Source organism: Agelaius phoeniceus, chromosome 1, assembly GCF_051311805.1.
Source record: "Agelaius phoeniceus isolate bAgePho1 chromosome 1, bAgePho1.hap1, whole genome shotgun sequence".
NCBI classification, from domain to species: Eukaryota; Metazoa; Chordata; class Aves; order Passeriformes; family Icteridae; genus Agelaius; species Agelaius phoeniceus.
In genome coordinates this window covers 12,468,494-12,540,582 of record NC_135265.1, presented here as the reverse complement: position 1 = coordinate 12,540,582, position 72,089 = coordinate 12,468,494, and the positions used below count along the sequence as shown (strand labels likewise).

General features: G+C 39.8%; 1 protein-coding gene across 2 annotated transcripts; it reads left to right on the top strand.

The window, feature by feature from the left end:
* The first annotated feature begins 41,424 nt into the window (after positions 1 to 41,424).
* KLF6 (KLF transcription factor 6) lies at positions 41,425 to 50,536 on the top strand. Of its 2 annotated transcripts, none has more exons than XM_054632561.2 (4): positions 41,425 to 41,953; positions 44,843 to 45,416; positions 47,147 to 47,270; positions 47,690 to 50,536. In XM_054632561.2, exons 1-4 carry the CDS (start codon positions 41,852 to 41,854, stop codon positions 47,739 to 47,741), a joined length of 852 nt encoding a protein of 283 aa, XP_054488536.1. In that variant the 5' UTR covers positions 41,425 to 41,851; the 3' UTR covers positions 47,742 to 50,536. The 2 variants fall into 2 exon arrangements, with proteins under 2 accessions (XP_054488536.1, XP_077027698.1); XM_077171583.1 differs by lacking the exon at positions 41,425 to 41,953 and adding an exon at positions 42,496 to 42,977.
* Positions 50,537 to 72,089: the final 21,553 nt, after the last annotated feature.

The window sequence follows — 72,089 nt, the reverse complement described above, 5'->3', positions numbered from 1 at the left end:
TATATAATGTCAGAGTTTGAGAAGTGATTAACAGCCTAAACTAACTGATTTCACCTTTACCAAGGTACTGCGGCGAGTGTCCTTTAAAACCTTTGATTTTCTCCTAGCGGTTTTTACCTCTGTGCAGTTTCACCGACTTCAAAGAAGATGAATACCATTTATTCTAGAATATGTGAGAAAAGCAAATTAGGGCCAAGAGATTTAAAATGCAGGCAAAAAGAACCTTCCAAAATACTAAACGAGTTTGGTTTCAGAACAAATCCTCATGAATGAGGGGAAACATAATATATCAGGCATTTTTCTCATCTTCTGCCCTTCCCCTTTTGTCCCATTGCCTTACCTAATTTTTATTTTTAAAAATAATTAATATTTCAAATAACAGAAATATAATTAGGAAATTATACTCAAAGACTAGACTTGTTTACCAAATTGTATGAAAAATTAGATTTTTCCTATTATTTTAACTCCATCAAATTATTATTTTTTAATTCCAAATTGTCTATATAATGGAAAATTAATAAATAATTTATACCTTATTACAGCAGCCACACGAAACTCTTAATATATGTACAACTGCATGTGAAAAAGATTTTGGACAAGAAGAAAGCACTAAAAATACCAGAGAAAATGTATACTCAAGAGAAAGTCTTTAGATAATCGTGAGATGCAATAAGAACATTCAAACCCCCTTGTGTGTTCACATTAACACTGATTTGTTTTTATTCAGGAGATTGTCAATTGGCGACACCCTGGAGGAGAGTTAAACACGTGGACAGAACTTCTGTGTGGAACGTTTTGTTTCCAGCTATGTACATGAAAGGCATTTTTGAGAAGAAAGTTGCTGCAGTCACAGCCTAGCAAAGCAAACTTACTAATTAACTGCAGGCTGCACCACTTGCACTTAGCTACGTGCCCAGGCTGACAACACTGCCTTCAGTGCCGGTTTGCAAACAAATTTAAATATTCAGTGCACAGCTTCTGGGAGAAAGGCCATCTTTCTTCATGCTGTAGCTTTGGGATGTAACATTTATTAGTGACTTATGCTTATTTCCACTGGCTTTGTGATGCCAGGAGAGTTAGGAACAGGCTGAATCCTCTAGCTGTATACACCCAGTAGGAATGGAGAAGGGAAGGAGCTACCATGAAGGATGGAGCAGAAGGAGGAATATGGAGATGCCTGTGCAATGCTGGTTGGCAGTATGGCTGTCTGGGAAAACAAAATCTCCTTTGGGGTATGTGCAGAGGTTTAAAATCTGTTTACACTGTGTGTCAGAATATAAATTATTTCTATTTAAAAAGTACACCAAAAATAAGTAAAAGCAAAGAATATCTCCACTACGTGTCTGATAACCAGCCTCAATATCTTTTGATCTTCTCTGTGTCTCCTTCTATCAGTTGGCCACTCCTTTTCTTCCAGGCTCACAACTTTGGTTCTCTGCTAAGTGAACTCCCTCTCCCTTGTCCTTTTTTCCTGCCTTCCTGGAAAAATGATGCTTTTTCTTTTCTGTTGGTCCCTCAGTCTGAGGAATAGCAGCTGCACTTAATTTGAGAGGGAAATGTTGAAAGCTTTTGTTGAACTGTTTATTGTGAACTCTTAGAGGTGACTGGTGTTAGCTTTATGCAGCATCAAGGGTTCGTGAATAAAAGTACACTTCTTCAGGCAAATAATGTATTTCTTCCCCTCCTAAAACACTGTTCCTAAAAAGGTTTCCTGCTCAACCTGTACAAACCTTAGAATAGCAACTTCTACTTGATAGGAAGCATCAAACCCTTATATGTGATAGAGGAAATAAAAAGAAAGAATAAACCCAGGTTCGAGTATACACTTCTAGAGAAATCTGACCTTATTACTGGATAAATAATGTTCATCTCCACTTGGGATTGCCATAGTTTAAATCTCTGGACAATGAAGAGAAATAATTTATAGACTCACAGCCTTTTTACTAGTTAAGAACAAGTTTCCAGAGATTTTCCCAAGGCTGACCTAAAGTAATCAATTTGCAGTTCTGACTTCATAATATGACTTGTGATTCCTCTATTGCATGTGTCCTCTCCTGCAAGTCTTCTCCAGCTGGTTTATAGTCACCATGACTGAATTCATGCTTCCTAATAAAATTTCTGAGGGAGTGTGCTGTGGTGCTACAATGTACTTGAAGTGATAAATGAAGTGATCCTGACAGAGTATAAGCTGCAAGATGATAAGTTGTGTGTCTATAAATGTTAGGTATCATTATATGCTCTCCTAGGCCATGGAGACCATTTCTGCTCTTTAGTGTCTAATATAATTTGACTCTTAATTTCTTCTGCAGAAGGGACTAAGCTGGAAACAACTCCTACTTCTACCTGTAACACCTCTTGAAAGCTTTTGATGCATGAATTAATTTATTCCATATCATCATTTATCATTTTCTCTCTCACTGTAAAAATGTACAGTGTCATTTACATTCCATGTGTTCATTTACTATTTACACCAATTTGCTATGAACATGCCAGTGCCTGCCAAGATGATGTTAAGTGCTCCAATCCACACTTGCATCTGCACTACAAAGCAAAGAAATGCACATAATTGGCATTGCTGACGATGTGGGAGTTTTAGGTGCTCACCTTGAATCAGCTTGAAAAAAACCCTCATGATTTTGAGGAGAGGATTGTCAGTAAATGTCATTATTGTCAGACCACACTGCTATTTATGCTATCCATGCACATATGGCACAGGTTCATGATGCTGCTTCTGCTCTGTTACAGTCATTACAGACTTCATCAAGAGCACCATCCTTCTATATTCTCTTTAGAGAGATGGTAATAGAAATGAAAGATAGCCAGAAAGGGCAGGAACCCTCTACGAAGATCCTTGATTTGAAAGTATGATAAAAATTTTCATCTTAAGAAAAGAATATTAAAATCAATAAAATGGGTGAAAGAACAGAATCATACCTGATTATAGGCTGAATTTGATGCTGAAAAATGCTGCAATGAAAGGATCTATTCATCAAGTAGGGTTAGTCCAGTTAATTAAAAAAATACCGAAACGAAACAACAAACCAACCAGACAAAAAAAAATCCCAATGGGTCTGCTACCTTGTTTTTCTTTTTTTAATACACACTGAAAAAATTTCTCAAGGGACAGCCCATTGTACTAGTAATATACCACACCAAGCTACCAAGAGACAACATATTGAATGGCCAATCTATCCCTCTTAAAGAATATTAGACAGATACATAGAAGGACTGAAATCATCATTGTTAGGTGAGATCTACAGAAGAAAAGATTCTGGTTCCATCCAAGCTTTAATGCTGGGCTTGAGTCTGGTTGTCTCAGATCACTGAGAAAATGCAGAAGACCCTCCAGCAAACATGTGGGTGTAACTTGTCTCTTCTGTCAGTTATCAACTGATTGTGTCCAGCACTTTTGTTACTGAGCCCTGGAGCACAAGATTTGATGGCCATTTCAATGAGTTTAATTGCATTGCTTGTATAACTCTAGGTACCACTGGGATTATTCAGTCTCACTAGGAATCTTCATTGGCCTCACTTCCTCTGAGAGTGAACTCTATCACCTAATAAAACACTGCAGAACAAAAAGTGTTTCCTTATAATGGTTTCTGACTTGCACTTTCCTTTTTCTTGTTATGCTATTTATCAGAGAAAAGGGATATTCCCCTTCTTCCATTTCAGTAGCAGTCACCATTTTAAATACTTTTGATATGTTTGCTCAATTCCTCTCCTTTCTAAATCAAATAATTTCATCTTTTGAAATTCTCCTCCTTGAAGTTCTTTTTGTTCACTGCCATTATTTCTCTCTGATCACACTAATATATGATGTGCAAATTCAAGTCTTGATACTGCAAGGTCCTTAACACTGCTTGTCACTCACCAGATACTTGATTTAAAGCATACAAATATTCCCTCTGCTCTCAGGGGGAATTTTTGTGTAATTTAATAAATGTTTAGAAGACATTGCTGCTGGATGCTGCCAAATACATGTTTGTGCCTACAACCAAAGAACCACATGCAGTTTTATTAATCACCTGGAAGGACAATCTATGTAGCTATTGATTTCAGCAATGCTTAAAATTCATATGCTTAAAATAGGCCCACAGTTAAGCTTTTGCTTCCTCAGATTAATGGCAATCTGCATGTGTTTGCTCTCAGAAGACCACACACTTACTACTACTATGAAAACAATCTGCATGGAAACAAAAAGAGATGCTGGGGGAAAAAAATGAAAAGAAAAAAAAAACATAAAGAGAAAACTGAATTATGAAACCAAACTATGGCTCAGCACAATGACAATAAATACTTTTAGCCACAGGCAATAAAATATTGCATCGTTAATAAAGCTAAGTGGAGAAAAATTTTGCTTGTCACTTTCACTTATAACCTGAATTTTATAATTTAGCCTTACATGTTAGCTCAGCACATTACACATCTCTCAGGCAATTCCCCTCTGGCCCCAGAAATCATGAGTTACTGGGGTTTCAAAAAGTGGTGAACTGGGTAAATGGAAACTGATTTTAAAGGATGAAATAATGGCCTAATTCAAGACTGTAGCAATTTTAAAGGGAAGACACTTGAGACAGGGAAAGAGGAAGTAATTGATGATATGGAGGTTAAAACTCCAGGTTCTCATGGACGTGAGAGACAAACCTGAGAGGAACTTTCAGAGCATTCTTAGCTCAGGTGTGAGATTAATCATTCATAGTTTTACTCAGGCTGCCAGTAACAGATACAAATAGTGCTGCTCTTGCCTTTCCCAGTGATCCAAAGACCAAGTCCATTCCATGTCCTAGCTTATAGAGGCCATTCAAGAGACTGACCAGATTCTAAGAAAAGCCTGAAGAATTAGGTTAAAAGAGCTTTTCATTCTACCACTTGGTTCTGAGAAAAGCCAAGAAGAAAAAGTGACAAGTTGTCTGTTAGTTATGCAGTGTAAGGAGCTGGTGCATCAGTGGTGTTTGTGAAAAAGCATCTTTGCTATGTTTGCCTTTCTTCATTAGATTTAAATGGGAATAATACCACTTCTGGCTCTAGTTATGGCTGTTTGGGGGTCTTGTCTTCCATATTTTTGGTATATCTCTATTTCAGGCATCAAGGCTGGGAAGATTTACTGGGTAGGAACCCAGCACAGCTAGTTCTTCCCATATGAAGTGAATTTTTGAGAGACAGAAAAGAAACAGCTGAAGATAAAACTCCTGGCATTACCAGTTTCACAAGGAAGCAAAAAAAGTCACCTGCAATTTCAAGGGAAACAGAAATCAAGGGGTGTACAAAAGGACTAACAGGCTAAATGTTAATTCCCTTGAAATCTCCCTTCTGCCACTACAGAAACTGATCATTCCTACCAGCTCCTGTCCTTCCATTGAAAGGATATGGCACGACAGCTAAAGCCAGGCATTACTATTGGTTTTACTGTATGAGTGAGCGAGCAGTGAGATAGATATTTTATTATTTTACTGCACTGTTTTCTTGTTCTATGCTCTTATGTGAGGGCATCTTATGGACACCTTGTTGTAAACTGCAGAGTTTATGGTTTATTCCTCCAGTATGTTTCATACTGAAGTTGAAAACTCTGTTGTGGTAGACAAAATTGAATCTAAGAAAGTGTCTATCCTAAAAATAAAAGAGAAAAAAAAAAATATAGTAGGAAAAAAATCACATCAGCTCAAATGTATGGGTAAAGATTTTGAGGATTTATAATCCAAGGAAGTAAATGGAAGAGTTGTTCATGACCTTGGGTTCAGTGCTGTCACCCCATAAGGTCCCTTCCATTTATCCAGTAGCAAAAAAACTTTCAAAAAACCCTTCTAAAGAAAAAAACTGTGCAAGAATCTTTGGAATTCACAAATCCATTGGTTAAATTAGTGCTATTAACAGTATTCCTTTATGTGACATTTTTGTGCATACATATGTACATTAAATAGCAACTGTAACTGTTTCCAGATTCCTAGTGATTCCCAGGGTCATTACTGCTATTGGGTTCAACCATCTTCATTTAAGCTCTGATTAAAACACATGAGGGTTCCTTGGATCAGGAAAGATTGATACTGGCAGCCTAGAGATTAAAAGGAAAGATTTAATATAAAGATAAATAAATGAACTTCTCACCAGTGCCATCTGAACCTGGCCACAGTATAAGAATCTTGTGTTAGGTCTTGAGTTAAGAATCACTGCTTGCTACATTGATTCAATAAGTTCATTTTTGCAGTTAAACTTTTTTCTATAAACAGTATTAGAAAGTGTTTCTTATAACCTTATATAGAATATATCTGTTCCTTGCCTCTTCCATGCCATAATTGGCATTTTAATGCACTGCAAGGCTGTAAAGAATTAATGCATCACATTATGTAACTATATACTGGGATTCATTCCTCTGCTGCAAAATGTGCACATATTCAATATGAGGCCTATTATTAAATCTTTTAAATAAATATTTACATGTACTTCTATATTTTATCTAGGGGCAGTTAAATTTCAATTTTATAGATTGATATCTGATTACAAGAAAATTGAATAATTCAGTTACTACCATAAATTTTCCCATAGGGTTTAATGGGAGATTACCATTGACTTCAATGGGTGTGTATCAAACCATTAGAAAGGTGCATAAAAATTAGATATCTGAGTCAGCTAAATTTGAATTTGAATTTTTTTAAACAAAACTTTCCCACTGATACCATGTGATTGGGAACACATTTATATACCAACATATGCACTGGTAGATTTCATGTAATTAAAACATGTTTGCATAGAAATGTTGTGATCTATATATTTAAACACTGCTAATGGGGCCCAGCTTTAATTAACATATTGAACAATTTGTCAGATACAAAAGCTGCCTTCTGACTTTGCATTGTATTGATTTCTACTGAATTTTTAGAGAAATACAATTCTGTACTCTGAAAAGAAAATTAGTCCCTATATTTTTCTTATTATTACTTGGGATCAGTTGTAATTATGTACATTTCTCCACAGTAAAGAAACAGGTCTGAACTACGCAGGGTGACAGATCTCAAAAATGGATGCTCCAGACCTCCTGCAATTCTTTAATCCTCTTGATATTATGCACTGTGATAGAAACTAATATTTTTTTTATAGCATTACTGTACCAGAAAGCAACTCAGTGGATGTCTCACTCACTCATGAATGGCTGAGATGTCCTTTTTCACAGTCACTGATTTACGGATCAAGCTGTCACTGTTGAGCTGTGGTGATATTTACTTCCAACAAACACATTCCTGAATAACTGTTGCTATAATTATAGACAGGTAGCTGAAGGCAAAAATGGAATAAAATAATAGCAAGGAAGGGAAAACAAACCAAAACCAAGCCGAGCCAACAAACAAACAAAAATAAAAATATAAACAACAAAAAAAGCAAACCAAGGGAAACAAAATAACCATTTGCTATAAAGATTACGTACTGAATAATCCCAACAGAATATTGTCATGGTGTTGAGTCCAGTCAATGTAGCAGTAACTTTTAACATTAAAAAATTCTTTTGAAAACTGAGCAAAATAACTAGTTTTTCAATCTCTTTGAGATGTCTCACATATTAGGTTCATTTAATGTCTGGTCCAGTGGGAACCCAATTTATTCTGGATTTTCCAAGGGCAATAATATCTCTTATCTTATTTTCAGTGTATTTTTGTCTGCATGTCAGCTTTTTAATTGTTTTTAATTTCATTATTTCAGCTCATATTTTCTGTTCTCCAAATGTTTTTTTTTCCTTATGAGTCCCTAGTTCAGTATCCCTCTGCCAGCAGATACCTGCTTATCATCTCCCATAACAGAGGTCTCAAAAAGCTTTCCTGTGGTGGAGAATTATCTGCATCATGACTTACATAATTTTCATCAGATTTCTCTTCACCATCCCAGCCTTCACATAGGCATTTTGCTCCAGCTGTACAAAGTATGAATTGTCCTTTCTTCCTCACTGGCTATCAATCTGCAACAGCCAAATGGCTTAATCCTGAGCCTATACAATTTGCAAATTAATATCCTATAATATCCCTGCAGATTGTTGTCATCACCTCTGTGTTTTGCATGCACTTTTCTATGTATTATTCATTAGACTTCTACAATTCAGGATGCAGAGTCCAGTTTCCCAGGCTTCATGGAGTCAATAGATACCTAGAAAACACATTCAGTGGAGGCATAGGATGCAACACCTCTTTTCCTGCAGTAAACATCTAAAATATATTAGTTAATGCACACTAAAAATGCCTCTGCCTCCCCATTGACTACAAAGGGAACTCACCCACCAGGCCAGCTGCAGACATTTATACTGTGGGGTTCTAAATTGTTGTTATTCCCTCTTGATGACCACATCCTTGTTTCTGTCAGCAATTTTCAGTAATGAAAAGAGTTAATATCACAATGCAAATAATAAATTATAAAATTCTCCACATGAAGTTTTAGGTTGGAAAAAATATTCCCAGGAAAGGGGTGGAAACCTATTTGTAACATCAGATGCAAAGATGCAGGAAATATTTCTGTGATTAAAAATACTTATCAATGATAGAGCTTCTTATTAAGCAGTTTCTTGTTACTGTCTAAACAAAAATGAGCAATCTAGTCAAAACCCACAAATCTATAAATAACAATGTTCCAAGTTTCTATCCATATCTTTTTATCACCATAAGCCTGTTATGCTGACATAGCAACTGGAGTGAAATAAAGAAACAAAATAACAGAAACTGAAACTACTGTACTGAAGACTGGCTCTATTTTTCTTTCTATTTATTCAAGAGGGAAGCCTTTATTTAATTGGCCATAATTACCTTTAATTGTCAGATGTCAGGAGTATTTTCTATTGCTGGTGCCCCTTGAGGCAATTAAATATAAACACTATTAGAATGAATTCTCTGTCTTTCACGAATATTCTGTGAAATAAATTGTTTGTTTACTAAGTGTACGGTGACTTTTGTGGTTGAAAGCCCTTCAGAGTTCTCAGGCCACCTCTCTGTTTTGGATCCTAAAAGACAAAAAGGTCTTAAATCAGGCAAAATGTTAAATGAAGAAACCAATGTAGAGACTGTCTTTAGTTTTAAAGCACATATTTTTTCAAAAATAGAAATTATTTCTCTGCCCAAAATAAAAGGAAACATGAATAAACATTTTACTTCATGTCTTTTCTTGGAAAAGTTTTCATTCCCATGCCCAAAAGGCTACGAATAGTAGTGGTCATCTCACTACAGTGAAAATAGTTAAGCAATATGCAGAAGCAATATGTTCTTATTTATAGTAGCACTGAGATAGCAATCATTCCAGTATTCTAGTAATATTCCAGAAGCACTTATCCCTGACAAACTTTTAACTCAAGCTTGAGTTAAAGCAAGTTGCAGCAGCTTTTTTCTTTGTGCAGTTTAACATGCACTCAAATACTCCAGCTGAAAGAAGTTGTGATAGAAGTTTCTGTTGGTTTTGGGGCTCCAAAACCAAGCAGCATTATCTCAGCACTGGATTTGATGCACTCCTCTGATGCTGCAGTAGGAACTAATAAGGTTGCTCAGTTCTGTAGCAAGAAAACCATGTAAGGGTCATCTATGTGCAGTCAAAATAAACAAGGAGTAAGTTGTCATGCTGAAATTACCTTCCTTGGAGAGAATAAAAAAACAGGTGTTAAGAGATCAGTAGAACAACATCTTTTAGACACTACTACAATCTCCTTTGAAAAAGTTGTCGTGATGGAGCAGCTGAGAGATGTCGCAGAAAAGTAAAAAAAATCTTACAGATACAAGAAAGGTGAAATGTAAAACAAAGTAACAGAATAGAAGCAATTACTGAAACCACACTAAAAACCACAAAAACCTCTTAATGTCTACTCAAAAGAATTTATTCTCAGTAAGTTTTTGACCTCACATAAGGGTTTGTCTTTCTATGTAAGAATTCTTAACACAGAATAATGGCAGTTACAGCAGGTAATCCGAAGAGGAAAATTCTGGGAGATAATTTTCTGCAACAGGAATTGAAGGATTAAGCACCTTCATTCAGTGAGTGTTGTCAACGTCCCTGTGCAGCAGAATGGCACATCCTTAGCAAATATGATGGCTGCTATCTGTTTCCCTTTCTGAGCACTTATCTTTGCTGCTTGGACCTTCATTAATTAACAATGGATAGCTTAAAATTCACAGTGGTCTCTCTGACAAAGACAAGATGATCTGAGAAAAATCTAAACCAAAATTTTCACATGATAGAGAAGATAGTGTGGTTTAATTTACCTGTGGGCCAAGGCACACAAACTTGCATAGCCTGAGCTAGTCTCCTAAGCTTAAGCACAACTCTGGCATGCTCAAAAGCAGCATAGCATGGCACTATGCCTGAGCAAATCTCTGTCAGGAGCAGAAGGGAAGAACATCAATAATTTATGACATCAGGAGTCCTTTATCTGATCAAACAGTGGAAAAAAAATATATTAATGAAAGTAAGAATAGGAAGGTCTTTTACTAGATCCATGCAAAGTGCTACTGAACATCTCCAAAATAAAGACAGAGATCTCTAATGACACCTATTGTGTTTTATTCACTCCAATTTAAATAATATCTAAGAGGCTCTTCCCAAAATGCTCCACCATCCTTATGCACCATTAGCAATAGAAATAAATCACAGCAACATTAAATATCTCATCAAGACCTCGGCCAACCTACAAAATTACTTTTCTATCCTTTCATTCCCTTGGAATGGAAAGTGGAAAGCTCCCACTCGGTTCCTGTCCACACAATTTCCTCATCCATTCTGGAGAGTCCCTGAGGAGCTATAATGGAGCTATGGAGGACTGAAGGCATTGACAGAAGCCTGGTAAAGTCTGTTAAAGGTACTTGTCAGCACAGACACATGAAGCAGCACAGAGCTATGTGGTTTTTTGGGCAGGTCTGATAAGGGAGCAACAATAGAGTTTGCAGCTGTGTAAAGCAACTACTGTCTTGTACTTTGACTTTCTCTGGATAAAGTGAAGTCCTGCTCATTACATTAGATTTACTGTTTTCCTCTCAATGCCATTCTCAAGAGCATTAGGCAAAAAAAAAAAAAAATACCACCTCTGAATCAGAGATATCAGAGAAGCAGATTACTGCCCTCCTGGAGAGTCAGGGCAGAAAACACAGAACTATGAGTCTTCTCCAGTTCCTCTTCTTCTTCATGGCTGAGGTCTCTCACCACTGGCACAAAGTACACAGAGCATTTGCTCTATGGTAGCAAATATGCAAGGCCACATCTCTGCCTCTGTGACTTTTACACAGCCAGTGGACAAGTGCCAGCCAACAGAGCTCTCTGGAGTACTCTGGCTGCTCATGCAGCTTCACTCTCACCCCACTGACACAATCTCAGAAGGATCTATAAATAACCAAAAGAATTCACTCAGTGCTGAAATAAACACAAGAGGCCAGATTGTATTTGTGTTACTGTGACAAGGAATGTGTTTGGGCCATTGGTGTTCATCTCACAACCAGATTGCAGCAATGTGCAGATGTCTGTAACACACTGACCTAGCACACCATGGAGATAGAAATCAGCCACTGTGTCATCTGTCTTACACTTGGTAAACAACAAAACCAAAGATGTATTCCTTAGTACTTCCTGTTAAAGCTGCCTTCTGACCCAGTTTCCCTGAAAATGAGAAGCAACATTTAATTGCCATGGAAACTTTCTCTTCTTACACTTGGATTCATGTACTCTGAAGACCATGCAACTAAACCATCAGCTTGACCTTCAGTACTTTAGCCAGCAATATACTCTGCCTCCCTGTTGTTCTTGCACCATTGTTTTGATAAAGAAGATCCAGAGAAAGAATGGCTGACTTTCCTGTAAAGCATCTCTGGATAAAATTAAAAAAAAAAAGTTTCACATCACATTCCCTCTGTTTAAATAATGCTTCAGCCACAGAGGGGGTGACATTGCTGAGAACAATCACATCTATTCAAATTTATAAAGCAAGCATTTGATAGACATGCTGCCTCCTGCACAATAACTTCACTGAAGGAGCTGTTAGCTTATCTAGCTTCTGCACTTTGAAGTGTACAGTTTGAGAAAGTCAAGAACATACCAGCAGCCCTAGACTCGTTTATTAGCTCGAGAAATGTTTTCAGTTTCACACTGAAAAGAACCAAAAATGTGACAGCTCATTTTATTTGCTCAGCTTTTGCTGATTGACAGAAGTGAGAGTGAGCACTAATTCACCATGCAGTTATGAGGACACCAGCAGAGAGTGATGAATTTCCAAGAATCATCTTTCTCAGGCCCTGTTACACAACCTTACTCTTTTCTGTATTCACATTTGACATCCTACAACACTTAATCCTAGGGAAGATGTCACCTAACATGGATTCATTGTGCACATTTGTTGAAGAGATCTGTGCATGAGGTACTTGTCTCTCTGTACTTAGGCCTGGAGCTGATGTTGATGCCATCAGAAATTATTTTATCAAGTAAATCAGTCATTCAAATATTACTGGTATTTCCAGCTAGACAGAACAATTCACCAAAAACAAAAAAAAATAGAATGAACAAGTGAATACTCTATTTAAAAAATGCTTCCAAGAAGTTACTACCTTGAGCAGGGAAAAGAAGGAATGACCCCAAGACAGACCTCAGCTGACCCTGACCTAGGAAGGAAGATATTTTTTTTGATAACAGACTGCGCCAAAACCAGAACACAAGAGATAGACTATAGTCCTCACTTCAGCTAAAAAGAGAGTTATAATATTTAACAAAATATAAATGATGGAATTCAATAGCATTGCCAGATCACACTTAATTTGTTTTTTAAACTTGAAAGAGTTTGCAGTGTTTGCTAATTTTTGAACTTCATGGAGCCTGCTTTTTAAATAGAGCTGTAGCTCAATTCCTTACAAGACTTAAATGCTGATTTAAAAAAAAAAACAATAACATAACTGCAAACATTATAGAAGTACTCATACTGAAAGGGAGAAATTATGTCTGTTAAGATCATCAGGAACACTTAAAAAGATTTACAAACATAACAAATGAGTTTATAAATGGAACACAAAATGTTGCTGTTGGATTTGCAGAAATTCCAAACTGTGAAGAATACATAGATGGAAAGATATTCCTGTACTCCTCAGAGAACTTAGCATTTCTTCAAAAATCTCATCCCTTATCAGTTATGGAATATTAATTTATAATATTTTAGAAAATACAATGGAAAACAGTCATGACTATATTGTGACACAGATCCTGTTTGCAATGCACCATTTAACAGAATCTCATATTCAATATGAGGTGATAATTTGAGTTGATTTTAACATTTCTCCTATTTGGCATGGAAAAAGACAGGAATACCTTTATTTTACCTACAGCAGTCAAGCAAACATTCTTATTTTGTGATCAAAATACAGGTGTACCAGCAATCTCAGATGATTAGAGCCATACACAGACACCTGCAAGTCAGCAAGTGAAAACTTGGAAATGCCTTGTATTGTTTCGTGCAATGACATAGATTTTCAAATGTTTGATGTTTTTTCCCCATGCAGAACAGGCCAATTGTCAATTCACCACACACTGTTTGTGATTATTTCAAAGTATTCTGATTATTCCATATTATTGGTTAAATGAGAACTGCATGTGTAATAGACAATTTCCAGCTGTCTAGTATTAGTCTAGTAATGAAAGTGCATTACTGAGCCAAGTAGAAATCCATTGATGTCCATTGACATATTTTCATTGATAACAAGAGGTCTGCAGCTAAAAATATTTTATAGACGAGAAAAATAAGTCTTATTGTGGATTAACCAAAAGTTTCTGCCAGTGTGACAAGAACTAAACATCACTGTAACACCAAGAGGTGCTTAGTAGAATGAACATAGGCAATACCTAACCTTAGATAAATCTTTAAAACATCACAGGTTTTAAACTTACTACTTCTGTAGTTTCAGTAAACACATGGAAAAGGAATTACTTTAGGTAACTACACAAATCATTAGAATCTAATCTGCTATAATAACTATATTAAAAGAATAAGAAAGTGACAGTTTTGAACAATATCAATCTTATTTTTCTTGAGCACATTACAGAGAGCTTTCAGCTTACTTGCAGATGTGTAAGTAACTATTACCTACACAGAACAAGTTGAGAACTGTCTAAACTACAGGGGTTTATACAATCCAAAGATTTTGTTAATTATTCCATGGTTGATGATATCACTACAGAGCATCTTACCAAGTGAATCAGTTAAGCAGGAAATCAAGAATGTTTCAACTTAAACAATCCTTCATCAAGGGCTGCCCTGCGCAGAAATTCTGTTTAATGAACTTGTAAACTGCACTATAAAGTTAAAGGAAAATCTGACTGCTCGCTTTCCATGTTTATACCTTCTTTAGGAAACATCTGCTCACCATTCTGCTGCTTCTGCTTCCCCTCCCCCATACACTTTCTTTGCCCTGCTACTATTATTTCTTACATTCAGGCATTTCTTGTTTTGGGGGTTGGAGGTATAGGCAATCTTTTAGTCTTTAAAACCTGGCATTTCTGGGTTTCACTGAGGTCACCTAAGCAATGAAGGAACTAACAACTGTTTGCTGGATTGAAAGTGGCAAAATGATTTTTTCCCCAGGGGGTAGAGTTGTGACCTGATTACATGGTGGGACCAGAAGGGAGCTCTTTTTGAAGGTTTTACCCTCCTTGCAGCTGTGCCAGCACATGTACACAATCCTGAGCTATTAGCCTGATGGAAAATGCAGTTTGAAAGCTCCATGCAAGTCTGACTGCTACAAAGCTGACATTTTATTAACAAGTGTTGTATTTGTGACTTGTGCAGCCCCAACCTTACTCTGGAATTTAAAAGGTCGCTGCAGACACCAAATAAGGCTTCAAACCTTTAAGACCTGCTGTGAAGGACAGCTGGCAGGGCCCGCAGAACTCTGCCACAGGGTGATAAAAGAATGAAGGGAATATTTTAGCAGAGACCTGTCACTAATTAACACAAAATTGATTTACTTGAAAGATAGATATATTTGGAAATGGTAAGTGCCCCAGAAAGAATGTTTGGCCATCAGTTGTGCAAGCACTTGCTAACACACAAGTCGTGCCTTGGAAAGCATCGGAAGCAGTGAGGCCAAGGATCTCCAGACTTGGAGAAATTACTGTGTGGAATTGGATGGTTATTTCACACCATCTGCAGAAAATCTGCTGCTTACAGTGGGCCAATCTCTGACTTACACCTTTTGAAATGAGGGGAGCAGCACTTTCTGAGCATCACGCCCAAAACTTGCACTTTTCTGCACCAATCTCCAGGTGCTGTGGAACATCAGCACTTTGATCAGCAATACCAGGGATTTTAATCCAGTGGATCACAAATATGAGGTACTGGAAAAAGCATTTCTCCTACATTTGGATCCATGTACATGACATGACAGCACTGACAGTACAGTTGCACTTCCAGAAAGGTGCAAGGGTGTGCAGGATCTGAAGGGAGAGGTTTAAAAATAAAGTTCCCACTGACTTTTTTTCTCATTCAAGTATATATTTTCTTGATTTTTTGCTTGAAGAAGATTTTAATATACCTGGAACTCTGATCTCTGTGGGTTTTTTTTTTGTATGAATGTAAACTAGAGCATGCCTGAAGCTTTTTCTGCTAATACAGAATAGTCTCACAAGGTTCTTAGCCAAATGACACCTGATAAAAAGCTGACAAACTGAAGGCCATGGGAAATTCTGCACATATTTTCTGCCTGGGATCCAAGGAGAGCACACAAATATGAATAACTAATCATTATAATTTGAAGGTGCTTCTATGAGAGCTACCTTTACAAGGGACCACAGGAAATTCTTCTTGAAAGAAGATCAAGATGGTCAACACTGAGTCAAAAATGTCTCATGATGAATTAAATCTATTTAAACTCTTTTGTAACATAGAGACAACTTATTGTGCATTCCTTCATGGAACACTGCATCCCATGTCAGCAAATCCTAAACTGTCTTTCCTGTGTGAGGCCACCAGGAACATCACGTGTGGCCTCTGTGTTGAATCATATTCTCCTAAATAACTCCAGTACAATGCTCTAATAGGCACCAGCAGAATGCAGGGGCCACATCACAATTAAATATACCTTGGAGAACATCCATCCCAGGATACTGATGTGCAGCACCAAACCTGCTCGGTAAAACAGCAAATTGCTGGGCAGGGTGGCCAGGCAGTGAGAGGCTGTCTGCCAGCCACATCATTCACACCTGCAAATTGCCAAGGCTTTGCAGGGGATGGCAGACAATGGCTTTAGAGTGTCCTGAAGCACACACACAGGTTCTCCAGGAAGGCATCTGAGACAGTGAAACAGACATGGTGCTTATCAGGGTGCTGACTGAATGGATTTCACTGTGTTAACTGAGAATCCATCTGCTTTTGCCAGATGTTAAATAATTAACCTCATCTCAGCCTGACATAATGTATTCTTAATAAATACTTTTTTTCTTTATATTTTTTTTTTTCTGAAGACTCTTGTGCAAGTTAACACAATTAACCCAGAGCCAAGAAATAGATGTGAGCCATTCCACATGGCACCCTGCCTTGTTCCCATGGGAGGATGAGTATGAGGTCCACCTCTCACAGTGAGGTTATCTTGGCAATTTTTGTGTCACTGCTTTACCCAAAATCCATTTGGTCCAAAACCACAGCAAAGGGAGGAGAGTCTAAAACACAGCAGCAGCACTTCAGATCTTGTACAGCTCCAGGACTGCTCATTCTACAGGATGATTTAGTGAAGCCTTTGGATGCCTAGGTGCCATCCAACACAGAAAATCCACTGGAGTGCTGCAGAGCTCTGGAGCTGCCGCACCGCTGGAAGCCGTGGGAAAGAAAACGTCAGAAATTTCTATGTCATCTAAAAAAACACAGTGTAGCAAAGAAATTCACCAGGAACAAAATCTAGACAATGTATCAACCTTTTGGGTCCCTGGAATAACACAGAGGGAATGTGAATGGGAACGTGAGATTGACCTTTTGTCTGCTTTCCCTTTACAAATCTTAAATTCAAAACACATTCTATACAGTATAATAGAACCTCAGAAGGACTAATGTACAGCCTATATAGGACTGAGAAGGGGAGCAGAGAAGTGGGCAGAGTCAGAATGGTTTTCTTTGTAATTGCCTACTGAACTTGGAATGAAACATTCTACTTAAATTATACTTCATTCTGTGGGGTGTTTTACTTGGTTTCAGAAGTGCAGAGAAGCTGCCAAAATGAAATATTCAGACTCCACTCGGTGGTAAATGACTGAAGATGATATGCTTCCATGTAGTACAGTATCTCATTAAATCAGGGTCTAATCAAGCCATAAATGAAACATGTCAAGGCACTGGCTGGCCAAGCTCTCATTAGTGTCCGACCTCCACTTGCAGAAAAACTCCACAAAGACTGACTTGCAAAGTGGGAATACTTTTGTTTCATGAGGAATGTGGAGGTGAACAGTGTGTAGTTATGCTAGAGGGTTACTTCAGTGTGCTCAAGAAGGGTTTGAAGTTTAATTCTGCACAATGCACTGTTACCTCAGAGCACTCTGAACACAGATTTATTCAAGAGGAATTGAAAATACCAGTGAATCTACATCTGAACCAAAAGGTAGGACCCATCTTACCTATTGATCTGTGTTCTGTAGAACCAGTGGTTACTCTAACTCTGGACCCACAGACGTGATGTCAGCTCTGCTGCTTTGAGGGCCATGTTCTGCCCTGTATTTGACAGTGCATTTGGAAACAACATGGTGAAGCAACTGAACATAGTAAATCCATTTGTAACAACTCCACAGTTCTTCACAGATTTCTTTCATTTCTTCTGAAACATGATTTTTTACCTCTTAGCAGTGCCAAAGCTAGAGGAGGATACATAGAGAACACAGCAATCTTTCCAGCATGCCTCTGTTTCAAGGGTGAGAAAAAAGATACAGGCAATTTTGTCATGACTGAGAAAAAAATATAAACTCACACAATATTTCTTTGCAAATGAACCTTGACAGAAATCTTCAGCACCTTCCATCTCTTGGCCACTGCCTCTGAATGACAGAACTCCCACTAAGATCTTTGACAAAAATTGAATCAGAGGATGGAATACAATTCTGGTGCAGATAGCAACAAAAATCCAGCATCTTGGAAAGGAAGGCAGGGTTGAGAAAAAAAGCCCAAAAACTCTTATAAATATCATGAGAGCTTTAAATGTTCAGATAAATAGACATGTCATAAATCCTTAGCATCTCCTCCAAAGAACCACAAAGAATAGTATAATAAATGCTGGTAATAAATTATATTAATAAAAAGAAAAGTGTAATACTTTCAGTGAGCATTTTGGAGAGCTGCAGGACTGAAATGACCCTTTTGCAATGTTGGAAAGTTTTCTAAAAAGAAATGTGTAAGTCTCATAAGCAGAGAGCTTAACTCCCAGCATTACAGAAGTCAGTGGGAGTTCTGCCACTGACTTAACAGATCATATTTTTCTGAGTGACTGGAAGGGAGGAGAGCATGCAGCAGAGTTCACATTTGGAAGAAATGATAGGAGTGTTGAATTTGCTGGAAGATGTCCTGGAAGAGTAAGGTTGCAAACATGAAGCATATGTGAAATTTGAATCAAAGTGGCTCCTCACGTGCATAAAGCCAAGCCCAGCACCAAGTGCTCATGGAATTGGGATATTGAATGTTCTTAAAGAGAGGTCATATGTGGATGTCTGCTTGGAGGACACCCCATAACCACATCTGTCACTTCTTATATTTCATTAAGAGACAGCTATTGCATTCATCTTGGTATTAATAATAAACCATAACAGAATCTTTTTCTTTTTTTCTATTTCAACTTTTTGGGTTCTTTCTCTTCATTGAACTTCTCTACGTCCCCCTCTGGATGTTAGAATCTTTACATTAAAAATGAGAATTCAATAATTATTATGGTAAGTTAATTTAAAGCACAGAAATTCTTCTTACATCATGATTTGTGGCAAAAAGTTGTAAAAATTTCTATCATTTAAATCTTTGCTTTACTGGTACCATGACCTTGTGAAAGTACCTGTTTTTATTTTAAAATGCATTGAAGCTTCTTCCCTCAAAATTACAAAACTTCAAAACAAGTATTCCTAGAGTACAACCAAATGCACTCTTTCTGCAGTACCTTTTCAAGACAGATATTAAAAACAAATTAAAAGAGGATGAAGTATACCAGTAGAGATTGTCCTGTGCTAGTTCTAAAAACTGAAGCAATCACACAAAATAACAGATGTCTAAAAAACGAAACATAAATAACATATATTTTTTCCATTTCCAGAGCTAGTTTATGTTTTTAAGGAAAGTCACAAGTGACAAAGTCTCCCAAACTTCCAAGAGGAATTATCTGAATATAAGCCAATATTAGTTATACCAATTTCAGCCAATTTCAGTCTTGGGAAGTGGGAGAAGTCAATCAAAGCAAAGTAATTCTGCGGCAGTCACTGAAGTATGTGCCTGACTCTAAGAACTGGGGTTCAGTGTATGTTTCAGGTCCATGGGATCAGCTGCATGCCAAGAACCTCAATTTCAGCAAGTACTGCCCATGTGCCTGCCATAAATATTGCTTTGGTTCTGCTGCTATGCATCAGAACAGCTGCAGGTGTTCAGAACTGCATGGGAGATGTGGTGAACACACACACACGGAAAAACGCGCACTTCCCCCCATTTAAGGAAACAAAAATACCCTTAAAACGTCCAATGCTGTATCAGCAACAATACGTGCCAGCCAGCACTATTGCTTTTTTATCACAGCTGCACTTTTATCATGTTTGAGCTCTGCCTCTCCCCATCACAGCACTCCTCCTGCTGTTTACCCCTTTGCCCTATCTTCGAATTCTCTCCGTGTAAGTGTAATAAATGAGTAATGCGAGTGGTATTTCAGCCAGCGAAACCAGCAATCACTCCCCGGTGCTGGCATTTCACCTTTGACTCAGCCGCCTGGAATGCTGCCAGATCCGAGCTGCCCGGTTCCCAGGCTGCCGCCCCCGGGGGCGGCCGGGCAGGGGACAGGTAGGGGACATGTCACCGCTGACATCACCCGGGACGCCGAGCACGCTGCTGGCTATTACCCAGCGTTATCGGTTTCAGTGGTGCTACAGACTGGGCCACGATACTTCTTGGTAACACTGAGAGTCCTCACCACATTTTCTAACTTTTGCAAAGAGCGCTAAATCTTCCATTTCTCCCATCTCCTCCCTCCCCCTGCCGAGTTATGTCACTGGCCAAGTGACACAGGAGCCGGCATGTAACAATTGACATCCTATTCAGATGGTCTGAAGAGGGTCTTTATGCAAAGGAAAAAACCCCAAAGTAAAATGTTCTGCAAGATTGTTTCAGACATTCAGTTTATCTCTGTTTCTTTGGAATGCTATTTGCAGAAAAGGCTGAATCTACAAAGCTCCTCCAAGTGCTAGCCTTGCTAACTCCCGTGATTTTATCAGGAGTCTTGTGATACTTGTTGTCCTGCTAAAGCCTTGCTGCAGCATGGAAAATATTAGAGAACCCAGCATTCCATGATTAAACAAATCAAAGTCAGGCTTCACTTCTGGGGAGAAAACTCACAATACATAGACCCTACAGCTCAAAAAGCTGAATTCATCAATTTGTGTGGGAGAAGTTTGAGGCAACTTAAGAGATTTATGTTTGCTACTGGCATTTTAGCACATACCCTGGTTCGTGGCTCTAGTATTCACGATGGTCCTGCTATACAGGCATAGGGCAGCAGCAGAACCCAGATCCAGATAGATTTAAAATGTCAGATGTCCCCAAGGCTGGTTTGGGCCTCACAAATGCTGTAAAGCTGTCTGTCAGCAGAACAAGGAGGACAAAGCCCAGTCCAGCTCACAGGCACGAAACAGCTCAGCAATCGCTCGCTTCCCCATGTGATAGGCAAGATGGGAGAAGGAAACACAGTCTGGTGTTGTATCACTCACCCCCTTATCCGAGAAGGAGGAGGACTGGCAGCTTGCCAGGACCTTTCACTCTATTCTTTTTTATGCTGTGCATGCAGAAAAGAAAAAGTAGGAATCTGGCCCCTCAGGTTTTGATTGCTGGTAAGTTATCCATAGTGCCTAGTGAAAGGCATGCCTTAAAGGACGTCAACAATGGCACCTACTATTTTGTTTTGCAAAGGACTTCATCCTGTCCCCCCTCCCCCTCTTCCCCACTCACACTCAGACTTCTGGGATTTTTCTGCTCCTATCGTTGTTTTCATTAATGATACAAGAATGGATTCAGCCTCATTTTCAAAACAATTGTTAAACAATACAGAAACAGACTTATTTTCCTAAAAGTCATTCACTGGCATTCTGTTTTTTAAAAAAAACAGTAAAGAAATGTTGAGAGAGAGAGAAACACCTCTATCCCACAGCAGGGAGAGGTTTTCAGTCCTTGGAGGCCCCTAGAGAACTTTGAACACATTTACTAATATCAAAGCAGGGCAATAGCTTTTCGATGACATCATCTTCCCACTCCCTGTAACTGAGAACTCACCGTTCCCTGAACTAGATAGTCAGGAGGTTTGAGTGCCAAAGGCCTTACACCATAGTTTCACCTACAAGTATTACAATTTTCAGGCAGCCAGTGGCTGACCTGCTGCACCTGAAATAATCTGCTGGTGGCAAAGTTTTTTAGTGTCTACACATCAGTACTAAAGTGTTACCCATGTCAAACTGCAAGGGTTATTTTAAGACAGCCTTGGAAAGCTTGAGTCTAGTATTAGGATGATATCTTAAAAAAAAAAAAAGTACGAGATTCTTAATATCCAAACTTAGGTGTAAATTATATCTACAGATGTATTCTGGCAGTAAGTCAGTGCATGGGCAGGGAGAGCTGCCCACAGCAGAATGAATGTCCAAGGTATGCAGCAGCAAAGCCCTGTGAAAAATGAACATTTGGGTCACAGTGATACTTTTTGGTGTCTGACATGTTACACCTGAAACAAAGACAGTCTCAGGCAAATACAATTCCCTTGCACTGATATAGTCTGGAACACTGTAGGTGCAGTTTAGAGCCAACATTTGTTCTGTTTTAGGGAAAAAAGAAACGTATACAAACTGTTCTTTCCCATCCTGAAACAATGGAATAACACATGCTCGCTCCTTTACAGTGGTGAAATTCTGACAGTGATCAGAACAGCTGCTCAGCCACCAACCACAGCTTTTACAACTGGTTAATTACAGACATCCAAATCCTTGCAACACATTTTGCATTCATGGCCCAAACAGTATAATCAGTTACTTTATCCAGGACTGCACAATAACATCTCTGTTTATCAAAGAACAGAGCATAGTAACTTATCCCAGATTCATCATAGTCAACTGAAACATATCAACTTACATGTTCTGCTTTCTTTTTTAAATGAAAGAGAAAGGAAAAGGAAAAGAGTGATTTTTTTTTTCTTTTGTAAAAATGTGAAAGCAAGAAAACTGAAGATTAAGAGAGCTTGGCTAACTATTAACAGGATCCTTGTTCTGTGCCATGTTTATTACAATTTGATTGTAAAAATGGGGGAGGTGAAAAGGATGTTAATTGATACGCTTCCCATGAGTGTGATGACCTTCCTCTTGTGAGTAGCACTTCACAAGTATGTTCATTCAGTTGGAGTCCTCTGGATTTGGCTGAAGAGCTCTGGCAAAAGAGACACAGGCCATGTAGGACTATCCATCACATGGCTCTCAGGAAGAACTAGCATAAATTATTCTGCAGGACAAATATTAAATACAGCAAACACGGTAAAACAAAACCAGAACCTGGGGAGATTATTTTGTTTCTTGAAAGGATCCGAATTTTCTTTGTGTCTGGTTCTGCTTGTCCATGAGTGCCAAATCAATTTAAAAGTTTAAAAACTTCTCTTTCCCAAAGGGGGAAACTGAGGCACAAGGAAGTGAAGGTTTCTATTGGCCCTAAAGTTTGAGGGCTTGATATGAAGCTTGATTTTTTGGACAGAAAACCAAGATGAAAGTCCCAAAGAACGTGTAAGATAACATACACTCCCCCCCATATCTTATTAACAGGCTCAGATAAGTCATTTTTGAATGAGTCAGTCACTGTGATTCACATACAGATCTGACAGATCATCCAGAATACAGCCTGCCAGACACTGCTCCCAAATAATGTTTGAAACACAGGGCATGGAGGGGGTAATAATGGCACTGAAGCTAAACACTGGATTTAGCTTTTATTTCCTAGCTGCTTTAACGGCAGAGAGGGGTTTTGCCAACTGATTTTGCCCAGGAAATGAGTTCCAAGCCGTGATGTCAAAGCCCTAATGAATTCCTGCTCTGCTGACTCAGCGGTGCAGCAGGAGCAGACCCCCGCTGCCTGCAAACCAGGCGAGTGCCCTTCCTGCAAAAACGTGACTGAAACACTGTGTGCTGAATGTTCTCAAAGATAACTTAAACGGGTCTTCAAAACCCACCACAGTCCAGAGAGGACTCGAGGTTATCTGTTAGGTGACAAGTGGAATAAACTTCCAGGTACTTTTCAAATCTCATTCCTGTAAATAAGAAGCAGCTGACGGTGATCCTGCAGATTCCAGTTGAGAAAGCTCTGATGATATTAATGCACTATGTTGTGTCTAGAATCCCTTGATAGAATTACAACATTACTGTACACAGCTGGGTGGATATTATTATGTTGCACGAAGAAATAAGAGATTATACTATCAGGAGTAAATGCAACCCAGATCCGACACTAACGCACTTGAATGCAAAGCTGCTGCCTCCAAATTTAGTACAGGGTGTTTTTCAACGGTAACTTTCTAACAACATGGACAAATAAAGCCATGCACACGCTGGCAAGCTCCGCTGTGTGGCTAGAGAAGTTTGCTGATGACAGTCTTGTTATTGTAACAGGAAGTGACTCAGCCTTGGCAACAGGAGATCAGATATTTTATTCAGAAGCATTAGGTCATTTTTTTCCCCCTAACCAACCAACAGTTTTACAAGGCAACTGGTTTTGTTTGAAAATGAATATCTATTTTGAAAGTGATTTGCTGAGGGAGTGTAGTGAAACCTTTATGGTTAGGAATAACCACTCAGTTTAATGCAAGGCATCTGGAAACCTCTGGTCCTTTTAATTCTCTAAAATTTGCTGCCTGTACAAAATTGCCCCCCAGGGCAAGAATTCTCCCACATGGGTGAGTAAAGTATAACCAGCCACATTCTCATCATGAGAATGAGGATGAGTGAGGAGATTTGTGTCTGGACCAGTAACTTTCCATGACAATTAACATGACTGATGTTGCTGTTACAGTTAAAATACTTCACACAGGCATTAGAGCTGAAGCAAATATGTGCCTATTACATGATCTTTCCTCAAGTACTTATAAATGGCACATGGTGTTATGCTGCGTCTCCTAAAATCAGCATAAAAGAAAAATTCTCTTAATACCTGGCACCCAGCCTTGCCCAGAACAGTTTCTTTCCCTCTCCACTTCAGCACTGTCACTTGCAGTGTGTATCTTTTGCATTACATATAAGTTCACATAACTGTGTGGAAGGAGAAAAAACAGTTTTCCTTCAAATGCTGCACCGCTGTTAATCATTTTTGGCTCAAGTACGTTTAAGCACAGTTCACAACTGCATAAAAGTTGCACAAAAAGAAACTAACTGTGCAAGCCAAATTCAAATTCCCCCTCTAACAACCGAGAGTAAACATGCCACCAGCTGCAGCACTCCTGGAACAGGATTTCATCATCTTCTGAATATTTTCCTGGTCTGTTGTAAGGTTTGTATTTTTAAAATGCCAAGGAAGTGTTATACTCCACACTACAATGACTCAAATATCCCATACAAATATGTAATAACATATAAATACTAATGCCAGCTTTTTATCTTGGGCAGGGAGCAGCCAAAAAAAGAGTTCATGGGTTAACTTAAAAACTCTATAGCAACAGTGTTTATCTATTGCCTCCACACTGTGCCCAGAGCCTAATTTTAGGTATTAAAAATAAAGCTCTGGACAATTTCCCGCAACAGACACTGCAAGAACACAGTGAGGCCTCCAGCATTCTTCTTTGACATCAAAACACACTACTTTTTTAAATGTCTAAAAAATTCAACTTATTTGGAAAGCCATTGCAGTGAATATGAATTTACAATTCAGCATAAAATGAAATACATCCTGAAAAGCCTCAGCACCCTACATCATTTCACTGTTATCTTCCTTGTGACACAAGCATCATTTTATAATTCCAGCCCATGAAAACAGAAGATTTCATAATTTTTGCTGTTAAAGCAACATGGTTTTCTGTGCTCTGTCAAATAGCATTTTTATCTTCTAGCAGTGAAAAATAGCTACCTTGTTCCACCATCTGCCCAGAGCTACTAAACCACAGGGTGTGCTTCTGTGATTTCAAACTGCAGAAGCCTAAGTAACATCAGTGTTATACCTATTAAATATACTAACAATCAGACCCTAACATTTTCAAAGTATTGTGGCACATGATGTGAGAAAGGCATTTCAATCAAACTCTTCCAGGGTTTAACTGCTCTCATGGTTTGCTTTCTGTCAGCTGTCCCACTCGAGCACTGCTATGAATCAAATGATTTTAACATCCTGAAGTGCTGGACAAAGCTTTGCTATCTATTCATAACTTAAAACTAAATCTGACAAACCATGTTTCTTTTTCCAACTGTATAGCCATAGAATATAATATGAAAATTATTTCTGCTCTACAGCAAAATTCTTCTTATCCCATATCTAGTTTCATGGTACAAATGTCTGAAAAAACAACTGGGAACCACAATTTTATATCTGAACACTCACTCATACACAGATATGTAACTTTTCTGTATATCTCATATTTGCTCAGACAGACTTGAAACATAAACCCTCAGTGCTTTAACACTTGAAGGATAATAAAAGGAACTTATTTATTATCTACATTTCACTACTTTAAAGCCAATGCTGTACTTTTCTGGGACCTCACATTTAATATATGAATGCTTGGAGTCAGCTTTCTCTGCGTTATATTCAGCAGGCACGAATATATTGCTATCTTCCATTGGAACTGTGTCAGTTTTATGGTTACAAATCCTCCATTCTCATGTGTTCTCAAAAGTACTCATGTTTTAATGGGCCTCCATCATATGTGAAGCCTTAATCTAGGAACTGACAAGTTTCAGCCCTGATGTTATATTTCTTACTGAAATAGAGCCTCCAGAGCTCTGATTTAGCGCACTCAGCCAGGAGCAGCAGTTGACAGGAACAGATAAACTGTAACATGCTTGTTACTGCCTGCACCTCCAGCCCCACGCCAGGCCAGGCTGGCCCAAGAGATGGGGGTGGAGAAAGCACTCAGTTTTTCAGATTAGTGGCCTGGTTTTATTTTCTTTTTCTTTTCTTTCTTTTTTTTTTTTTTAATTCCTCTTTTCTAGGACTGGGTACTATTTTAACTTGTTGTAAGGCACAGTACCCACTAACAATATTCATATTTTGTAAACTTAGGAAGTTAATACAGGCTGCATTTTCATAAGAACAAAATATTTTTTTCAGTTGTATATATTTGGGATGCTGCTGTAATGCATTTTAATGGCCTCAAGTTCTAAAATGGAAAGATTCTGAAAACTCATTTTGGGCATGCAGAATGAATTCTCTATAAAATACACAAGCTTTTGGTGGAATTCAAATATCACGCATACACAGAGAGACCTATTAAATCATATGCTTGATATTTTTTCTCTTCAATATGTACTGCATCATACAAAATAAGGGAAATAAAGAAACTCTGCAGAAATTTTGTAGAACCGAAAAAGGAAATGGGCTGCACAGGAGACAAGTTCTCCTTGAAACTAAAGACACAGAAACTTTAGTCAGAAAAAGTGTTTCAGAAAGTGGTCTTCATTTGCCTAACTCATTCTAAAAGTGATCCTAACAGGACCACAGAAGCAATAGCCAGAGACAAAAACAAACTCTTATGAATTCCAGGAATTAATAGAGAAAATATGTTATACTGACATTATATAATAACCTAATGTAGAAAAAGTACGCTCTTGCTAATACTGTCCACTTCCCCAAGGATCTCTCTGTATAATGGTGTTTCACTGGATTCACTGCATAATGGTGGTGGGAGCTGCTCCTCTGAGGCCTGCGCTGGGAGCAGTGGTGTTGCAGGTCTCTGTTGGTGACATGGACAGAAGGGTCAGTGCCCCCTCAGCAGGTTTGACACACTGGAGGGAAGGGATGCCATCCAGAGGGACCTGGACAGGCCGGAGAGGTGAGCCCAAGGGAACCTCCTGAAGTTCAACATGGTCCTGTGTAAGGCTGTGCATGGGGATCAGGGCAGTCCCAAGGACAAGCACAGGCTGAGGGATGGCTTGAGAGCAGCCCAGAGGTGAAGGACTTGGGGGTGTTGTTGGATGAGAAGCTCAACATGACCCAGCAATGTGCACTAGCAAAAACACAGCCCAAAGTAGGATCCAGAGCACTAACAGAGAGCTGGGATGCAGCTGTGCTGCACTGTTAAATCTGAAAGCTCAAAAACATTCTTTACCCTTCCCAGCTGACATGCAGAGTTCATGAGATTTATTGACAAACTAAAGCTCAGGATACTGAACTGACTTTTAAAGACATCAAGTCATCCCTTTCCTCAGATCTTAATGTGATTGTGATCTGAGGTTGTGCATGCCTGGAAAAGGTTAAAATTGTGTTCAATATTGTCTAACCAATGAGCCACAAAGTCCAGCGCCTACCAGAACCTCTGGATGTCAATTGCAAACATGAATCTCTTGCCAGCACAAATAGGATTTCAACTATTAATCCTTGTCCTCAAGAAAAAAATAAAAATCATATGCTTGCAGTTTTGTCATGAATTCTAAACTCACCACTACAGATTATAAACATTTACTCAATACTATAAAATTGTACTATTTATGCAACAGGCTTTTCTGCTCCAATTCCTCTTCTGAGCTGTCTATTCTCATGCTGCAGTTTAAACATATTTCCTGTTAGCCACAAAATGGGGAAAGAGCAATCATTGTACACAGTTCTTAACAACAGTAATGTGTTTCCATCTCTGAAGAGTGAGAAGCTGCCGAGCCAGCACTACAATGGTCATAAACATGCTTTTTGAATAAGTTCAATAAATTCAATGCACTCCTTATTAAAATTATTGCAACAGAGATATTCTACTAACAGAAGTGAAGGAAGACAACACTTCTGCCTATTTATGAAACCATTTGCAGCTTTGATTTGAGAAACGTGACATATTATAGACAAAAAAGGAAAGCAAACTTTATTTGGAAAATCTAAGTAAAAAAAAGCATGAGTGAGGAAAGTTAAAAAAACCAAACAGGCCTTTAAAAATATTTGGGGGTTCCCAGAAAGACTGTTCCTGAGTTCTTTATGACTTATCTGAATCTCACAAACAATAAGGATAGGAAACACGACATCCAAGGACACGTGGCAGGTACAGGCAAAATGCCAGCGAGGATGGAGAACAGTCACCCTGACGACAAGAGCAGCCTTGTTGAAGAGAAGATGCCAGACAATGGAATACCCACTCCCAGGGGAGAGTCTGAAAGACTGAGGTGTGTTGGAGGTGAGTAAGTGCCAGCTCAGATCTGCCTCCAGCTCTGCTATCTGAAACTCACGCAGGGACAATCGCGCCTGTCCTTTGAACAGCAGCGCTGCAAAGTGCACCAGACTTCCCCTGCTTCCTGTTGTGCACCCTGCAGCTGCTGGGCAATCACCTCTGCTCCTTGCTTCTTGATAGAGCTTGAAAGTGAGAACTGAGATAACAACTCTAGCTGAGTGGTTATTTCAAAAGGCAAAAAGCCTATTTAAAGGCCGAAATATGACTGCTATGTATGCTAAAAAGTGAATGCATATTTATTTGTTTCAAATATTGCTTAGTGACTAAAGAACTTGTGATGCCATCTGAATACTGGTTTCTATGCTATAGAAACATAATATTTTGCTCCTAAGAAGCTAAACATATCTTACTATTAAGTGTCCCATAGTAGAGGATTTTCATGATGACACAAGGGTGACACATGCAATCACAAGAGTCCAGTAAGGGTAAATATTTTTGCTGCCCAGAGCTGCAACTTGTGAGATGAATGGAAGGGACATATCCACATATAGAGCCGAACCTCTAAAACAGACAACCATTTGATAAAATAACACTGAAGAAACAAATAGAAATTAAATTCATGGACATCAGATCTATGGACAGATTTTTTTTAAGGCACAGATGTACTGTCTAACATCACTAGCCCAACAGTAGTAAATGGACTAGTGGAATGGACAGCAGGAAGCACACATCCTCACAAACTCCCTCCCTTAAAATATCGCCACTAGCTTTTGGCCTTGTTATTTTAAAGGGAGAATGTGAATCTAGTCCTTCATTGCCACAAATTCTGAGGTTGAATTTCTAGCATTTCTGCATAAATTTTATCATGATTGTACAGAGAATACTGAAACTGATACAGCACTCACTTGATCCAGTAGAGCTGCCTTCTTTTACTGCTAATAGAGATTTTCATTCCACTACCCCTACTACAAGATTTCCCAGTCTAAACAAAATACATAAAACATCCTAGTTTCCAATCAGAACCTTTGCATAACTGCTTTCTATGCAACTCTTCTTTTGCCTGTCATGTTTATTAATGTTCTTCCTCTCTGATATTTCTTCCTCTTCATTCAGAGGACAAAATCTCTCTTTGCCTGAATGAGCATAATTTTGTATTTCTCTCTCTCTCAGCAAAAGGTCTCCAGGCCACATCACCCTTCTCTGCTACTTGTTAATGCAGTGTATTTCCCATCAGATATGGGGTTCCTGATGACACAATTTAGGATTTTCCACATTAACATCTAACTCTGGAAATGCCTTTTGCACCCCATGACTTCATTTACCTTCCTGCCACTGGACGAAATTCTTCCTGATCCCATGATCAGGTGATCTCCTGATCAGCCTATTTGCTCTTCTCTCAAGACAAACTGATGATTTCCTACAGTGCAGAAGAAATCCTTGGGTTTGGTACATAAGTGCATGACCCTGAATTTAGACTGCTTTTCCCTTTCAGCTGGTACTACCCCAGTCCTCAAGGCCATTTCTTTTCCTGTGGTGCTACAGTACAATCCATCTCTGTATTGACAACATCTCCCAGGTTTGTGCCACCAGTATATTTCATCGCTAAATTCCTACTTCTCTTGCCTGCCAAGATATGGAATAGAAATATTAATAATAATTCTACATGCAATATCAGTTCAAATTCTTTCATGAAGTCCAGGAAAATTAGATCTGTCAGAGTTCCCTCGAGAAAAATCTATCGATTTTCTCTTGATAAGAGAAAATCTATTCTTTTATCAGTGAAATGTCTAATTAATGATATATGTTAGCCTAATGAAATCTAAATTAGACACCAGAGAAGTCTCTTGGGAAGACAGCAGAAGGATCATAATTCTGTATTTTTAATCTGATTGAGGTAATATTAAAACATGAAAAGAATCCAAATGATCTCCTGTAATACTAAAACCAACATCCAAAAGATCCATTAAATAAATCCTAAATTTTCTTTGTCAGGCTTCTTCAAATTCATGATACTGGTCTAAAACTTCATATTTTCTTATATCACAGGTATGTCAGTGTCAGGTTTGGGCAGTTAGTGACCAGGTGGTTGCCACTTCAAGATTTCTTCAAATGTAAAAATCCAGTGATGGCCTATTTATTTTCATGTTAGAATTCAGATTCTCACCTATTCACTTGTCTCCAGGAAAATGATCTTATAATTAAAAATAAAGGTTAAATTTTTTAGCAGTTGTGTGAGTGTCAGGTACAGTCAGGCACATGAAGAACTTTTGAGGGGCTAGGGAAAAAGGGAATTTTACAAGTAATCAAATATATTGAGAGTTGCCATTATATTGAATTTTCAGAGAAAAGTCATTTGACAAAGAGATTGTTGCTCTAGAGATTTTGTGTAAGTCATCTGTACTATTGCAATTGTACTGAAATAAAAGTATATCCACTGAGATTATGCTGGATAAAAGCATTACACATATTCTGTATTTATCTATCTCTGTCCTACTTCAGCCTCCTGGTATGAAAATGAATGCTCCTCATGCCATTTCAAAACTGAAGCATGGATGATGGATACATGGATGTGTCTCAAGACTGAAAAAAAAACCCAAAACAACACAGAAACACTGCTGGAAGCAATGGGATGGATTGAAAAGGACTGGTTTGGGTTACAATCTGAGATGGGAGGTTTGTGTTTGGAGTCACTGCTGGACCCCAGGATGCACCTTGCAGTTAAATAACAGTCCTGGCAGACAGCTTCTTCCTTGGCCAGACAAGCACAAGCGCTTATTCCGGCTGAAGGGGCTGTGGCAGGTGTCCTGCCCTTTGGCTGTGTGCAGATTAAGCTCCTGGTGGGTGCTGGGCCTCTACCTGAAGCTACCCCAATGGTTATGCAGCTCTAAGAGCTATTGCTGAATGCTGCTCTCTGACAAAGCTGGGCTGCATGAAACCAGCTGAATTTAGTGTTTGCAGGAGCTATTTACCTGTGGATGACATTCACAGCACTGCATTTCAATGGCATAGGAAATATAGAATAAAAAATCATGTTTACTGTCTGTATAGAACTATTCCTATAAGTCACAGAAGTGCTCATACTAGTGCCCTTTTTAAAACACTTTCCATAACATATTTTCAATAAGAAGTATTTCCTAAGACTGTGTTTAGAGTCCACATTCATTAACCTTCCACGCATGCCACAAGGCTCATCTTTTCATCCCACAGGGATTTGGGAAGATAGAAAGCTACTGGATTAAAAGGAATTTTACTTGAGCAAGCAGTGTTTCTATTTCAGAAAAACCTCCAGGAGACCTTATTTACATTTAATTGCATTTTTTTGAATTTTTGATTTTTGTGTCATTTTAATTTGTGAGCAGCATCTATAGCATTGTCTGATAATTTACAAAAGTGCCAAGACACAACATGCTCTGAGTTACAGCTCTTGGAGGCAGGGAATTGATGGTATTTTAATTATCTGTACACATGCACCATTGTGTGCTCCTGTCTTTAAACGTTGAGATAAGAAGTTTTTACTTGCCTTTGAACAAAGAGAATGCCCAACATTTTTGTGTTTCACTTCCCTCACTGTTCTCCACAACACTCTTGACTAGTTATTCTTTTTCCTTCTACAACTTCTCCCCTGTGATCATGTTGAGGAATATCTCCTTTCAAATGATGAGACAACCTCCCTAAAAGAAACATGGCCTTTTCAACAGTTGCTGCCCCTATCACTAAAAAATAACACTGTGAACATCAGCCAAAAGCCAGAGAGCAATTCCGTAGTGCTTTGGGCCCAGCCACAGCACAAAGGAGCAAAGGACAGAAACCCCCAAAGCTCTTCCTTCAGAGGACTTTCCCACCCTGTAACAACCATGAGTCACAGCAAAGCAAAAGCCATCTGTTCATCTGGACACAGATACTGCTTGTCAGTGAGCAGGAAACATTTCCACTGAGAATCTCACAGCAGTGGAAATCTCCCTGTGTAGACAAACTTTTGGTGTTTCAGATCTCCTACTCTGCAAATCAGGAACGGTGTAGCTCCCTTTTACCCTGCTTTGTCTATTATCTTTTTTTCCAAAAACAGGCAGGAGATGGACTGTGTGGATGCATTTACAGCTTGGCTAGCACCATGAGGCCTCCAAGACAGCTCATGAGTCCAGCAGCTCTCAGCAAAAGCCAAGCATTCAAGTGCAGCAACACAGAGCATCACCAGCTCAGGCAGGGCCAGCCCCTTCCTACGCCTCCTTTCCATTCCCATTGCAACATGCCTCAGCTCAGCTGGGACCCCAGGAAAGATGGGAAACTGCCATGGTACCTCCTGCCCCCAAATGGCATCTCTGTGATCAGCTATTGATGAAACTGGGAAAAATGCAGTCATAATTAACATGTTGTATGTTGAAATAGTTAGTGGCAGAAATACACTCTGAAAAGGGACCAATCAGTCCTCATTAAAATCATGTTTAACTAATCCTTTTGGGAAGGGGATTGTCACTTAGTGTTTGTTCTTTCCACATGTAGCCCAATGGCATTTGGCATTGATGATGCATTTAGTGTTATCACAATATAAGCAATGAAGAATAATAACTACAAAAGTATAAATTTCATGCTTTTTTCCTAGCATGACTGCTTCTGTAGGCACAGTGTAGTGTAAAACCACCACAGCATCTTATATCAATTTGCTTGACTATTGCATAGTTTGGGTTACTACTGAGTAAATGTTTAGCAACTCACATGTGCAGGATGGGTGTCTAATAATTTTCATGTGTGTAATGTTTTGATCAAATTATTTCCACGTTCATTTTCATGGATTAGTTTCCAAGTGGACAAGACCCAAAAAATCAGAAAAACTCTTAAGGGTTTTACTGTACTGAAGACATTCATAATGACGACATTTATAAAGAATGAGAAAACATTTACTTCTATTAAAATTAGAACATTTACATTCAAATTTACAATACATACACACAATTATGTCAAAGGTACTATCAGCATTCTATAAAACAAAATTGTGATTGTCTATTAAATCAGTTGATACCAAAAAGATCAGCTGGTTAAAAATTTTCTCCCTCCAGTTAAAATAACAAGACAATCTATTTGCTTTGAATACAACTTTTGATTTCTATCATGGCTCTGAAATTCATGATTTCTAAATGAATGTCAAATGAGATTTTTAAAAATCCCCATTTAAATAAATTTCCTAAACTGCAAGAGAATGGAAAAGTTGGAGAAAGAAAAATTTTGGCTTCTCTCTGTGTGTACTAACTTAATCGTTTGTCCCTTGAAAAAAGCAAGTTGCCTTAAGCATTTAAACTCCAAAAAGGGCTGATTTAAAGCAAAACATTTTAATTTGATAAAAAACTTCTAGGACATGTTCTAAAAAAAAAAGTTTGCATATTTTTGAGGGAGAATGATTAGATGCAAATAGCAGGTAAGGATGACAGAAAACATCGACATGTAATTAAAAAATAATCATAGATGATTTCTGCACCAGGTGAAGATCACACAGCACACACCACCAAAGAAGACAGACAAGCTTTGCTGGGGAAGTCTTGAAGGAAGCTGCCTGTCTCTTGGGGAAAGGAAAAAAGTATTCAGGAGGAAAAAGCTTTAAAAGGCTGTGAAATTGCCAGCAGGATACACAATGACCACCACAGATAAGAACTCCATCAGGTTGCAAATGTATAGGAAAAAGGTTAACACTTTGCTTGTTATTCAAAAGAAAATGAAAGATGAGATTATGATATCAAGCCTGGATTAGGACTCAGAAGATCTGAGTTAATTTCTTGGCTCTGCCATAATCTCTCTTTGTGATTTTGGGCCAGAGCTTACATTTGGCATAGAATGAAGGAAGGAAGTAGTATCCTTTCTGTAAAGTTGGGGAACTGAGACCCAGAGATAATAGCCAAGGACTCACAATGCTTTACAGACATTTACATTTCCAATAAATTTCTATGCATAGAAAAATGACTGAGAGTTGAGAGGTATCTTTGTGGGTCTGATCCTTCAGTTATGTGTATGTTTTTGCTTCCTTGTTATGGAATTCAGATAAAAAGTCCTTTCTCCCACACTTTGAACAAAGGCTGGGGATTTTTGTTGGTTGGGTTTTTGTTTGGGTTTTGTTTGTTTGGTTGGTTGGTGTTTTTTGTTTTCGTTTTTGGGGGAGGACTAATTTTGTTTCTTTTTTTTCTAACCAGGCTGAAATACAAAAACTCAGGAAAAATACTTTTTACACAGTCATTTAAAATTTTCCTATGACTTCACAGTCCCATAAAGAGGACCCAAGAAGCCTCCATGAATGAAGAAATAACTAGCTTGTATGTGTGTTTATATGTTATATGTGCCCATTTGTCTCAGATACCTACAGAGTAAGTATTTTTATTTTATTTTTGCTGTCATCCTAGTGCACAATAGCAGTAATGACAGCAGTGTGAGTGTATTGACAGGGGCTTACACAGCAAACAGCAATTTCCCTGAATTCCTACACGCCAGGCTGAGCTCTGGCACTGACTGGGACTAAACCCTGAGCACTTAAGTGGAAACTCGGGGTTACTTCATCATAGTCACTTGCTTTTCACTTCCTTTTCCCTGTTGATGTCCCAAAGCTACCAGAGTTACTCTGATGTGAATGAGATCTGAATCCTGACCATTGGCAACAGTTACAGAAAACAGGAAATGGGGCATTTCAAATAACAATAGGTGGGAACAGTGAGTAAAGGTTCACTATGTGGTAACGGTGCTGACTCTTTAATGACTGTGTTTATTTCCTTGTGTCCCAAAGAAGGCCACAGTTCATTTTGCTCTCAAATATGTACGTATGGACATGTGCATATCAGACCCTGTATCTCATTTTGCAGTTAATGGTGAGGGGGTGAATCAGCACTGACTCCCACTTCTCATAAGGAGGGACACAATGAGAATTTCTCTCCTGTGCCATGAAAAATCAAGTTGCCAGAGGTAAAAGGTTCATCCCATACCCTGTTAAGAGAAAAGCTCCCTATTGATACAGCAATAGGCATTTTTTTCTCTCCCATTCACCACAGAAAGGAGTACTGTGACACAGAGAAACCCTTAAAACCCTTTACAAAACTTACAACCCATACAATGCACTTCACGTGCAGAGCAGAGAGGTTACAAGCTGGAAAAGCTATCCTGGGCCATGCAGTTCATTCCAAGCAAAGGTCTGCCCTTCTTGGCTGGGGCTTCCACTCAACTCCTTGTCTAGTCTTGCCATGACTAATTCCCAGAAAAGGCAGTTTCACAACCTCCCCAGCCAGCCAGCCCTGTGTCTAATTGGCATCACTGCTTAGAAATACTTCCTTGCATTCTCCTATGAAAGTTTGCAGCTACAATCTAATTCTATGTACTTTTACTAAGCCTTACAAGCAGCTAGTGAGACAGCCCAGCTATTTTTAACAATCATTAGTCCTCCAGTCTCTCGCTTCACAAAATGACTGGTTCTTATTGGGTTCCTTTCTCACAGCTTCCAAAATTGTTCTGAATTAAGTTTCCCAGCTTAACGCTCTGTTAAATGATGCTCATTAATTAGCAGCAGCAAAAACTAAAAACTGGTCATATGAAAATGAAAAAATGCCCAGTGACACAGGTGTTTTATTTTTTTCTTAGCTCAAGCTGCTTTTTAAATAATTAATCATACCAAATTCATAGTAAACTTCCTAAAAGCAACCAAGGAACTTGTCAGACAAGCCCCAGTTGTTCCAATTTGGTACTTATGAGGCTGTTCACCCTAAACCTCATCTTTCATAAAGATGCTTTGCAAAGAATGTGTACTTTTCTTTACACAGATTACTCATATTTCCAAAGAAATATCTGGAAGGCTACCTTTTTTTTTTTTTTAAGAATAGGAGACTTTTTACATCATGGAAGATTTTGTGCACTGATCAAAAAGTAGTCATCCTAAAGTTCAGATCTCACAAAAATGAAAACAGTTAACTTTTGTAAGTTCAATTTTTATTTACCCTATACAGGATGAGTGCTTTTAAATACTTTAGAAAACCATACATGAAATTTTTTATATTAAACTCCATGAAATTCCCATTCAATTAGGACTTATAACTCCTATTACTAATACTCTTGTGTACTATTAAGCAGACTGCTAAACTGAGCCTCTTGTGGAAACAAGGTCTAATTCTGTCCTAATACAGTCACAGAAGAAAGAGCTGAAAAGTGAATGGATGTTTTGTTCATAAATACATCCACCAGCTAAGCATCAGGGAGGAAAAAAAGACCTATTTAAAACATAAAGACAACATGGGTACGTGAGAAAACAGATTTAATAACCTGTTTGCAACCAGGTCACTACAGGATCGTCACTCGTAACTACAGCAGCGAGACAGAATCACCTTTCCAGGGCCATCTATGGAAATGGAAAATGTAATTGCCTTCAAGGTGAGGCAATTAAGGACACTTAAGGAAGACATTCTTCAATACATCTGCCTGAAAAAGGATTGTCTGTTGACACCTTTTACTCTCATGCTTTTTCTGGGTGCTGATGGGAATCACAGACCAGTGCACTACCTTCTCATTGACTGTTTAGGCACCTCTAGGAGAACCAAAGTGAAAACAGGAGTTTAAAAGCATGAACTACATGGCTCTGTAGCAGGTAAACTGTAGAAATTACATGGCTGTGGGTTCTGTCTGAAGAGAAAGAAAAAAAAAACCAAAATCCAAGGAATCAGAATGACAAAAACTACACAACACACCACCTCTGACTCAGCTGGGGGTCATTGATTCATGTTCTGTTCACATTAGCTAATGACAACCATTTCTTCCCCTCCGTTCTGGTTAATTTTTTACCAGTATTTGTAGGGAAACACATCACCTCTCCTGTTTTCTGTCTACTAAACAAGTTCACATCACGTTTACCTGAATTCTTCCTTACCATATTTTTATGATTATATCTTTTAAATTAATTTACCTTTTCCTAGTTTTAGTCTAGCTTGTGGTCTGAAATGTAAGTCTCTAACTCTGCCAGAGCGACAGATCAGGAATCACCCCACTTGCTTGCCTACTCATTACAGTTCTATTTATATATCCTCAAAGAGCATTTACTTTATCTGTGGTAGAATCACAGTGCATACTAGTTTTCGATTTAGCAACTTGCCACCTCGGAAGCAGAGAGTTTCAAGTAGTGTTCTCTGCTATCTGACAATGCTTTCATGCAATTGACACCCTCTCTCTCTTCTTATCCCAAATAAAGCCCATTCATCCTAATCAAACCAAAAGCTGTTGATTCCTGCCTATTTCATCTAACCTCCCTACATCTGACTGTACGTGAACCATTTTCAGGAAGTTTTCTCCTCCTCTTACTCTCAGCACTGAATACAATGCAGACCAACTTGATGTGTCCTCTAAAAATGCATGAATATTGTAAGAACAGAACAGGTGCTCCCCCTGCCTCATGTGGAGCTCAGCCCACCTGGAAAACACCGTCTGTCACCTGCTCCTTAGGAGAGCAGATTTTCCAGGAACAGTCTACCATTCCTGACAAAAGCGGTTACTACGGAGAAGTGGTGGGGTATGTAATGTGGCAATACAGCTTTTCAGACAGAACCTTACTAAAATTAATGAAGCAAAAGGAAAGGGAAAAAAAAAAAGCACACAAGGCTTTTTTTTCCCCTGCACATATTTGTAAAATAGCAGCCCTAAAGTGGTAAATTGGCAGCTTCTAAATTGTGGACAGTCCTACTAAAAAGCCATTCTGAGACTTCACAGGCAAAGCTCTGACATTTGGAGAAATCCTATATAATTTACACTAATTTTTGCTACCTTTTTAAGTGGTATTGATCATACAGAGTTAAAAACACGGGGAACAATTACAGAATTGGAAGTAAGTATGTGATAACCTCTATGTAATCAAGGGCATTCACCATGAATTAAGTGTACGGCAGTGACAAGAAAATCATCCAAGGAACTTGGTAGCTGTGCTCCTTCCTAACTCACCAGCAGTGAGTACACACTGTCAGTACACACACATCCACATACATAAATGAAGAGGCATCTGCTCTAAATCAGGGTCTTTGTCCTTCATTGGCACATCTAAATAAAGTTGTGTAGTCCCAGAGGACCGACTGATTTTGCTCTGGATTTTTTAAAGTTAGAACATGTTTTCTTTTAAGGTTTTCAAGGTAAATTCCATCCCAGCTCATGACTGAAAAAATCCCAGTAGTATAAAATTGATATTTGAAATTTAACTGCTTTGTATAGCTTGAAGAAAGTCATTAGGGACTAAATTATATCTTCAAGTATCTTTACTAGCTCATTCTTTCATTTTCTTTCATTTTGGGGCCTATTAAAAATTGTCCTAATGTTTATTATCCCCCACAGACTACAATAAATTCCCTTCAACTCACACGCCATCCCTTTGTTCCACATGGCTGCTGTTAGTGCCAGTAGTTTCCCTTCAGCTTGTGTTCCACGGAACTGTCTCCTAAACCACAACATGTTTTTGACTCACCATTTCATTTTAATTCCTGATTAAATACATACTGGGTAAAAACACTTTGTCTGTTTTCTTCACTCTGTTTTCTTACCCATTCTTTCTTATCTGGGTTTGACCTTTAGTTCTATTGATGCTTTTTTGATACTTGAAATCAAAATTTCTCAGTACAGTCGCAATCTAGAACTCACCCAGCGACACATATGTCAATTTTCTTTTGTCCATTGGTAATTGTCTAATGAAAGCCAGCCTTTAATCAGAATATAACCTAAAACAGTTTTACTGTACAATAGTCACATCTGTGCCATAGTTTTCTTTGATTTGGTTCATTTTTTCCTGCAGGATTCTTCGTCCCCACAGCCTGATGGCAGTGCAGAAAACCTTACTTATTAAAGAGGCATTTCATTTAAGGACTTTTTCATCTCCATCAGTTTACATCTGCTGTTTCCAGTTGTCCTTTACTGGGAAATACTGCCCATACAAAATAAGATCATTATGTCTCAAACTCCACGTGGGCAGAGCCAACCTCATCCAGCTTCTGACAAGCCCAGATTTCTCTGTCATGACACACAGCTAAAAAGGGGGCAAGTGTAAAATAGAAAGAGCAGATAGTTGCATTTACTGTCACTATGTTTGAAAATAAAATCTTGTTTAAATAGGGAGCTGGTCAGTTAAAAAAACACTAATGATTCCCAGAGTTATGTTACCAGGTTATATTTGACTGGAGCCCACACCACATTTCAGGCCAAAAAATATTTTACCCCACAGAACTAAAAGTAGGCTCAAGTAAGGTGTATAATTCATCTACTTAAGAGGGCCTTTATTTTTTTTTTCCTTCTGCACTTTTCTTCAGAAAAAGGGCTTCATTTTGGCCACAAGTAGACACAAAACGACCTGCACTATCTGTTGCCTGCAGGGCAATTTTGGAGATATATTTACATGTTTGGCCATGTGAAACCAAGTAAAGAATTACTGATTCAACCAAGCGTGCATAATTATCTGGATTTAGATGTTTTGTGTTTTCAGCATCGCCTTGTTTTGCTAAACATAAAATAATGCTCTAATTGACCTTATACTTTTTTTTTCCATAGACACAGGAAAACCAACCATGAACACCAGTTGTTTGTTTAAGGAATCACCATATTAATAGTTTATGAGGGGGCCAGGGATGGGAAGTTAGACTGACATTTTCACACCTGCAGTCACCAGCTCACAGAAGACAGTAGGCAGAAGAAATACACATTAAACACTCCAGTTACCATTTGTAGGCAACCAGCAACAGATACAGAGAAAAGTGGGGAAATGGAAAGAATAAACCTGAGATTACGATGGGAACATCAGCAGAAAATTAAAAGTCCTTAAAAAAAAAAAGCCAAAACCACATTAGGACTGTTTGTTCCATGTACTGGACACTCCTTTGGAAAGCTAATGACCACAGTTTCTTAAATTATATTAAGACACTCATATCATTGACAAGTCTAGTCTTAAAAAGGCTGACACCCCACAAATAACTATCTGTGCTGAGGTGGAATTGGGAGAGGCAGTGTCGGATGGTGGCCAGGAGCATCCGCTGTGTCATTCATCCATGCAAAGATCTCTCTCTTCGTGAAGCTCCAGGACCATCATCCAGGTCTGATTTCGGACCCAATTTCCGTCCAAGGTGTCGCTGAGGGGGACACCTCAGCTGTCCCTCGGGGGACAAAGGAAGGACAGAAACATCCAAACCCTCCTGCTCACTGGAAGGCACAACGCAGGGGCCTGCAGCGCCTGTGGGCGCTGCTTCAAAGCCTCAGGGGGAAGGTGCTGTGAGGGGGTCTCGGTTATGCCCATCAGACGGGACAGCCCTGTGCAGAGCCGAGCGCGGGTCACGGTTACCCTCACACAGGTCCGAGGGGTCACGGTTACCCCCGGACAGACGGGAGAGCCCTGCTCAGGCCCGGGGGGTCACGGTTACCCCCGGACAGACGGGACAGCCCTGCTCAGGCCCGGGGGGTCACGGTTACCCCCGGACATACGGGACAGCCCTGCTCAGGCCCGAGAGGGTCACGGTTGCCCCCGGACAGACGGACACGACGGGACGCCCCTGCTCAGGCCCGGCAGAGCCCCGGCCCGGCTCCGCAGCGCCCCCCGCGGCCGCCGCCGGCAGCGCCGCTCCCCTCCCCCGCGCGGCCGCTCCGCGCGCACACACCGCCCCTTCGGAAAAAAAAAACTCCAGCCGCTGCTTCCCCGCTTTATATACCCTGCTAAAAATAGCCTGCCGCCGGGCCGGCCAATCAGGAGGGGGCGAATTTCGAATCGGGCCAATGGCGGGAGCCGTCACGGCCGGGCTCGGTCACGCCAGGAGGAGCCGCGATGTCTGCGGCGCGGCGATTGGGCGGCTCTGACGTCATCGGCACGCGGGTCGCGGGGCGCGCGGCGGGGATTGGGCGGCGGCGGCGGGCGGCGCGCCGGGATCACGCGGGGCGGGGGCGGGCGCGGGGGCGGGGCGGCGGCGCGGCCGGGCAGAGCTTTGAATAGGGAAGTTTTGCGGGGGGCTCCGCTCGCAGAGTCCGCGCCGTGTTTGCAAATATTGGGGCCGCTCCTGCGCCAGGTCCGCCGGCCGCGGGAGGGGGGACAGCCGCGCGCCCGCCCCGGGAGACGTCCTGCCCTGCTGTGCGATTAAACTTTGCATGAAACTTTGGGTCTTTTTTCCTCCCCGAGCTCCTCAAGGAATTAATATATATCTCTATATATACAATTTTATTTTTTTTTCTTTTTTTCATCTCTGGAGGAAGGGGGGGGGGGCTTGGAAACTGAGAGCAGAGGTTGACACCCCCCCGCATACACCCCGCAACCCCTGCACATAAAGGAGGCATCTGTATTTTTGGTAACCAGCACTGACTTTGTTGTTGCAACTTGAGACATGGATGTTCTCCCAATGTGCAGCATCTTCCAGGAACTCCAGATTGTGCACGACACGGGTTACTTCTCAGCCTTGCCGTCCCTGGAGGAATATTGGCAACAGGTAAACGAGGATGTCGATGTTGTTGTTGTTGTCGGGGATTTTTTTTTAAGCCGTATTAAAGGATAAGCGGATTTAAGAAAGAAAAAGAAAAAAAAAAAGGCAAAAAAAAAAAAAAAAAGAAGCCCAAGTGTCAGCGAGGAGTTTGGGGAGAATTGAGAATTCTGCACAAATGTGCAGAGATGTTTTGAAGCAGGTGTTTCGGCTTTGAGCAGTCGGCTGTCTGGGGGGAACAGTCCCGAGGCGGATGAAGGAGCTGCGCATCCCCGTCTCTCGCTGTTTACCGCCGGCGCTGCCGGGGGCTGTCAGCGTCCGCGGCCGCTCCGCTCCGCAGCCGCGCCGAGCCGCCGCTCGCTCCACACCGAGTCCTGGCAAAAGTTTTGCGCTTGTACCCGGTCCAGACTCCACAGCTGGGTCTTGTCATCCGAGCTCCCTGCCTTGGCCAAGGGTTGCGTGCGCCCTGTGCTGTGGTTTATGTTTTTGATTTTTATTTTTTTTTTGCTGGTGTTTTTTTGGTTTTGCTTTGTTTAATTTTTTTTTCTGCAAATGTATACTATTATTGTTTTTGTACCTGGCGAAGACGGGGTGAAGCCCTCCAGGAGTGTCGGTACACACCGTGTCCGTGTGTATGCATGTGTATGTTCATGCACAGAGCGCGGCTGTTCCCAGCGCAGGGAGCTTTGTCGAGCCCGTGAGTTGTCAGTCATATGACAGCGATCCCCTTGTGCTAATTGCCGTGGCCGGCAAGGGAGAAGAACGGAGCCTTCTTCCCTTTAATGGACATATTTTTTTGCCCTTTTTTTTTCCCTTCCCTTCCTCTTTTTACTGCGGTCCGAGCAGCGGGACGGCGGGCTCTGACAGCCCCGCGGGGCTCGGGGCAGCGGGGCCGGCGCTGCGCTCGCTGCCCGGCGGGGGCTGCTCAGCCCGGGCACCGGATCGGATACCTGCTGGCTTTGCACAAGGACGAAGGAGCCTTTCCCAGAAGGCTGAAATGCAAAGTGTTACAACCTTCACATGCCTACTAATTGTATGCAATGACTTTTTTTTTTTTTTTCCCCTCTCCCTCCCCCCCGCTCCCCTTTCAGAGCGGCAGCTCCATAGTACGTGATTGAAATGGAGCTAAGTAGTTTCCTTCAGGCATTCGGGCTCTTGGCGAAGCGCCAGCCCTCGTTCCCAGTAGCCTTCAGAGGCATTTAAACTCGGAGAGCTTCACTCTGCTCCCCATTACTAATCTACCTAATGAGGAATTTAAATTAGCCGGGAATATGAAAGTTTAACAAGATCTTAATAAATGCTTTTTTTTGCTTGTTTTCACGGAAAATCAAAGCACTATTGTGCTGTCCCTGTAGAAACCCTTCTTGTTTTTAAAAGCACTGCAACCCCGTTCCCTAATTATAGACAAATACATAAATACCGTGTGCAACAGTGGGTTTGGTTTTTGGGGGTTGTTCGTGGTTCTGATTTTTCTGTCCAATTTTTGCCCACACTCGGAGCCTGACCAGAGCATGTGACCCAGTTTACTGGAACAGTGCTGGGGGAGAAAGGAGGCTGCTCCCATGGCGGCTCTGCTCATGGGCAGATGGAAAGGGGCTGTGGGGGGAATGTGTGGCATTTGGGACCGGGTTTTGCTACCGGGCTTGGAAAAGATGATCTTGCTAAAATAAGTAGTGTTTGCTTTGGAAACTTGGTGTGTCCGTTTTCTGTGTAAAGCTTCCATATGGATCATTTCCTATAGTGGAAAGAATAATCCTGAAACATCAGCTTGTTGCCATAACAGTTCACGTTCCTTTTTGGTTTTTTTTTCTCCTTTTTTTCCCGTTCTCTTAAAGATGGCTAGAAAGTCAGCAGGGTGAAATGAAATTGAAACCCACAGTTTCACCCATTTAGAGTGGTTTTGTTTTTTGTTTTGTTTTCTGTCATGGAGTCAGGGGAATGTGGTTGGGGGGAAGTTGTCCATGTACTGTTACATGTACATTTGCAGAGTACTTTCTTGGCAGATGGTCATGGTTTTAAAAGGAAGTCTCCTTTGGCATTGCGTGAAAGAAAGAGATGACTCATACAGTTGCACTCTTGGCCAGTAGATAAAGTTCTTGTTCATTGTGGGACTCCCAGCAGGACCTCAGAGTAATTTCCCATTTTGCATCCTATAGAACAGAACATTTCTATTCTGGAACTTTTTTCCTCCCCTCTCCTCTGTTGTTGAAGTTCTCCGTGTTCCTCTGAACATGCATGGGAGCAGTTTGGCTTATGTGGTGTGCATGCCAGTGTGCTTGGAAATGACATTCTTTGAAAGTCGAGTGTGCTGTGTTCTCATGCACAGGAAATGGGAGGATGTCTGCTGCTCCATTGATGTCCCCAGAAGACAGGCCGGCAGCCTCGCAGCCATGCTGAAATGTGGCTTTGTTTTCTGACACAGGGTTTGGGTTTTAGCTGGGTGTCAGAGCACATTGTGTTCAGTTGGGTCTTTTCAGCCTCGTGTTTGTGTGAGAGAGATACAAAACAACTTGAAATTAGTCAAGGTGCAAGAGCGAAGTGTAGTTTTGTGTTGTGGTTCTCTACGGTCCTTTTCAACATCAGCCTGCTGAAAACACAGGTTTTGTGATGAGAGTGATGATAATTTAACTGAGTCATTAGAATGCTATTTTGGAAACCAAAGCTGACTTGCACCTTCAGCTGTGTGTTTGAACTCTTGCCCAGGTCTTGAAAACTGATTTCTTTTCATCGTAACAGTCACCTAGTTACGGCTTGAGGAGCCTTTAATTTGTTTTGAACCCAGAAACCTCAAATCGAACATACTACATTCCTGCATGCCTTTTGAAGTGTAAAATAATTTGGTTTATTTTTAAGCAGGCCTGTAACTTTCCTCTGTTTTTTTCCTTCTCTTTCACCTAGACATGTCTGGAGCTGGAACGGTATCTTCAGAGTGAACCCTGTTATGTTTCTGCATCTGAAATCAAATTTGATAGCCAAGAGGATCTCTGGACCAAAATTATTCTGGCACGTGAGAAAAAGGAGGAATCTGAACTGAAGAATACATGTGTCCCAAAAGAGGACAATCTTGCTAGTCAGAACTTAGAGACCAACAGTTTGAATTCTGACGTGAGCAGCGAATCTTCAGACAGCTCTGAGGAGCTCTCGCCCACGACAAAGTTTACCTCTGACCCTATCAGCGATGTTTTAGCCAGTTCAGGAAACTTGAGTTCATCTGTCACTTCCACTCCCCCTTCCTCTCCTGAGCTCAGCAAGGAGCCTTCTTCCCAGATATGGAATTGTACGCCGGGTGAGTTGCATTCACCGGGGAAAATCCGTACCGGTACCACTGGAAAGACTGCAGAGAAAGGTACACCCTCGGCTGGTGACACCTCGCCCGATGGCAGAAGGCGTGTCCACAGGTGTCACTTTAACGGGTGCAGGAAAGTTTACACCAAAAGTTCACATCTGAAAGCACATCAGCGCACTCATACAGGTTAGTAACCCTTAATGCTTATTAAGACCTGGCATCTGCTGTAGGGAATACCCCGTGGTGGTGGTGGTGGTGGTGTCACAGCATTACTCAATCACTGGGTGGTAGCCCAGGTTTGGAGAGATGATGTAATAGCAGCAGAGGCTTACCAGCATGGAAGACATCACTTCCTCATTCCCTTCATGAGCCAGGGCACTTGCTGGTGGATTAGGCTGCTGTCACAGCAAATAGGAGCCACTCGTCTAAGCAGGCAGGGGCTGGGAAGCTGCAGCAGCACGTGGTCTTCAGGAGCAAAGGTCCAGCCAAAATAGGTGCCAGGCCTTTCTTGACAATTATTTTTAAAGCAAAAGTGAGCTAGGACTTTTTTTGCTAAAAAAAGGCACATGTATCTAAAAATCAGTCAGATCACTAAACACTGTTAGAACTTGTTTTTATGCTTCAGTCCACATTGGGTCTATTTTATCAAACATACCAAGGCCTTGATTATATTAAGTATAGCTATATTTGTAGCTCATTTAACACCAATGCGTGCCATTGTTATCAGCAAAAAATCTTGGAAAGCCACAGTGTGTTGTTGTCCTTCTGACACATCTGCCCAATTGGACTTAAATGTATGATCCACTGTATAATTTGATCCCAAATTACTGAACAACAGCATTTTATTTTTATGAAGCCTGAACTAAAAATAACAATCCTGTGTGTTACTGGGAAAGAAAGTGAGGAAGATAGACACTTCAGGGCTTTTATAAATATTTTATGGTTGAAGTAGCCTGCTGATGTGCTTGTTTGAGCATTATTATTTGACATCTCTTTATGACAGCAGTTAGATATGTAGAGCTGTGCCTTGGCTCAGTAGGCATAGCTTAATGTGAGGAACTGGCATGGTGCTCTTGGTGTACCAATCCAAACACCTATATGGATGATTGGCTTTTTTATTTTTTCCCCCTAACATGTGGGAAAGAGAATTCAGGGAGAAGATTCTATTTTGACTCATGAGCTTAACATTTTGTGGCTTTTATGGGAAGTCTGAGCAAGCTTGGATGCTCCCATTGTCGTGCAGAAGTCAGATAAAACAGGATTATTTCAAAAGAAAAAAAATATTTCCTCTGAAACCGTGGTTGTTGAGCAGACATAAATAGCTGCCAGGCTCAGAAGTATTGCAGAACTGGTGTTCTGGTGCTGTCTGGTTGAGAACGTTCCTGTGAATGGAAGTGGTATTTCTTGAATGCTGAAATAGCAGTGTTCAAAGTGGTACGCAGGCTTTTCCAAGAATAAGTGGCTCAGCAAAAAGGAGGTTGCATGTTATGCAGATGAGTGAGTGACAGAGGACTTTGATGCAATACAGTAGCCTAATTGCATTTTGGAGCCTAGCTGTGCTGTCTTTAATCACCTTTGTGAGGTGAATGGTACCTGTTTGGGAGTAAGCCTGCCATTACGGATGAACAGGAATGGTAGAGGGCTGGATTCCTTTGTTTCCTGGGAGCCTGTTTAATCACTTTTTTTTATTATTATTTTTTGTGAGAATGAAATTATTTGATGTGCTGTTGCAGCAAGACAAGTAGGAATCATGTGGATGAATTTTGTGAGCCTTCTTTGCTTGTGTGTTCTGAAGCATTCAGATAGGTTGAATAAAATTGTCTGTCTTTGGAGGAGTGAAGGAGGTTTACATAGAAAATGATAGCACCTGTCTTTGAATGAAGTCATGACTAACATGTAATCTGCTTTCTTTGTAGGGGAAAAGCCTTACAGATGTTCATGGGAAGGGTGTGAGTGGCGTTTTGCAAGAAGTGATGAATTAACCAGACACTTCAGAAAGCACACTGGTGCCAAGCCTTTTAAATGTAGTCACTGTGACAGGTATGTGGTTGAAGTGTACCCTTTTAAATAGTTATTTTTAATGCTTGTTGGAAAGCCAGTCTATGCTGCTTTTCATAGGAATTATTTGGGAACCCCACCATGTCTGGTAGTTTTAAGGAAGCATTGCCTATTTAGGCTGGAAAAACCCTTCCATTTTACTAATCGTTGGGAAGTGGTTTGTAGCCTGATCTTGCAGCTGAGTGTTGAGAAGTCCGCAGTGCTGCCACCCATCTGCAGAGCTCCTGGGTGCCCACAGCCACCTTGAGCACTCCCACGTGCCCCAGGAATGCCAAGTCCCTCCTCCAGCAGCTGTGCTTGGGAGCAGCAGAGCGAGGGGAGGCGCCTCAGCCCCGCGTGCGCGTCGCGTGTCGCGTTCTGGCGGCCGCGGGCTAACGCGCAGCCTCGCTCTTGCCTTGCAGGTGTTTTTCCAGGTCTGACCACCTGGCCCTTCACATGAAGAGACACCTCTGAGTGGGTCAAGAGGTGAATCCTGCGGGCTAAGAGGCGTCAAGGTTGAAGAGCCTTGAGCGGAGGGATGCGTGTTCCAGCCAAAGCATGCCATTTTGCACCCTACCCAGTTGCCTCCAGGACCTCACTTCCTTGAAGGTCTTTTGAGGGCTAATAAGTCATGTAAGAACGGCATAGCAACCGCGGTGCGTGATGTTTGGGGTTTCCTGGACTCATACACTGGTATCTAACCTTCTGAGTGGCTCCTAAGCCTTTGCCGTGAGCATGTGCACTGAGAATGTTAATGATTGGGCGACTGTATGCGATGAGGATCTCTTGATGACTGTATGCTGAGGCACATTTTTTTTCTTGTGGTTGTTTTATAACTGTAAGAGAAAAAAAATAGTCTGAATGTCTTGTATGTGAGGAATATCTCGTGAGATGGGACGACCACCAATCATTTCCAAGGGGTGGGGGGAGGGGTGTCTGCACCTTTTTAGAGGGAAAACCTGAGAGGGGGAGAGGGGGGAATAAAAAGAGTCAGGATGCCAGAATGGAAATGGGGAACCTCCCTGTTCCTGTGTGAGAGGAGCTTTAGGTGTCTGGTGCAGCTATTAAACGTGCAATGTGTCAAGTAGCTTGTTTTACTTGCTACAGAGCTCATTTGTAATCCATTGTATAAGCTGTGTATTTACAAATGTAACACAACTATAACTTTTCATTATAATACAAAGGTTATTGCATGGTTCTGGGGAACTATATGCTTTTCCATTCTTTAATCAGGACTGCAGTTTTGATTCCAGTTAAGAGCAGCTAAAATACAATTGGTCTAATGTTACATAATGTATGGAACATGAATAATTTTTTTGTTGGGTGGATAAAACCACTATTGGTTAGAAACTGATTTTTCTCATGCAGCTAATTTTTCTCTTATTTATGCCTTGAGGACTAACTTCTGGTTTTCTAGCTGTTAATGCACTGTTGACCTTAATAATGGTGCCTTATGCAAGTGACCTTCTCTTGCAGGGGGTCTTATACAGGGGTATGGGTGATGCATGCTTTATTAAGGCTCTCTTTTCACCTGGCATTGTACTGTATCAAATGTATAATATGAGGGGAAAAAAAGGTTACTTCCAGGGTCCTCCTTCACAAAGACAAATATAGAGAAAAGTCATTCATGTCAGTACAGTATTTGTTTAACTTAGACAATTTGACTGTGTTACAGTATAATGCATATGCCAATTGAATACCTGACCAGTTCTGCCACCTTGAGACTTTTTTTATATTGACCTTGCACAACAACTGTGTATATACACACCCCAACTGTACTTAATATGTCAAGTTTTCATACATATTAAAGATACAGAAGTATTAAAAGATGTATTTGCTTAAAAGGCACAAGTTTCACATCTATATATCTAGCTATCTGTTGGTCATACAGAAAGAAACTATATTACTTTTTTTTTAAAAGTGGGCAGAAAAATAATTGTGTATGTATATTTGTGTGTACAGTCTGTGTATGTGTGTATATATATAGATAATATATAAATATTTTTTTTAAAAGGAAAAGAATTAGAACACATAGCTAGAAAATGCCACAGCCCATCAAAATATTCCCTCTTCCCCCTTCCTCCCTGCAATATGGTCATTAAGGAGACAAAGAAATGAAAGATACAGTTAATTAAAATCTAGCATTTTTAGAGGCTTTACCTTTAGCTTAATGATATGCTAAAGGCTTTGTTGGCATTCAGTCCTTCTCAGACTGCTGACTGTGTTTTGTAGTTATTAGGTTGTCTGGAATAGCGTATCTGTGGCCATTTAAGAATGATATGAACCGAATTTTGGCATGCTAAAAGAATATTAGCTGTGTGCAGAAGAAGTACACTCGGGTTTTGGCCTTCCAGCTTACTGGAGGACCTGTGAGTGAGCTAGTCGTTGTGGTGGTTAAGCTCTAATTTTACATAGTTCAGCTAAAATAAAGACTGTTTTTCCCTAGAGTAGGAATAGTCTGTCCAAAACCAGTTTTGTTTTGTTTTTTTTTAAACCAGCTCACTACAGTTGATGCAATGAAACATGTGACCTGTTTCTTTTACTATTAATTATCAGTCTTGCTTACTCTGCTAATATTTTGGTATATCTTCCTGGAAATGTATGTAGATAAGTGGTTTAAAAAAAGTATATGCAAGTGATCTGGTTCTATGGAACACACAGGCTTAAATCATTCTCATTTCATTTTTAATTTAAATTGCCTGAAAATGCACTTTTTTTTTTCTTCCCCCAAACAGAAAAAATTTCCAGAAAATGAATTTCTATTTACGATTGGGTTTTATTGTATTTTTAACTCCTTGTTTGCATTGTCCTTGGCTTAGCCGTAATTATTATAAACAAGAAATCAAAAAGAAAATTAAAAACAAACAAACCAACCCCAAACAAAAAAAAAACTTGCACTGGCTTGTCTCAATTGTGAAATACTATCAGACTTGTGTGGATGGGGTGGGGCTGTGTGCCATATGTCAAATGCCTGTAATTTTCTTAATAAGCAAGTACATTTTGTTCAGGTGATAACTGAGCCTCAATCAAGCTGAAAAATAAAAAAAATAAAACATTTTTGCTTGAAATTTAAGAAGAAAAAGTTTCTATTAGTGAAATTTCTTTTTTTGTTTTTGAAGCACCCTGTTATCTAAAGAATCTCTTTGTAAGATTTTTGTAAAAATTTTGTTTTACAAGATTTTATTTGAAATTGTTTTTTGCAAGATTGTTATATTTCTGTATGAATGTATTTTTTATTGGAATAACATAAAAAGAAATTCTTATCAGCATCACGTGTCTGTTTTCATCTTTCTTCTCTCCAAGTCCTACACACCAAACAATGTCAAGTACTATGTTGCTGTTTTGTCTTGAGTCACACCTGGTCACGGGTGCAAACACCTTTGGGTCAGGTCACTTTGTGGAAGACAAGCCCTGCTGGGAAAATAATGTTGGCAGTAGAAACTAGGAGTTCCTCCATCTCTGAAAAGCTGCTCTTGACTCGTGGTTTGCCTCAGCGGAATAAATAGTTAATGTGATTGTTGCTGCAAGGCTGCACCTTCATTTCAAATCGCTTGTTCTGGAGAGGTGAATGCACAGGGGACGAGTTTGGCATGTGGGAAAGGAGGTTCAGTGGGCATTCAAAGGGAAGGACAAAGCCACAGAGGTGGTGGCTGGGCTGGAGGCACCTGCCCTTGGCAGCTGCTGCTGAGTGTGAGCCCTGGAGCTGCCTGGTCCGTGGGGAAAGCAAGCCCAAAACCTTGAGGTGCAGCTGTGGGAAGGAGAGCTTGGAAGGGACTGCCTGAGCTCTGCCTGCTCCAGACACGCATCTGAGGCTGCTGTGGGGCTGACCTGACCCACATGCTGGTGGTGACCTTCAACCTGTCAAACACAAACCTCTCTGAACCACATTCTTTCAGAGCAATGGCTCTTCAAAGCATGCCTGGCATGCGCCCTGGCTCGAGACCCATGCAGAGCTTGTTTGATGTCACCTCGTGGCTCCTGCTTCACTCATGCTGGTGTTAGAAGTCCCTCAAGCACTGAGTAAAAACAGTGGCAAAATGGCAAACTTGTATGCTGAGAAAGTCTTTGAGCATGTGAATTTGGTTTGTGTTAACATATAATGGATTTAGGTGATTTAGAAATAGTCTAAAATGATGCAAAAGAACTGAAACAATCAATGGAGATTGAGGCAGAAGCAATGTGGAAAAGGGACCCTGCCACCTTCTCTAGTTAGCCCTGCAGTGGGCTGGTAAATGGACATAATGCCTGCATTAGGCATGGCAGAAATGGCAATTTAGGCAAGTTAATGGTCTGCAATGGGAGGGGTACATTAAGTTTTACCACTGGTATATCTCATGCAATGGAACACAGATGCCTTCTGGGAAACTTAGTTAAAGTTTCAATAGAAACAGAAAAGGCTACTGAGGCTTAGGGATTGAGATATTTTGCCTCCTCATGAAGAAATGGAAATATTTTTAAAGAACTGAGCTTGACCTCAGAGATTCTCCACCCAAAATGTTCAATGGGTGTGTAATATAGAACAAGGATTGGCAAATTTTTTCCTGTTTATTTGGTGTGTGTCATCTTGGGCTGTGTCATACTCTACCTTAAAAAAAAAAGAAAAAGCCTGAAAACTCCTTTATTGAGGATGTTATTGTGATCCCACTATTTTTCTTTTTTTAGTTCTCAGAGATACTGTACTGAAAAAACAGCAGTGTGTGCAGAAAAAAAGAGACTACTGACAGCTATTGGGCAAGAAGGAAACTACAAAGCAGAAAGCAATAGTGCATTTCAACATACACATCTTCTGCAGGTTTGCTTAATTCTGGATTTTGAAATGCAGAGCAGAGGGGAAGAGACATGAATTTGAGGGTGAAGAAGTCAGGTTGCTGAGGTATGGAGATAGATTAGTAGCCTCTGCAAGTTCCAACAACTTCAGCTGAGGTTAGAAAGGTGAAGAGGAGGACAGAGCCTGCGAGCCAACATGTTTGCACAGAGGTTAGATATGGCATGTTTGTGCAACCATCAACCAGGTGAAACAGTTAAAATCCCAAAACAACCCATTTGGATGTTTGTTTTGGGGGGTTTTTTATCCTCTTGGGTGTGAAAAATCCAGGCATACAAGTGGTCAGTGCAAGTAGGGTGTATCACAGTTTACCAGCTTATTTGAACAACTGTGTAATATAAATACAGCATGACTTTGAAGTTCACAATACACAATTGATTGCTGTTTTATTAAATTGGATGTCCATATTGTTTAGAAGTTACTGACTGTCTCCCCTCCAAACCATATTGCAATTTGAAATAAACTGAATCTGGAATTGTTGGGCCTGTTAAGTCATGTTGAAAACAAGCTGTATTTTATTCTTTCCTCTTTAGTTGTTCATGGTATCTCTGCCTTTGTGTCCAACTTTTGCCTCTTCCATTCTTCTCAACTACTTGGGCATTTGTTCTTTATTCTCTTTAATTGCTCTGAAAGCTCTGAGGAATAGAAACAACCTCTGTAAATCACACAAATAGCAGCAGCAAAACTAGAAACAAGGAGAAGGAAGAACACTATGGCAATTGTTTCAAAAAGTAGCTGAGTGTTCTTTATGCAGCACCAAAAGAGTACGTGACCTCACATATTTACACAACAGGGAGAGACAGCATTTGATAAGAGGAAAGCCTCATGGTCCATCCATTGGAGATCTCCTCAGCCTTGTCTGGAGAGTGGGGTTCAGGTAGACTGGAACAATGAGGGAGCTCTAACTGCACGAGATTCTGTGGGGGGATGCAGGTGGAAAAGGTTTCCCATCACTTTTTAAAGAATGAAAAGCCTGCTATTTCCTCCTTGTTCCTCCATTTCTTCAGAAATTCATTGGAGAAAAAATGGCTTAGATAGCAAATATGTGCACTATTTCTTCCTCAAGCTTTTGCAGATTTGTTCCCTCTGGTAGCACTGGTTTATAAACTGAGCAAAAATACCAGTACTCCAGTTCCTTATTCCTAGTGACAAGAGGTTACCAAGCAGCTCATACTTCCATAGAAGTCTGCCTCATCAACTGGGATTGTGTAGCCAAGAGGCATTAACAGGTACTTCTGAAATAAAGCCTCTGACATGGCAAGAAGCTCTGCTGAGATTATACAGTCCAAGGCAATGGTATCTTTATATTTTTTCCCTTCAGCTCCTTTACCTCTACACTTGCTGTTTCATCCTTTATTCATGGTCCTTGGATATGTGGCATTTATTTTTGATCAAACCTGTAGCAATACTGTCTCATAACCATTTGAGCTCTTACATTTAAGGGAGAATGAGCAGACAGAGTATTGCTTTTGCACACAGGTCTACAGAGGTTTAATCAGTCTAGGATTCATTGGAGCTACCCTGGGAAATAAGGGTTTGCAGGTTCATGCATTAATATTGTGAGGCATTGGTCAAAAGCTCATTTAAGTCAAGGAGAAATTCCTCACTGAATTCAACTTGCTCCAGACAGTCATTTTTTCATAGAGCTGAACCCGGGGAAAAAGTACATTTGAAATCCATTCAGAACCAAATTTTCATTCAGTGACATTTATGACTATATTTTGTCCATTTCCTGTTGAGCATTTGATAGCTGGAGTTCACAAGTACAAGCATTGCAAAGATGACTTTTTTAAAAATAGAAGTGTGATTTTTTTTCCTCCTGAAATTTATTTTTGATTGCAGACTGATGATAAACCCTGTAATATGTTTTGCAGTTTCACTTACACAACAGCTATATAATGATTTTGTAAGTTATAGCAGTGACTATTTTGAACTGCAGTGGTTTCAATCAGTATACTTCATGAAGTATTAGCTGAGAAATTATTAACTGGAGAAATTAACTGAATTTGCAGGATATCACAGCAACAAAGGTAGTCTTATGGCTTTAAAAAAAATTGCTGCATCAGATACAAGCCAGCACATTTTGTTAAAATGGAGAGAAACTATCCAGAATTTGCAGTTGAGGCTAAAGATTGGTCATGTTCTTGAAGTATAGGTTTATAATTTGTCACAGGAAAATAACTCCATAAAGCAAAACCACTAAGGTGTTTTAAGATGATCTATTATGTGGAGGTGTCTAGTACAGCCATTTTGGATTGGTTCATGATAGGAAACAGATGGTATATATGTTTATGTTTAACATTTAAGGAGGTATAGAAAGCAATTGGGAGGTGATGTATTTTGTTAATGGGCAAGTAAAGCCTCATATGTACAGTTAAAATAGAATGTAAAAAACAAGAAACATTTTTTCAGCACAAATGAGGCAATGCAACAACAGCTTAAGTAGATTTATTTGACTTGTTTCACTTTAAATAATTTTAATGAGAAATTCTCTAAATGTTTTTGAGCGGAGATAGAAAGTAATCTGGTAACCACATGTCTCGATGTATGCCAAGCTGTTCTTTAACAGCACTTTCTCTCAATACAATATAAATTTAGCTGGAATTAGCGTTGCTGAATATTAGTCCCTCAGTGCCTCACTTGCTAAACCTCCATATTCTTTTTATTGCCTCTGTGCATTTCAGAAGTAGAGTGTGTGGTCATTCAGGACAAAGGGAAATTATCTAATGGGGCTGGGGAAGGCAATGTATTGGTGAATTCTGTAGCAAACCGCTCACTAATAATTCAGGAAGGTTGCAGATCTACACTGAATACAGTAATATATTTTTCTTGTAATGTGCTGCCTTTTGGATTTGATACTGAATATATCAAAAATCTAGTTATGCATGCAAAGCTGTATTTTTCTGAGTTTTATGTACTTCACCTTACACATGCAGTAGTATGTTTTTTCATTTATAAGATTTATCTTTGAGCATGCACCAATATGACTAATGCTCATTTCCAAGCTCTGCTAGGCAAGTTACTCAGTCTTCTGGGGTTTACTTATTTGCTTTTGCTAAGTATGAAGAGGACATTGAGGGCAACTGGATTTTAGTAGATCCTCACAGTAATTAATTATTCATCAGCAGTAGAAATATTAGCAGCAGCAGTCAGACATGCAGAGGAGGCTGAGATCTTGCTGTTGTGAACCTACAGGGAGAGAGGATCTTCCATCCAGGTTCTGCCTAATTAGGCCACAACACATTTGGAATTATCCACATCCAAAGAGAGAGAAAGTAGTTTTACAATCTGTTCTGGTGATTTCAGCATTTTTCCTTTTTCTGGTCAGACAGACAACCCTGGTGATATTATAATATCCATATTATAATTCCATTCAATCCCCCTGTCTGTCATAGATGGATTAATTCTGGATTCATTCTCACCAGGACGGGAACTCCCCATGCAGAACATGGGGTTTCAATGCATTTTAGTGGGCATTTTTAGGTGGGACCTTGTAATGTGCAGGTCTGTCTCACATAATTGGGTTATTTCTTATTCCATGATTTTTTTTCTACTTCTAACCAGTTCCTTCTGGCAATAACTTTGGTATGTTCTACCAATGATTTTTCTACAAATGATTTGGATCTACTGATATTCCTTCTTAATTTGAAAAAAAAAATTGTTCAGAATTAATCATTTATCCCATAGATAGAAAAGAGTAAATAAGAGATGTAATAATGTTATAGTATTAATGGGATTTGAGCCTTGCTAGGAAATAGATGCATTATTCATAAGGATTGATGGTCTTTAGTGTCCCAACAGCCCCTTGTGGGGCTTTGGAGGTATTAGACTGGTCACTGGAGAGAAGGTTGCTCTAATGCTCAATAAGCTAGACTAAAAATATCGCTAGAATTATAAAGCAAAAAAACTAATCAAATCCTAAATATAAACGCGACAATACAAATCCATCCCCTAGTTATCTCCAGAAACCACCCTGCCTCAAAGGCTTGTCAGTGACTTGTCCCCTGTTATCTTTGATCAGGCAGAAGAGCGAGGCGCCGAACGCCACGGTGGGTCTGTCTAACGAGGCGCCGCAGGTGAAGCCCACAGCCGGTGCTTCCCCCTATCCCCGTGCCCCGGCCCCGCCAGCCAGGGAAAGGGCAGCCAGCACACAAAGGGATGCAGTGTTTGCACAGTGCCTCTCAAGTCCTCTGCAGCTTCTCCTAATTTCCATCCCCAAAGTCCAGACCGCAGATGCTTCACCAGGCAAAACCAGCCTGGATGACTGTAGGTAAAAATTATGTGGTAACACGCAACAAAGAAGCTGACTAAAGGAGATTTCTGCAATAAGGTTTCCAGCACTTACACAGATGGGATCTACCCAGACTCTGGTCTCTGTGCTCCGTGACAGGACATTATTTATCTTAATTATAATGGATAACTTTAAAACAAAGGGAAAAAAAAAAAAAAAGAGTGTGCATTCTCTCATGTATTCAAGCAGATTAAGCATTACAGTTGGAATATTTGTCAGAGAAGCAAAAACTGCTAGCCGCCAAACAAATACAGCCATGTAATTCAATATTAACAAATATCTTTTTCATTAGACATTAAGTATCTTGGAATAATGATGAGGTCAGACTCATGTGTTTGGCCAGGAGAGAGAAGAACATTCATAAAAGAAGAGCTGTGGGATACAGCTGCTTTTGGCAAAAGGGCAGCACCCAAAGTCTGTTCAAGTAGCTCAATGTAAAGCAGATTTAAGCCTCAATTCTTGTATGAGGTCTGTGCACACACCCTTCTGACCCTCACCTGCTGTCCCCTGAGACACCCCAAACCATACAGGCTTGCTTTGGAGCACCCCAAAGGACAGGGGCCATCTCTGATAAGGGATGTGACATCCCAGAAGGAAGATGTCCTCAGCCAAAATCTGGGGTGCAGCAGGACCCTGAAGGTGATAAACTGGAGTGAGGAGAGTGGGTCAAGCTTCAGGAAGAATGTAGATCTTTGTGTACTGGTGCTTGAAAGCACAAATTAGAGCTTGGGTGCTGAGACAAAACCTTCAGCCTTCATCCAGCAGCACTTGGCTTTTGTCAGTGTTTGGTAAGAGGTGCTCAGCTTTATGCCTGCCTCGATACCCCTGACCAGAAAAGGAAGCAAAATCCCCATACACTTTGCTATGTCCTTTAGACAGACCCATGACATGTAAGTTTGAGCTTACTCTTTAAGTTTAAAATTAAGTTCCTAATACGAAGTCATTGACAAAGAAAAAATAATGACAGAAAAAATAATTACATTATTAGGACCCCAAGAATTTAATATTTTTTATTAAAATGTATATACCTATGCACACACATGCATAAATAGAAACAGATTTTCTTGTCTAGGATTTTTATTTTCTATATAATATCACATTCCAATAGAACAGTGTCCTTAAAAAGTCATCTCTGGGACTGATAATAGTATTTCAGACTTAACCTTAGATGTAAGGTGAAACCAGCTGAAAACACTAAACAAAATCAAACAGTCTGGGCTAGTGAAACAGATAAAAAAAAAACCCAAACAAAAAACAACAGTAAAAACCATTAAAGACAAAAAAGAAAGCAATTTTTAAGGTGGTTTATTTTTGTTTTCTTTTTTTTTATCTAACACTTTGTGGCAATATGAGTAAGTAAATACGTAAACATTTAAGTTGTTGACAGTTATTTTCAATGAATCATAGATCCATGTTTCCACAAGTTAGGGACAAGGTCTTTGAAAAATATAAATTACTAAGTGAAATGTTGCCTTAAATGCTTTTTTGTGATTTTGTTTCGTTTTTGTAAATTTAAATTCTGTATTTTGGATCCAGCAGAATGCATTCAGAATACATTTAGATGATATTTTTTACAATAGAAGTTAGAAACTTCTGTTTTAAAAATGAAAGTTTTGAAACTAAAAAATAAAAAAGCAAGTTACTCAAGGTCATACAATGAAATGGTGTGAATTGCTCATGCTGAGGCAAGTGTGTGCAAATGAAATCATTTGCTAGAGTAGATTGGTAGTTTCCTTGATTTCATGGGCCAGAAGGGATGAGCCATGCCTTTAAGGCTGACAATGTCTGGGGAAAAAAGATGTTAAAGCAAAACCACCCCCAAAATCTGGCAACATGGTCCTTCTTCACCTGAAGTCCAGAGAAGCAGCTGAGTCTTAGAAGTGCCTCAGAAGTGCCATTAGATATTCCTCTGTGGGAAGTCCATGTGAGCCTTGCTCTGTACTGATTCTTTTTTCCTTTGTGCGGTTCAACCTCACATTTTTATCTCATTATTCTTAGCAGTGGTAAGTAACTATGACAGGAAGACAGAGTGGAAAATTAAGGCTTGTTAAGACTATTATACACCACAAGGATCATGTCACAAACGAGATTTCAGTCTGCCCAGTTTGGGATATAATTAAGTTATCATGTTCAAGGTGGATGGGTTTGAGACAATAAAAGGGCAGTGGAGGTTGTTCAGTTTCAAAGAGGTGAATCTTTTTATGCTGAGGAGTTATGTGGATGTGATTTTTGGAGCAGTAAGGGCCACCAGCTCTCTCTCCCAGCTGTTGAACAGGGTCTTCTGCTGCTGGAAAGGGAGAGCAGCTCCAGGGATACCATTATCCTTCAGGATGATCTCCCTGCTAAGAAAATGCTATTTGATCGTGTCTCATTTCCAGGGTATATCACCAGTGTGCATTCTCCTCTGGCTCTGCTCTATAGGAACCTCTCAAGAATAAGAAAAATAAACTTAGCACTTTTTGGAAGAGTGACATGAGATGAAAATTTCATTGTCATGGAATTCACTTCTGAGGAAAGTATATTTAAGGTGGTGAATAATAAGCATATGCCAGTACTATGGACCCAGCAAGGAAGTGTCAACAAAACTGCAACAGGAAAACAGTGAGGCTTTTCTTGGTTTTGAGAGAATACAATGAGTCTAATGGTGCTGCTTCTCATTTTCTTCCTATATTATCATCATGGAAGGCTGGGCAGGACTTAGCTGAATCACTGCTCAGAAGTCAGTCCAAAATGTGAGTGAGTCAAGCAGAGTATGGGCTACAGACTGACATGTGTGTTTCTTGTCAGTAGGGTTTGTCGTGCAGTTCTTGAGGGCATAATGGATGAGGGCTTTTCTGCCTGCAAGTAGCCACAATAATTATATGAATCATTCAGGGAAATTATATTGAAAGATATCATATCATAAAGCTGCAGAGTTTTCCACTGAAAACAGCAGCTTAGAAGAGCTTCAGAAGCGTGTTAACAAAGATGGTGCCTTGCTGGGATATCTATTATTACACTCACACAAAGAGATCAAGCTGGCATGGGGGAGGGAGTGTTGGAGGAAGGAAAGAAAGAGAAGACAGATCATAAAGAGTGACAAATAATACTTTTAAACATTATACTCTTCATTTCCGAATTCAAGATTTAAATGCAAAGTATATGTTTGGGGTTTTTTCCCCCTACTTATCTTTCTTCCTCCCTCCTCTTTCTTAACTCCTCAGAAAGAGTAGGACAAATCTGTCCTCAGGGTTTTCCCCTGTTATCTTTCACCTTTTTCAGTCTGCCACTTCTTCAAAAGGAAATGCTGTCTAGTTGTGATTTCAAGCTGTGCAACTAGTGAAATATTAGCCAAGACCTAAGTCCTTACTCTGGCAAAATAATTTTGCTTTCAATAAAATCTTGGAGGGAGGGAGTGGGAGGGGGGGTGGTGGTGGAGGAGCAGAGGGGAGCTGACAGGACACAGATACAACCAGCAATAACAATCAATTAACACAAATAATAAAAACATCAAACAGCCCCACTGTCTACATAGGAAAGTTCTTCCTCACCTCCCCTTTGCCATGTAGGAGTATTATGGAAATGGGGGGGTCCTGTGGGATATGTAGGCAGAAGCACAGAAGTGTGGAAGCAGCTCCATCCTCATCCTCAGGACAGGGGAGAATGGGACACTGGTGTCCCTGAAAACAACATTTATTGGTGGTCAGACTCCTGCAGGGGAACAGTGGGCAGGAGAACAAGCCCTGGGCACGGGGCTGTGCTGCTGCAGCTGGGCAGGCTCAGAGGCTGTCCCTTGGCAGCAGGGCTGCCTCCAGGAACCCTCAGCCCTGCTCCCCCTTCTCTTTGCCTGCATTTGCCCTCACACCATCTGCAGGGGATGTTTGCCACTCTGGCAAATGCACATGTGCCAGTCCACATGAACATTCCTGTATTTCATCATCTGCATCACCATTGCTCCAGTGTTTCCACAGTGATCTTGGCACTCCCAGCTTCTTTACTGGGGATTCCTAATGACAGACTACAATAAGAAGGAATTGCACAAAAATTGTATATTTGTCTTTAAGGCTTGAAAACAAAGAATATCAAACAGTCAGAGCTGCTTAGGAAGGAGGGAATTAAATTAGCCTACCTGTGCCCCACTGTGCTGAATCTGGTCCAGTTTTCTAGAAATGTTGATTCAGCAAAAGCAGGTGGCAAGGAATCTAACAGGAACAGCAGGAGCATCTAGATTTCAAAGTTTTCTCTTGTCACAAACAGTTTCCTTCAACTTACTAGGTTTGAAGTTGTTTGTACATACATTAAAGAATCCTTCTTCCCCCCTGCTCTTTTTGCAGAACAGGAAACCATGGTTCTTCTTAAAGCAGATATTTTGGGGAAAGAACTTTGTATAAAAATCTTGGTTTTTCATAAAAATCAGAAGCAGCATGTTTCCATTAAAAAAAAAAGTCAAACTTATGTTTGATTTTTTTTAATGAAGGATTTCCTAACTATTTTGACTAAAAATATATTTTTTGTTTGTTTGCCTGTAAATGCAGAAAAGAATTAAAATCCCTGCTTTTAGAATACTTTCAATGGCAATAACTCACATTAAACTGAAGTGACCCAGATTTCTTTTTTGCATTGTTATGAGAAATAGCTGCATACAGAAACTTACATTTCTGGCAAGCAAAAATATTTTGTCATTCACAGCTCCTAGACCATTTGGCTAAAGCAGAGAAAGACATATCTGTTCTAAAATGAAGTTACAACTTCAGTTTTAAATCTAACCATGATATAACCTATGTGAAGAATATGTCAGATGAGCATAAAACCAACTGTCTAAGGACATTAGCTCCTTAGAAATATCATGGACTCTTTCCTCTGATGTCAATTTAAATTTGGGGATGTCTGCATCAAAGTCAGTGGAGTCAGAACTGTGTAAAACTGACATGATAGCAGGATGTGCTCCTGCCTGTCTGTGTAACATCCACCATCTTCATCAATTCAAAGACTGAACTTGGGCCACACATAAAATAAACAGACATATTGTTTTCTGGGGAAGGCATAGCTGCCAAAGAATTGCTCTTGAAAAACATCTGTGGGCTTAGTTTTGATCTCAGTGTTAGTCCATCCAGATCCTCTGCACTGTATCATCACCACAGCACTTTCAGAGCACATCTCACACACACAGAGACTGAGCTGTGTGCAAACACAAATTTGGGCTGTCTTTGAGGAGCAGGAGGTGCACACCTCAGAGCTCTGTGCTCACACCACCAGCCCTGCAGACTTAGGCTCACCCCCCCTGCCAGGCACCCTCCTGGGCAGTGCTTGGCAGAACTGGCTGCAGGGCATCATCCTCACCAGCTGAGGAAGGCAGCTGTGGTCTCTGCTTTGGGATTCTGCAGGGAGGTCCTAAGTCCTCCATATGGATATGGTCCAGGTAATATGTTCATAAACCGGGGTCTGGTTTCAACCAGTCACCTAAAACTACAACACACCACTTTGCAGATGTTCAGGTCCTTCCTTGTACTCACTCCTAACACATTTTCTTCAAAAATTGGACTCTTCAGTAGTTAATGCTATAAGGCCTATCTATCTGCCTGAATGTATATACACACATTGCATTTTAAGCTCAGTAGCTCACTGTCATTGACTTTTACAAGAAAAGTAGATTTGAAATAAAAAAAATTAATATTGACTTAAACAGCACAGAAAAACATTTGCTATTTGAGAATTCAGGTGGCTACTTTAGCCACCTCATATTAAATGAGTCACTATGTGGTACCTCAGTAGTTTCATAATATTTTATTTTTATTGGTGGGTCAAATGAGTCAGCTGACTGTAGGTAGGATTTAAGACAATGGGTAATTAATGTATGGGTGAGTAAAAATACATACTGCATACCTTTCTGTCTCCACATGTTATTTTTTCCTTAATCTGATACCAGATTCATTTGATAAAAAATGACTCAGCTTTTGCTGATTTGGCCCTGCCACTGACAAACTCACCCTTAGGAAATTTCATTTTCTCCTCCCAGAAGTGTGCTTGCAATATATTTTCAATTTTAAAGGTTGAAATTTTCAACCTTTAAAGAGTAAAAGAATATGTTTTTAAATTCTTTTATAAAGGAATATGTTTTTATTGTAAAAGAATATGTTTTTATTTACTTTGAGAAGAATGTGAAAACAGGTAAATATCATCAGTAAAATTTCTCCATAATGCATGAAGAATCAGCTTTAAATTCTCATGCTTTTTCAGCCTTTGAGTGAAATTACTGCTTATTGTCCATTTCCACCAAAAGATGGAACAGCTAGGAAAGGAAAATCATTTTAAAAATCACATTTTCTTTGCCTTGTTTAAATCAGCACATCTCCAAACATGACAGTAACTACCTGCTGAAGATCTAATTCTCATTAAAAAAAACAAACAAGCAAAAATTAACACCTAACCAGACTTTATATATTTTATAGGTCAATTTATTTTATAGGTTAATTTTTTTTATAGGTTAATTTATTTTACAGACTTAATTCACACAATATTTGCAAGGCCTTTGGCCCTGCTTCAATTCATAGTATTATCCTACAACATTGTCTGATTCTGTGATACTGGACAGTCCCTTCCAGACTGGAGTTCTATTTTCAGCTAATATGAGCCAGGGTAGCTCAGTAGATGCATCAATTTATGCTGCATTTGAATGTCAGTCTGTAGTCTGTTTGGAGTTATTGTTAAAATGAAGTGGAAGGAGGAAAAATGATGAAGTCTAAAAAGATTTGGAACATTTTTTCAGGTGGCCTTCTCCCTAGTGAAATCAGAGCTCTATCCATAATTTATGGGCAGAAGAAGACACCTAAAAATAGGGTTCAAAGAAGCCAGTGCTTTGTGTGAAGTATTAAACAGTAGAAAATGACAAAGAAATGTTCAGACTTCTGCTCTGCCATCAAAGGTTGTTAAACGAACACAGGGTTAGAGGAAAACACCTTTTCCCATTTTGGATTTGCAGCTACAAATGGCTCTTGGAATTAGTTTCATCTGTCAACTTCATCTTTTCTTGCAAAGAGCAGAAATGATGCTCTCTTTTTGTATGTGTGAGATCCATGTTCATATATCTCTGAAATCCACTTTGGGGCAAGAAATTGCACCAATGTTTTCCACAGCTCAGAAAAACCATCACTCTCCTTGAAGAATTCTGGAATGGTGCAGAAATCCAGTATTCAACTAGAATTGCTCCATTCAATATAAATTAAGAAAATTCTATTTGAAAGAGAGATTGGAATTTTATCTCACTAGTCTGCTGAGTTATTTTCTCCATGCTTGTTTAACCCCAAAATCTCTATATCTGAAATCAGAAAAATATTAGATTTGAATTTAAGCCTCCCCTATCTTAAAAGTGTCCTTTAACCACCAGGCTGCTGAAATTAGGGAGGGATACTCATGAGATATTTTAGTTTTGTTTTAGAGTCCACATTCAGATTAGCATGTTAGCAGGGTCAGGAACTCGGGTGCAATTCAATGGTTTGGTTTTGTCAGGATGTCAGGCTGGGAACTTCTGTGTAAGAGGTGCAGATCAATTTACAGACCATGCAGAAGTAGCCTAAACCATCTGAAGCCAGTGGTAATCCTTCCAAAAACTCCAGGAAGCTCTGTACATGGCTACCTACATGTCTGTCATTCTGGGATGATGTGTGCTGCTGGTTTCTTCACTGTGACCACAAAACCCCACGTGCACTTATAACAGTAAAGAACCAGTAGCTTCTGCCTATGCATTTATATTTTTGTTAATTTAATTTTGTTACTGCAGGGCTTGATTGCTGACTTTGTATACTTGAAGACTTTTCTAATACAGTTTTGATTTCTAGGAATTCTGTCCTTGCCTTCTGTACTTGAGAGTGGGAAACAAAAGCAGTATTTCTTGAGCCATGTATTGTGTGCTCACAAGGACAAGTTCCTTCCCCTTCCTCCTGCTGCCTAAAAGACTCTCTGATAAAACCAGTGCATTTTATTTTCACATGACTTGTGGTGCTCTTAAGATCTAAGATGCTATCTGGGTAGGCATCAACATTTTACAAGAATCTTTTTTGCACCTCCAAATTCATAGTTCTCCATCAAAGATTTTAGCCCAAAGAGCAGTTAATAAAGCTGGATGACCTCTTGCTCTAGGATTTTTTAAGTCTCTTTCAGACTAAAATTAGATTTCCTCCTTTAGGAAGAGAAACAGACCAATGTGTGACCCTTGAACTGTCAATCATCTGGAAGTAAAGCAGGGAACTGATTTCTCTCAGAGAATGAAATGCTCCAAAATAATAATAATAATGTGGCTATACATATTTATAAGCTCATCATTATTAGTCTTTAGTATGATTGCTCCTATCTGATATTCAATGGTAATTTTGGCCCATGGATATATACTTTGCCTTAGTTCCATGACATACTTTAATTTCAGATAAATCATGCTTTAAATGAGTTAACCACTAATTAACTGGCAAGTCTCAAATAATAGTCATCTATGGGTGTAGCATCCCACTCTTACACAGGAGGGAGCACCCAAGATTCACAGATGCCCATTATTGAAAAAGAATGGCAAAGGCTGGAAAGATCCAGAAATAAAAAAAATTCTCACAGAATTTTATTAGCAAACTACACATTCAGCATGGAAATTAGTAAATGTTTGCCTCTATGCTCTAATAATAAAGAAAAAAGAAGAGAGGAAAGAAATAGGAAGTTACAGTGAGATCAGATAGGAGAGGAAAGGAGATCCCCAGTCCTGGGTCCAGCACTGATCCAGATAACAGGGCACCACCTGCACCTTTGCACAGATAAATTTTCCCCACCCTGAGATTAGGTTTCTGTTCTTCCTGCAAATGAGTGAGCTGTGCAGTCTGTTCTTCTGAACCTTTGTGGAAATGGTTTGAGGGGCTTTGAGGGTCTTTTGAGGGTATTGTTGGCACCCTCCTACTGGCATTGCCTGCTCCCCAGCCCCGTTCCTGAGCCCCTTCTGTCCTGTGGATCAGAACAGGAAAGTCAGCCCCACAAAGGTGCTGCCCCACCTCCATGCAGGCCCTGTTCCAGCCACATCCTATTCCAACTCGCCCACTTGAGTGGCCACTGGTGTTTGAGGCATAGCCACATGTTAACTCCTTCCTGCCCAGACCCCCACAATGATAACTGAATGCTCTAATCGTGTTTGATAAGTGTCTATATGTTGCCCAGTAGTGTTTAACATTTCGATTCATAATCTGGGAGTAAATAAAAAGTCAGTACTGAGAAATAAATTAATGGATCAACATTGGGAAGAAAAGTAAATAATAATTAATTGACGAAGGGAGAATTCCCTCTCAGACACATGCATTTTAAAATAGCAAATTACACAACTACTTTCTAGGAAAAAAGATTGTAGACCATATATTTAAAATAAGTATATTTAATATACTGTGGAAGTCATTTTGCAAGCAACAATAAGAATGCAGAATAATGGAATAACGTGCTAAAAAAGAAAAAGAAGAACAAAAAAGGAAAGAAATACTGAGAGGCTTCTAAAGGTTTATCCTTGGCTGATAAACAGGAATGAGGGGGAGAAGGGACATATTTTTTCCTTTTTTTTGTAGTAAAACTTATTCTGTACACTTATGGCAGCCATATGTTAAAATAGCAATTGAAAAATTAGGGAAGATGCAAAGATAGATGCCACACCTTTAGAAATACCACAATGATAGTTTGTTTAATTAAACAAAGTGCACACTGAAAGGAAGCTTGTTTACAGCACCTAAAAAAAACCCAAATGATTTCTCTCACAGCTGGCAGGTGAACAAGACAGAAGTAAAAACATAACCACTTGTTTTCCAGAGATCATTTTCCTCAGTGTTTTATGTTCATATTGTTAAAAGGCAGTTGCAGCCATTCCTGTATAGCAGAATGTGCCTCTAAGTCATGCGATCACAGGACATGGGCAAATGATGAAAACTAAATAGCCTTTTAATTTAGAGGTGGGGGAAATGAAAGAGACCAGTAGTTAGAAGAGGGAATCAGACAAATTCAAATGAGAAGTTAGACATGCAGTTTTAAGAAAGAGGTAGATTAGCTGTTGGAGCAATTTGCCAAGGAAACCAGGGGGAACTTTGATGTCTGCCGATAAAGACTGGATCTCTTTTTGAAAGGGATGATTCTACGAAATAAAATTTTGACACTAAGACTGGAATAAATGGGTGAAATTTTATGGCAAATATTTGTTTCAGAGGTTAGAGCAGAGATCTTTGGCTTTAGATTCCACTTCTGAGAACCTCTGAATGTAGGAGAATGCAATTTCTCATTATTAATATAAAGGGAAAAAAGTGTGACTGGTTAAGCATCAGAACTGGCTGCCAGGAAATCACTGAATCTCCACCCGTAGACTTTCAAAACTCAGCTGGAAAATGCCCTGGACTAGATGACTTCTAGAGGTCCAGTCTAGTATGAACTTTTCTACAGTGCTGCAGTTTTCCTGATGTGCAAGGTACTGGTAACATTCGATGCTACTTGCATTTATAAAAATTAAAAAGCCTACAGGTGGACTTCAATTTCTAGAGATGCCCTGTTGTTATCTGACTGAACAATGGATAGTCAGTACAACTTTTTCCCTAGGTGTCATCAAAGACAAAATTGCACATCTTGAAGACTTTTGATAGTTGTGGTAAGGAACCCATAGATAGATAGATAGATAGATTTATTGCATTGATAAGTGTATTGTTTGCAAATACATTTTGCTTGGAAACATTGGAGAAACCAAATGAAATAACTGGTTATCCAATCTAGATGTTGCTTTACTCAGGTTCATTTTATAAATATGGGTTTTGCTCATGCTCCTCCATGCATTCATATTTGGATGCTGGTTTGGGAACATGGCACTACCAACTCTAAGGTGTGCAGAAAGGATGTCCTTAATTAGGACAGCATGGCTCATTAAAGTTCATTTCAAACCCTGTTGTGTTTGAAAACTGTGTGCTATGGACACAGCAGAGATTGTATTGCAGAGAGGAGCAGCAGAGCTTCCCCTTCCAGCTCCTGCTCCTGCAGGCGCCTGGCAGGAGGGCCCTGGCTGTGCTCCTCTTCATCACCAGCCTCTGCCCACAAAGCTCCAACATTTCACCTCCAGCTCAGCTGCTGTGCCATTTGCTGTTCTACTACCCTCATGAGTCAAAAGAAATTTTAGATTAATGTTTTTCTCCATGAAGTGCTATAGTGAAATAATTTCATTGCTTCTATTCTCAAATTAGTGAGTAAAACAAAAATGTGCCAAGTGGAGTCAAATTGTTTCTCACAGAAGCAAAGCAATGGTGATCTTGTCTATCTGCAGGCAGAGCAGCTAATTGGGCAGGGAGGTGCTGTGATTTAGCATCTATGTCCTTAGATTTTTATCCAGTGTAAAGTGACATGATTGTATTGATCTCAGTGCTGATTTACTCTATTTGAGAATATTACCATTTATTTTTAACTTGCCTAAATTCCCTATCTACTCTAGCATTGCTGATGCAAAAAGAATTAAAATACTCCAGATCAATCTAGTCTCCCAAAGTAACAATGAAACATTTATAACTGCACCAGGAAAGGTGCACAGAAGCCCTTTTATTCTATCCTGCTCTTAAAAGATGCGTGAAATTACTGAAGCATGCTCTAAATTTTATCAATCATGACATATTTTATGCTGGCATAGTATATTCAACAAGTGCATTAGGAGAGTGCTTAGCACTTTGTAATTACACCCATATTTCATTTTAAGATAATTTCATGCTATTCTTTCAAAACACGTCAAATGTTGAGCTGTAGTCTTGAAACAATAGGATGTAATATTAAAAATTCAGATCTAAAATTCTCGACTACCTCTCTAATGGATATAACTAAAATACAGTGTGAAACTCTCATTCAAAAAAAATGTAGGCAAAGAGATTCTATTGATTTAAGTCACTGTTAATTTAATGAGATTCCATTCTCCTTTTTTTTCCCACTCTCAATGAAAAGTCAGGTTTTCAGTATTAGTTCTCTCAGTAAAAATATATATTATACTAACACTCCTGATACATGGAATTTAACATAATTAATTATTTATGACAGGTAGTTTTTGCACCTGTGAGGAAATTTCTGATTGAGCACCAATAGCGTGGATAGGTGGTTACTCTTTTTTAGAAAAAAAAAAAAAGAGACCATTTCATCTGTGGATATGTGTTTTCTATATTTAGTTGTGCTTCATGCAGAGTCTGAGGAGCAACTACTCAGTGCAGATTTATCCATATCAATTTCAGTGGGAATGCCACAAGTAAAGATGTTGTAAAATCAGGACTTCAGCAAGAAAACAGCAAGTCTCGGTCCTAACAGGACAGAAGTTTTGAATAGAGAGAGATTGGAGCCAATTAACGCAATGACAAGTCAAGGAGAGCCATGGGAATTGTACGCAGGAAGAATTGCTGGGCTGGATTCTAAACAGCAAAGGGAGAGGTTGTGATCTCACCAAAGCAAGGGCCTGGTCTCCATGCAAGCCTGGGGCCAGCGGTGCAGAGGGGTGCAGCAGTGCCCGTGTGATCCAAGGCTGAGCTGCCGCGCTCGGGGCTGCAGGCAGGCAGGCAGGCAGCCTGTGCACAGCTGAGCTGCAATTGGGCTGCAGAGCAATTCCCTGGCACTGCACAGCACACACAAAGAGGCGTGAGCCTTTCACCACCTCAGCATTTCAGACCATATGTAAGGAGGCATTGCAATTAGGATAGACGTTCTCTGCCAGCGGAGAGACGCTGCAGATTTATTAATAATCCCACTTCACTTTTGTGAGGAAAATATAAGTTCTGTTAGCAAAGGATGAGCCTCTCTCTAGCTGGGGAGAGAGGCAGACGTGAGCTGGGAATCCTGCCACCAGACATTGCCTCCACATTCCGTCTGTGCTATTTGTTGTGCCATGTGATAGCTCTCAGAATTAGCTTTTTGCACACTACTGTACAACCGAGGAGCACTTGAGCTGCAGGAATAAAGTTGGGTAGCTCAGGAGAAAAGTTTGTGCTGCTACTGGCTCAGCACAAGCTGTGGGGAATTGTACACGGGCTCTATAGGGCAGGACAGGAAACAGGCACTGCAAAAATCCCACCAGAGGTGGCCAGACATGGAGCCTTGCAATGGGGCAGGAGGAGAGACAACCATGATCCAGCAGGTTTCACAGTTGGATTAATAAATTGCATTTAAAGGATGCAATTTGAGAAATTAACAATACAGACTGGCCCAGGATTTGTTGTGTATGTACAAAGCATACAGCTCTGACATGGAGTTCTGCTGTTTGAAACAGCATGATCGGCACCTGATGAACTGACTTACAAACAATTTTTTTGCTTTAATTAAGATGAATACTGCAGACCTCAAAGGATTGATGCATATTCATGGAATATATATAGCTCAGGCCATTCACCTGAACAGAGATTACAGCCCTCAGGTTACACGAGGCTCTAATGAAGTTTGTGTTGCATGTAATATATCACCAGTCATGGAATGTACTGTGATTTTTGTTGGGTTCCTTTTCAATCAAGGTTCTCAGTAGGTTTTCTCCATGACTCATTTTCACATTCTCATGCAATGCAACAAAGAGTTGCTTAAACCACTGTGGTTATCCCGGGCTGGGAAAATTCACAGGTGAGTATGTCATGATGTTTGGCATGAACAGTAACTAGACAGTTCCTTTATTTAGTGTAATTAATCCTGCCTGCAAGTAGTGGCATTTTCCACAGCCTGTACCATTAAGTGGAAGCCTAGTTTTGAAAATTGATGCTAGTTCCTCAGTTGCATTCTTGGTTAAGGTTGGGTGTGTAATATCCCACAAGGTCATTTAAGGGAAGGAAATACCTCATGTTTCCCAACATCGTCAGTCCAGTCATGACCTGATTTTGCAATCTTACTCATATTAAGCAATTCCCTTGCATGTCATAGGATTACTTGCAGTAGCTCAGGCTACTTGCTTTGAAGGATGATGACCTTGAATCTAAATTATGTGCTCCCTAATATCCTTCACTGTAGGAGAGGAAACAATCTCTCATACAGAATTAGAAGAGGAAGATGATCTTGAAACAGCACATGCAAATAACCTCCTACCACTTGTTTAATCGAGTAAGAGGTCAGCTCCCAAGAAAAATTTACATCCACAATGTATCATTACCATTATATAATATCTACCAAAAATATTTACTGCAGTGGAAGTGTAGAACACGGGGTTAATAACCATTGCAAATGTTCTTTGCTGAATGCCAAGCCGGCCCAAAATAAAGCACTCACTGTGCATTAAACAACAGCATCTAATGGTGGCAACCAAAGGGTCAGACAACATTATTGCTTCAAGTTCTTACTCTGTGAATGCATTTTTGGCCTTGAATCCCTCTTTACAGTATAAATTGCCAGCTTAAAGAGTATTTTTAAAAGCAGTCCTTTGAACAGCAGTGGGAAGAGCATTTAAGCGGCTCCAAGGTCCCCAGAGACACAGAACTGTAGAAGCTGTCAGGGGAATGTACTAATAACCCCCAGATATGTACTATGATTGCCATTCTCCTTCCTCCAGTTTTAAATTTTCCCATCTTAGGCCATAAATGCATAGGTCAAGTACACCTTGGTCACAGAGATCAAATATGTTCTCTGCAGCTTTACCTTCGAGGGGGTTTTCATTTTTTCATTTCAGACTTTTTTTCTGAGGTTGAAATGAAACCTTGCTTTTTATTTTGTGAATTCTTTTAATAGAAATCTTTTTTCTAGGAATCCTTGGAGAGGGTTATTGTATCTTCCTGCTAGTCCTTGGGTCAAATTTTCTCTTGTTGTAGTGATTTAAATGGAGCTTTGCCAGCTTACAGCAATAGAGGATATATTCCCGTGAGTTTCACATCATGAAATTTTATTGCTGATGTTGGTTCCTGGGGTTGCCACATACCTGAAGAACTCTGGGCAGAAAACCAAGAACTCCATATGATATTAGTTCTGTTTGCTGCACATGAAACTTTGCTGATTTCAGATATCCTCAGGTTTATATTGTCTATAAAGTGAACACTATCATCAGAGTGTCTCATATTACAAAGGCAAAGAAAAAAGGCTTGCTGTAATATTTTCTTGCAGGCAAATAAGGGTAGGTTCTCTCTGAAACATCTGATGAATTTAACAAGGCCCAATGCAACAGAGCCAGATCTCTCTAATCCCCTTTCACCTCTAATATTTTCCTCCACAGGCTGTTGTAGGTCATTATTCCTACATTGACTATACTAAAATATTGGTTGTTTATATTAAAGCTTTTTGCAGTAGACTGTACAAACAGAAAATAATTTTGATCAGCCTTATTGAAAATATTTTAGATTTGGTAGTCATAGGAATATTTTTTTGTCCATGATTATGAATGAAATAAATTGCATTAAATTATTAAATTGACTCTCCTATTAAAGCACAAGAAAAATCATGTAGTTTCAGTTAATGAAGTAACAAGACCAGTTAACCTTGTAATGAATTAATGAGTTGTGTTGGAAAGGTTTGTAGAGCAGATAACGAGGAAGTTGAAGCAGGGAGTGTGCTTGAAAGACAGCTGTGAAGCTGTTTTGTAGGGCATTTGACAAGTTAATATTTGACAGCATTGCCTGTAAGGACACTGTAGAATATGCATGATGTAAGTCTTTAGTCATCCAATAAGTGTTAAATGTTGTGTAAGGTGGGCACCCAGTCAAGGCTTCCAAATGTGGATATGAATGAGATACTTTGTGGGTAAGGAAACCAACATATT

Coding starts and splice junctions, on each gene's coding strand:
- KLF6 (XM_077171583.1), top strand. CDS start 42,579: ATGCATGTGTATGTTCATGCACAGAGCGCGGCTGTTCCCAGCGCAGGG. Junction 45,417..47,146: donor ACATCAGCGCACTCATACAG/GTTAGTAACCCT, acceptor CTTTCTTTGTAG/GGGAAAAGCCTTACAGATGT. Junction 47,271..47,689: donor AAATGTAGTCACTGTGACAG/GTATGTGGTTGA, acceptor CTTGCCTTGCAG/GTGTTTTTCCAGGTCTGACC.